At 39.8% G+C, this 72,089-nt stretch overlaps 2 protein-coding genes across 2 annotated transcripts in view; both read left to right on the top strand.

The window, feature by feature from the left end:
- lg33h5orf22 (linkage group 33 C5orf22 homolog) overlaps window positions 1-21,680 on the top strand; it is a 48,556-nt gene extending 26,876 nt beyond the window's left edge. The window contains exons 6-10 of the mRNA XM_061928732.1: window positions 1,470-1,532; window positions 7,324-7,445; window positions 11,114-11,180; window positions 14,377-14,516; window positions 21,327-21,680. Of these exons, the coding sequence (XP_061784716.1) occupies window positions 1,470-1,532; window positions 7,324-7,445; window positions 11,114-11,180; window positions 14,377-14,516; window positions 21,327-21,483 (549 nt within the window). The 3' untranslated portion in view covers window positions 21,484-21,680. The remainder of the gene's footprint in view (window positions 1-1,469; window positions 1,533-7,323; window positions 7,446-11,113; window positions 11,181-14,376; window positions 14,517-21,326) is intronic.
- A 5,736-nt stretch (window positions 21,681-27,416) lies between these two features.
- Window positions 27,417-71,560, top strand: LOC133575802 (uncharacterized). The gene is made up of 7 exons (XM_061928653.1): window positions 27,417-27,615; window positions 32,327-32,471; window positions 32,538-32,633; window positions 34,923-35,067; window positions 37,561-37,706; window positions 57,564-57,703; window positions 71,203-71,560. Exons 1-7 carry the CDS (start codon window positions 27,516-27,518, stop codon window positions 71,349-71,351), a joined length of 921 nt encoding a protein of 306 aa, XP_061784637.1. The 5' UTR covers window positions 27,417-27,515; the 3' UTR covers window positions 71,352-71,560.
- The last annotated feature ends 529 nt before the right edge of the window (window positions 71,561-72,089 follow it).

Here is a 72,089-nt window from a genome sequence, read left to right as displayed (position 1 = left end):
CGCGGCCCGGTGGTTGGGGACCACTGAGGTAAACAACCAACAGTATGTCAGAAAGCTAGCTAAAACGGTACACATATTCATAATATAGTATACATTTTAACTGACCTTTATTTTACTATTTTTGTCTTTTTTTAGGTGGCTAAAATACGCGGTGCTGCTGACCGCCGTTTAACGTTACGTGTGATATATTGACTAACGTAACCCTGCTTAAAAAAATCACTGAACAAAAAGTATGAATAAGGTAGTGAACTGCAACAGATTCCCGTGTTTGCAATAACGTTATAACGTTAGCAGTGAGTTTACAGCCTCACTGATTTAACTACACAGCAAATAAAAGTCACGTTACTTAGCCAATAAACGTTATCTTTCATTCAAAACTTACCGTTCTTTGTGCAACTTCAAATGCCGGACGAAGTTGGAAGTTGTTGCCTCTCCATCAGTAATTTTCGAACCGCATGTGTTGCATACTGCAAACCGTTTTGTGTTGACCACCTCGTAATTTTTATACCCAAACAAAATTATTTTAGGTATCATTTTTTGTTCCCTGGCGTGTGGTTTGGACATGTCTTCTTCGTTGGTTGTCCTGCGATTTGATTGGATGAATGCTGTGTGATGAAAACAAAGTAGATCTAATTTGATTGGCTGTTGTACTGAGAGCACACCAGCTGACACACGCAACGCTGATAGACAAGTACACAATGAAAAATACGGAGCGCTCCCGAATAACTTTTTCATCTTTGGGTTTTGGGGAAAGTAGCAAGTCATGTCAATTCAAAAGGCTCAAGTCCAAGTGAAGTCACAAGTCATTGATGTTAAAGTCTAAGTCGAGTTGCAAGTCTTTTTACATTTTGTCAAGTCGAGTCTAAAGTCATCAAATTCATGACTCGAGTCTGACTCGAGTCCAAGTCATGTGACTCGAGTCCACACCTCTGCTTTGTACAAAGTAAACATTAAATATAATCAATTAACTAAAAATGTAAACTAGTAATTAAAGACTAATAAGTACAAGACTGATGAGACAATATGACACTTTTACTGTAAATACAAAGCTTTATCACTTGGACTGTTCAACCCCAGGCCACTCTTGTAGCTGAATGTTTTCTACATTTTAAGATTAGGAACCATATGTGGCACTCTGGACATCATTCGTTCATTCATTGGTATTATTTATGTTCTTAACTGGGCCACCCCCATATCTTTATAAATGACATGTCATTTGTAAAGACATGCCAGGCTGACAATAGGATAATGTAAACAACACTGCCAGAGCCGCAATGAGTTTATATATTATTTATATATTATTGGCAGAAATAGAGGGCCCCAAAATCAAATTTTGCTTAGGGCCCCATGGAGGCTTGGGCCGGCACTGCCATACACGACGTGTCTACAACCTGCATGACGTCTTATATGTCCTGTGAAAGGTCGACAAACTAAATTGACATTCTTTCTCTCTGACGCTCCCAACGTAGGAAGAATACGTCATCCTTCAGGAACTCTACAGCTTCAGAGGACCTGGTGCTGACGCTAACGAGGTAATCCTTTTTATAACTCGAGAAGTCCGCGTAGGCTAGCTACTCCTAAACTACCAATCGCCTCCATTACGGCAAACAAACTGCGTTTCTTGGTATTATCTCTGAAGGACGAGGCTAAACATGTTACACGCCGAGTTAGCAGGCACGCTAATAGCTAAGCTAACTGCTAGGCTAAATTTAAACAACACCATGAAATAAATGCTAAGTGAAGCTTGAGAAGACTTAGACTTGGACTTAGACGAATTTTAGGGGGGGAAAATGTTTCAGCTTTATAAGCCGCAGATATATACGTTAGATCAGGGGTGGGCAATTAATTATGAGCAACCTAAGCACCGACGATATTTCAATTAAACTTTGCTCAGATTATTTTTGATATATCGTAAGATAAATAATAATAATAATTTCAACCTAACTTAACTTTATACAAAAGCAGATTGCCTTTGATGGTTTTATTTTTAACACTGTCTTACACAACACTTCCTGATGTATAATACAATGCAAAAATGTCAATTTCTGTCACTTTATCCTGCATCCTCTTTAAAAGTCCAACATTTTCCCCCGTCAGATTTACACAACCATCTGTTGTCACACCTGCTAGCTCGTCCCATTTCAGTCCTAAACACGCATTTACCTATGTGAACAAGTCATTACCTGTGGTTGTCCCGTGATTTGAAAGCCTGCAGTTATCCCACGTAAGAAGATGAGCAGCTGGGTGGTGTTATGTACATCGCAGCTCTCATCCAAAGCCAGCGAAAAACAGTCCAAAGTCGGCCGTTCTGTTCTTCAGCTGAAGCTCCAAGTTTTCAGTGCGTCGGGAGAGTGACACGTTCTCAAATGCGCACCTCTTCGCCGGGCATATCAGCGCAACGGATTCCAATAAGCACTCCTTAATAAACTCTGCGTCAGAAAACGCCTTACTTTTTTCTGGCGATTTTGTGAGAAATGACGAAACTCTGGGGGTGTGAAATTGGGCAAAAAGTCCTTGTTGGGTTTTGCAGTTTTACCATCAACGCATCAGCCTCCCGGTATTTTTCCTCGGGCTTCGTCGTGTAGTGGCGATTCACATTATATTCTTTAAACACGGCAACCTGTGTACCACAAATTAAGCACACGGCTTTACCTTTAATTTCTGTAAAAAAAAAATACTTGGCAGTCCATGTCTTGTTGAAAACTCGGCATTCGTCATCGACTTTTCTCTTTTTAGCGTCTCGGGGATAACCGGGCATCACTTGTCGCTGTGCACCTTCACTCACAGGTTAAACACGGACATACGCCCATAAATAACACTTTTCAAAATAACATGCTTCAAAACTCACCAAACTGGACACACACATCAGGAATGGCAAAAATTTCGATCTAATAAATAAAAAAAAACCCAACCCCAAAACTTAAAATTGCGCTCTAGCGCCCCCTAGGAAAAAACACAGACACAACTGCTTATAACTTCCGGTAGGAATGTCGTAGAGACATGAAACAAAAACCTCTATGTAGGTCTGACTTAGACCTAGATTTCATACATTGACATCCTTCAGCAAAAATCAACAGGAAGTTGGCAATTTCCCCTTCAAAACAAAGGTTTAGTAAAAACAGTCACTTTTGTCTCTTTGAGCTGTAATTTGATCCCCTTAACAGGCTTCAAAACTCACCAAACTGGACACACACATCAGGACTGGCAAAAATTTCGATCTAATAAAAAAAAAAAAAAAACCAACCCCAAAACTTAAAATTGCGCTCTAGCGCCCCCTAGGAAAAAACACAGACAAAACTGCTTGTAACTTCCGGTAGGAATGTCGTAGAGACATGAAACAAAAACCTCTATGTAGGTCTGACTTAGACCTAGATTTCATACATTGACATCCTTCGGCAAAAATCAACAGGAAGTTGGCAATTCCCCCTTCAAAACAAAAGTTTAGTAAAAACAGTCACTTTTGTCTCTTTGAGCTGTAATTTGACCCCCTTAACATGCTTCAAAACTCACCAAACTGGACACACCCATCAGGACTGGCAAAAATTGCGATCTAATAAAAAAAAAACCCAACCCCAAAACTCAAAACTGCGCTCTAGCGCCCCCTAGGAAGAAAACACAGACACAACTGCTCCTAGGAAGAAAACTCAGACAAAACTGCCTGTAACTTCCAGTAGGAATGTCTTAGAGACATGAAACACAAACCTCTATGTAGGTCTCACTTAGACCTACATTTCATATATTGACAACCCCCAGCAAAAATCAACAGGAAGTTTGCAATTCCCCCTTCAAAACAAACGTTTTGTAAAAACCGGTCACCTTTTTTCAAACATTATCTCCTCTGAGTGCGTTTGTCGTGTCGGCTTCAAACTAGCACAGGAGAGAGATTGAACCCTTCTGATTAAAAGTTGACCAAAGAGTTTTAATTACTGCTCCGGTTTGGATTTTATGTGCCGTCAAAGTCGGTCCCGTCCATCGCTGCTTGCAGCTTTAATTTGCTTTGTTTCCTAAAGGTTCTTAACCTTTTTGACCTCGGGGCCCAACTTTTCCACTACAGACTCTAATATTAACACCCTTTTACTTTTGATTTTAATGGTATTCAATAATTATATCTAACCTACTGTGGAAGTCGCTCCCGAGAAGTCCCACTGTCAGACACGGCACAGGAGCTAAGCGTGCAGGTTTAACAAGATTTTAATGATCATAGGTTTTCAACAAAAGTTTTCTCCAGCAGAACGTGACCTTTCAGTCACGTCCGTATCCTCTCTCTCACTCTCTGCTTCCGGCCGCTTACTGTTAAAGACAACAGGTGATTAGATTAACACGTACCACCTGTGAAATCGAATCACCTGCCAGCTGTGTCTCGCCGTCAGCACTGCCACGCCCCTGTCTGATGGTGCTCAGTCCTCAGCACCATGGACAGAGGCGGTGACCTTTGCTCCTGCAGGCAGCGCTGACAACATCTCCCCCCACGCCTACTTACAGTTTACAACCTTGTCAAATGATTGATTGATTTGATTTATTTAGCACATAACTCTTAGGCTTAGGTCAGGCTGATTGGTACTAACCAACTAAATAACTGATTAAAGAAACTTTGACATTCAATTATGTAGTGCTAAAATAAGTCAACTAAATTAGTATATAAGTTTTAAAGCGCAAATAAAAGTATATCTTCATCCCTTTGGTCATCATTTTTGCGTTTCTTGACTTCAGCTCCAGGCTTCTTCTGGATATTGTCATTACTGCCACAAGTGGTGGAAAAGTGTACTACAACAGAGTACCTCTGCGGCCCAAACGGACCAGATATTTTTTGGGGGGGCCCAACAATGGTTAAGAACCACTACTCTAACACAAATCGGAGACGGTGACGTTGTTGTTCGGATAGCTTAGCCTTCCAATCTGTGTGTTGACCCGCATTTTGTAGACTGGACTATCCTTGTTGCAAGAAGGGTTTAGAAAAATGTCGAAGTTGTTGACGTGATGACGTCCACGCTTGTGTGTCCAGGAGGAGCTCGGGGCTCAACTTTTCCACTACACAGGGACCGGAGCCCACTCTAATATTAACACTATCTTATTTCAATAATTATATCTAACCTACAACCGTGATTGGAAAAAATCGGTACTAACCAACTAAATAACTGATTAAAAACATTGACATTCAATTTTGTAGTGCTAAAATAAGTAAACTAAAGTAATAATAATATATATGTTATTAAAGCGCAAATAAAAAAATATTTTCATCCCTTTAGTCATCATTTTTGCGTTTCTTGACTTCAGCTCCAGACTTCTTCTGGATATTGTCATTACTGCCACAAGTGGTGGAAGAGTGTACTACAACAGAGTTCCTTTTCGGTCCAAACGGACCAGATATTTTTTGGGGGGGCCCAACAATGGTTAAGAACCACTACTCTAACACAAATCGGAGACGATGACGTTGTTGTTCGGATAGCTTAGCCTTCCAATCTGTGTGTTGACCCGCATTTTGTAGACTGGACTATCCTTGTTGCAAGAAGGGTTTAGAAAAATGTCGAAGTTGTTGACCTGATGACGTCCACACTTGTGTGTCCAGGAGGAGCTCGGGGCTCAACTTTTCCACTACACAGGGGCCGGGGCCCACTCTAATATTAACACCATCTTATTTCTGATTTTAATGGTATTCAATAATTATATCTAACCTACTTACAGTTTACAACCGTGTCAAATGATCCATTGATTTGATTTATTTAACACATAAATCTTAGGCTTAGGTCAGGCTGATTGGAAAAAATCGGTACTAACCAACTAAATAACTGATTAAAAACATTGATATTCAATTATGTAGTGCTAAAATAAGTCAACTAAAGTAATAATAATATATATGTTATTAAAGCACAAATAAAAATATATTTTCATCCCTTTGGTCATCATTTTTGCGTTTCTTGACTTCAGCTCCAGACTTCTGGATATTGTCATTACTGCCACAAGTGGTGGAAAAAGTGTACTACAACAGAGTACCTCTGCGGCCCAAACGGACCAGATATTCTTTGGGGGGGGCCCAACAATGGTTAAGAACCACTACTCTAACACAAATCGGAGACGGTGACGTTGTTGTTCGGATAGCTTAGCCTTCCAATCTGTGTGTTGACCCGCATTTTGTAGACTGGACTATCCTTGTTGCAAGAAGGGTTTAGAAAAATGTCGAAGTTGTTGACGTGATGACGTCCACGCTTGTGTGTCCAGGAGGAGCTCGGGGCTCAACTTTTCCACTACACAGGGGCTGGGGCCCACTCTAATATTAACACTATCTTATTTCAATAATTATATCTAACCTACAACCGTGATTGGAAAAAATCGGTACTAACCAACTAAATAACTGATTAAAAACATTGACATTCAAATATGTAGTGCTAAAATAAGTCAACTAAAGTAATAATAATATATATGTTATTAAAGCTCAAATAAAAATATATTTTCATCCCTTTAGTCATCATTTTTGCGTTTCTTGACTTCAGCTCCAGACTTCTTCTGGATATTGTCATTACTGCCACAAGTGGTGGAAAAGTGTACTACAACAGAGTACCTTTTCGGTCCAAACGGACCAGATATTTTTTTGGGGGGGCCCAACAATGGTTAAGAACCACTACTCTAACACAAATCGGAGATGATGACTTTGTTGTTCGGATAGCTTAGCCTTCCAATCTTGCATTTTGTAGACTGGACTATCCTTGTTGCAAGAAGGGTTTAAAAAATGTCAAAGTTGTTGACGTGATGACGTCCACGCTTGTGTGTCCAGGAGGAGCTCGGGGCTCAACTTTTCCACTACACAGGGACCGGAGCCCACTCTAATATTAACACTATCTTATTTCAATAATTATATCCAACCTACAACCGTGATTGGAAAAAATCGGTACTAACCAACTAAATAACTGATTAAAAACATTGACATTCAATTTTGTAGTGCTAAAATAAGTCAACTAAAGTAATAATAATATATATGTTATTAAAGCGCAAATAAAAAAATATTTTCATCCCTTTAGTCATCATTTTTGCGTTTCTTGACTTCAGCTCCAGACTTCATCTGGATATTGTCATTACTGCCACAAGTGGTGGAAAAGTGTACTACAACAGAGTAGCTCTGCGGCCCAAACGGACCAGATATTTTTTGGGGGGGGCCCAGCAATGGTTAAGAACCACTACTCTAACACAAATCGGAGACGGTGACTTTGTTGTTCGGATAGCTTAGCCTTCCAATCTTGCATTTTGTAGACTGGATTATCATTGTTGAAAGAAGGGTTTAGAAAAATGTCGAAGTTGTTGACATGTTGACGTCCACGCTTTTGTGTCCAGGAGGAGCTGGGCGAGTGTGTGGACCAGCGGACACGTCAATTGGAGGACTTGGAAGCAGCCTTCGCTGATCTCCTGGAAGACGACACAGAAGAGATTGTTGCTCAGTGGGTCAGCAAACTTGGGTGAGGGTTTTTTTTTTTTCATGTTTGCATTTGAAGGAAGTTCTTGTCACCCATTTTATTACATCAAACGTCAGTTATTCAGTTCTTTTTAACTGACTTCATTAGGGATGTTCCGATCAGGGTTTTATGCTGCAGATTCCAATCATCGAGGTCTGAGATGGGCCGATACCGATACCGATCACGTGTATTAACTTTAAAATTTTCAATGTATTTATTATGAAATATCGATACCGCCGATACCAGATCTTTATGCTCTAATTTCGCCTCTCAAATCAAAATATCGATACTTTTGATACTTTAGTTCAGGGGTGTCCAAACTTTTTCGACCAGGGCAATACTGAAAAGGGGTTCATATTGATATACAAACCCTGTTTCCATATGAGTTGGGAAATTGTGTTAGATGTAAATATAAACGGAATACAATGATTTGCAAATCCTTTTCAACCCATATTCAGTTGAATATGCTACAAAGACAACATATTTGATGTTCAAACTCATAAACTTTATTTTTTTTTGCAAATAATAATTAACTTAGAATTTCATGGCTGCAACACGTGCCAAAGTAGTTGGGAAAGGGCATGTTCACCACCGTGTTACATGGCCTTTCCTTTTAACAACACTCAGTAAACGTTTGGGAACTGAGGAGACACATTTTTGAAGCTTCTCAGTTGGAATTCTTTCCCATTCTTGCTTGATGTACAGCTTAAGTTGTTCAACAGTCCGGGGGTCTCCGTTGTGCTATTTTAGGCTTCATAATAGAACTCGAGCAGCAGCGTTCTGAACAAGCTGTAGCTGCCTGACAGTTTTTTGGGGGAAGCCCTGCAAGGAGACCATTACTATAGTCTAGCCTACTGGTAATAAAGGCATGTACACGTTTTTCTAAGTCTTGAGCTGACATGAGCCCTCTAAGTCTTGTTACATTTTTGAGGTGACGGTAGGCCGATTTTGTTACTGATTTGATGTGACTGTCGAAATGTAAATCAGAATTTCAAATAACCCCAAGATTTCTGGCTTTATTTACTAATGGTTTCTAATGTTGTAAAAATGTGTCGAATAAATATTACATTTCAACATTTCCGTCAACGAAGATTTGCTTCAGCCTGCGACACATAGTCATTCTGATAGTAGGCTATTATAGACACTTACAGTACGTCATGTGTTGCCTTCATTATAACACTCATATACGGCTTTTAATTTTTTGCGGCTCCAGACAGATTTGTTTCCAATATTTTTCGTCCAATATGGCTCTTTCAATGTTTTGGGTTGCCGACCCCTGTAATACAGAAACCATATTAAAACAAAAAATATATTTTTCAACCCATTTTATTTCCATTTCGATACATTTTTGAAAAAAGCTCCATGGGGCCACCAGGGCGGCGCTAAAGAGTGTGTATATGAACTATATAAAGTTGTGTCGTTGACATCGGATGTTGAGGACTTTTTGATTGATTGATTGATTGAAACTTGTATTAGTAGATTGCACAGTTCAGTACATATTCCATACAATTGACCACTAAATGGTAACACCCGAATAAGTTTTTCAACTTGTTTAAGTCGGGGTCCACTTAAATGAATTCATGGTAAATGTGCGGTTGATATGATTAAAAATGTCCGCCCGTTACTGCACTTATAGCACAACCCTCCACTCGACTAGCACGGAAACACGTCCTGTCTTCTGTCCTCAGCCTTCAATAATGTCCATCAAACTGCTCGAGCCTATTTTAGTCATACTTGCCAACCCTCCCGGATTTTCCGGGAGACTCCCGAAATTCAGCGCCTCTCCCGAAAACCTACCGGGACAAATTTTCTCCCGAAAATCTCCCGAGGTCACGCCCCCTCCAGGTTTATTGTTAGGCAGTTTCATTAACGTCCTCCCAGCGCGGCAACAACACACAACAACAGCAGTCACGTTTTCGTCTACCGTAAAGCAGTTCGTCTGCCGTAAACAGCAATGTTGTGACACTCTTAAACAGGACAATACTGCCATCTACTGTACATGCATATGTGACAATAACATCTAGGGCTTTTAGAGAGTGCACAACTGCGCACACAACAAGGAGACGAAGCAGAATGCATCATCAGAGAGGGTGTTCAGCATGGTTAGAAAAATAGTGACAGAGAATAGAACAAGGATGGACAATTCAATCCTTAACTCAACAATGAGTAGATGAGTGTTATGTGTGTGTATATGTGTAAATAAATGAACACTGAAATTCAAGTATTTCTTTTATTTATATATATATATATATATATATATATATATATATATATAGCTAGAATTCACTGAAAGTCAAGTATTTCTTATATATATATATATATTAGAGATGCGCGGATAGGCAATTATTTCATCCGCAACCGCATCAGAAAGTCGTCAACCATCCGCAATCCACCCGATCTAACATTTGATCAGAACTGCATCCGCCCGCACCCGCCCGTTGTTATATATCTAATATAGACGATGCAAGGCATTAGTGAGGTTATAAAGCTTTTGCCTGTTAAAGAAAGGAGACTGATCCAATGCAGCACAGACATTCGCGTGCCACGCTGTCATGACCCAGACGCACACCAGTGCGCAATCATATGGGAGCCGCGCTGAGCGCACCTCCAAGCGCGTCTCGCTGCCGGCGACGGCCGGGTATGGGCCCGACGCTCCAGCGCCATCCATTTTCAGGGCTAGTTGATTCGGCAGGTGGGTTGTTACACACTCCTTAGCGGGTTCCGACTTCCATGGCCACCGTCCTGCTGTCTATATCAACCAGGGTGAGCCCCACCCCTTTCGTGAGCGCACTGCGTGCGGAGTGACCCCTGTTACGCGCCCCCGGCAACAGGGGTGGCGGGCAGGTAAGCTGCGCGGGCGGAGCGCGCGGAGTGACCCCTGTTACGAGCCCCCGGCCACGGGGGTGGCGGGCAGGTAAGCTGCTTACCTGCTGCGCGTGACGCCGGCCGCGGCGGTGGGCGCGGTGGCGACCCTGGACGTGCGTCGGGCCCTTCTCGCGGATCGCCTCAGCTACGGCTCCCGGTGGGGCCCTCTCGGGGGAAGGGGCCTCGGTCTCGGACCCCGGCGAGGCGTCCCTTCTCCGCTCCGTAAAAGTGTCCATCTCTTTTTCTTTTTTTTCTTCTGTTGTGGCATATGCTGCAGGTGCCTGCTCGTTTTTCGTATGTGGGTAACAACATTTAACTATGTATATATATTTCCGAATTGGTTTAACTGCCACCCGCCTGAATCTATTTAAAATCTAATTTATTTTTTTTTCAACCGCCCGACCCGACCCGACCCGCGGATAAAATCTAACTTTTTTTAATTTCATCCGCGGACTCCGCGGTTGTGCCCGCAAACCGCGCATCTCTAATATATATATATATATATATATATATATATATATATATATATATATATATATATATATATATATATATATATATATATATATATATATATATATATATATATATATATATAAAGAAATACTTGACTTGGTGAATTCTAGCTGTAAATATACTCCTCCCCTCTTAACCACGCCCCCCACCCCCCACCTCCCGAAATCGGAGGTCTCAAGATTGGCAAGTATGATTTTAGCCCGTTTGAAATGTCATTTGAAAACCCTCTAAATATGAATATTCATCGAGAAGTCGCTCTTGCCTAAAGATTCTCGGTGTTACTTTTTCAGAAAGGCTTGTTTTGCCCACCTGGTCTCCAGTTTGAAGTCGAGAAATCCTCAGCCGGACTACGAAATGGTGAGAACGGTCAACTGTGACACAACATTATCTTTTCTCTTTTTAAGAAAATGTGTGACGGTACAATTATTTCATGTCGTTTAAACTTCAATGTGTATAAATAATACATACCGTATTTTTCGGAGTATAAGTCGCACCGGCCGAAAATGCATAATAAAGAAGGAAAAAAACATATATAAGTCGCACTGGAGTATAAGTCGCATTTTTTGGGGAAATGTATTTGATAAAAGCCAACACCAAGAATAGACATTTGAAAGGCAATTTAAAATAAATAAAGAATAGTGAAAAAACAGACTGAATACCGTATTTTTCGGAGTATAAGTCGCACCTGCCGAAAATGCATAATAAAGAAGAAAAAAAAACTATATAAGTCGCACTGGAGTATAAGTCGCATTTTTTGTGGAAATGTATTTGATAAAAGCCAACAGCAAGAATAGACATTTGAAAGGCAATTTAAGATAAATAAAGAATAGTGAACAACAGGCTGGATACCGTATTTTTCGGAGTATAAGTCGCACCGGAGTATAAGTCGCACCGGCCGGAAATGCATAATAAAGAAGGGAAAAAACATATATAAGTCACACTGGAGTATAAGTCGCATTTTTTGGGGAAATGTATTTGATAAAAGCCAACACCAAGAATAGACATTTGAAAGGCAATTTAAAATAAATAAAGAATAGTGAACAACAGGCTGAATACCGTATTTTTCGGAGTATGAGCCGCACCTGCCGGAAATGCATAATAAAGAAGGGAAAAAACATATATAAGTCGCACTGGAGTATAAGTCGCATTTTTTGGGGAAATGTATTTGATAAAAGCCAACACCAAGAATAGACATTTGAAAGGCAATTTAAAATAAAGAAAGAATAGTGAACAACAGGCTGGATACCGTATTTTTCGGAGTATAAGTGGCACCGGAGTATAAGTCGCACCGGCCGAAAATGCATAATAAAGAAAAAAAAAACATATATAAGTCGCACTGGAGTATAAGTCGCATTTTTGGGGGAAATGTATTTGATAAAAGCCAACACCAAGAATAGACATTTGAAAGGCAATTTAAAATAAATCAAGAATAGTGAACAACAGGCTGAATAAGTGTACGTTATATGAGGCATAAATAACCAACTGGTATGTTAACGTAACATATTATGGTAAGAGTCATTCAAATAACTATAACATATAGAACATGCTATACGTTTACCAAACAATCTGTCACTCCTAATCGCTAAATCCCATGAAATCTTATACGTCTAGTCTCTTACGTGAATGAGATCAATAATATTATTTGATATTTTACGCTAATGTGTTAATCATTTCACACATAAGTCGCCAATAATAATACAAACCCCGTTTCCATATGAGTTGAGAAATTGTGTTAGATGTAAATATAAACGGAATACAATGATTTGCAAATCCTTTTCAACCCATATTCAGTTGAATATGCTACAAAGACAACATATTTGATGTTCAAACTGATAATTTTTTTTTTTTTTTGCAAATAATCATTAACTTTAGAATTTGATGCCAGCAACACGTGACAAAGAAGTTGGGAAAGGTGGCAATAAATACTGATAAAGTTGAGGAATGCTCATCAAACACTTATTTGGAACATCCCACAGGTGTGCAGGCTAATTGGGAACAGGTGGGTGCCATGATTGGGTAAAAAACAGCTTCCCAAAAAATGCTCAGTCTTTCACAAGAAAGGATGGGGCGAGGTACACCCCTTTGTCCACAACTGCGTGAGCAAATAGTCAAACAGTTTAAGAACAACGTTTCTCAAAGTGCAATTGCAAGAAATTTAGGGATTTCAACATCTACGGTCCATAATATCATCAAAAGGTTCAGAGAATCTGGAGAAATCACTCCACGTAAGCGGCCGGAAACCAACATTAAATGCCCATGACCTTCGATCCCTCAGACGGCACTGTATCAAAAACCGACATCAATCTCTAAAGGATATCACCACATGGGCTCAGGAACACTTCAGAAAACCACTGTCACTAAATACAGTTCGTGGCTACATCTGTAAGTGCAAGTTAAAGCTCTACTATGCAAAGCGAAAGCCATTTATCAACAACACCCAGAAACGCCGCCGGCTTCTCCGGGCCCGAGATCATCTAAGATGGACTCATGCAAAGTGGAAAAGTGTTCTGTGGTCTGACGAGTCCACATTTCAAATTGTTTTTGGAAAAATTCAACATCGTGTCATCCGGACCAAAGGGGAAGCGAACCGTCCAGACTGGTACCGACGCAAAGTTGAAAAGCCAGCATGTGTGATGGTATGGGGGTGCATTAGTGCCCAAGGCATGGGTAACTTACACATCTGTGAAGGCACCATTAATGCTGAAAGGTACGTACAGGTTTTGGAACAACATATGCTGCCATGGACGCCCCTGCTTATTTCAGCAAGACAATGCCAAGCCACATTCAGCACGTGTTACAACAGCGTGGCTTAGTAAAAAAAGAGTGCGGGTACTTTCCTGGCCCACCTGCAGTCCAGACCTGTCTCCCATCGAAAATGTGTGGCGCATTATGAAGCGTAGAATACGACAGCGGAGACCCCCGGACTGTTGAACGACTGAAGCTCTACATAAAACAAGAATGGGAAAGAATTCCACTTTCAAAGCTTCAACAATTAGTTTCCTCAGTTCCCAATCGTTTATTGAGTGTTGTTAAAAGGAAAGGTGATGTAACACAGTGGTGAACATGCCCTTTCCCAACTACTTTGGCACGTGTTGCAGCCATGAAATTCTAAGTTAATTATTATTAAGTTTATGAGTTTGAACATCAAATATGTTGTCTTTGTAGTGCATTTAATTGAATATGGGTTGAAAAGGATTTGCAAATCATTGTATTCCGTTTATATTTACATCTAACACAATTTCCCAACTCATATGGAAACGGGAGAAAAAGATCTCACTCATTAAGTAGTACTTGTACTACAACTGTAGTATGTCATAACAGGCAATTTATCCAAAAAGTTACTACAGTAAATGTAACTTTGACAAAATAAAAAGACCAAAATCAAAGGTCTACAAGATAAGAGTAATAGTGAAGGGAGAAGTCGGGTCCCCGGTCTTTAGCTTTCTGGAAATGTGGCCCCTGAACAGTCGAGTTGAGCTCCCTGCCTTCCACCGGTCACTCCCTCGCCTCGGTCCTGAGTAGCAGTACTTCATCGGTCCCTTTTCACACTCAGGTGCATCAGGCCGGTTTAACCTGCGACTCGTCCGAGTTGCCTCATCACATCAGCTCCGATGACGAGATCGACCGGCTCGTGTCGGCCGTGCAACTGTTCCTGTCGCACCTGCCCAGACCCACTCTGGTGACCATGTCCAGGTAAACCGTCGTGTCAGAGCCGGCTTTCAAGTGGAGAATACAAGCCCTGGATGAAAAGTGATGGGGTCAGCAGACTTGGAGTTCAGTTGTTTCATTTTTTGAAGAACAAAAACTATAGTCATTTGAAAGGGCAGCTGCACTTTTTGGGTGGAATTTTGCCGATCGTTCACAATCATTATGAAAGACATCCATCCATCTTCTTCCGCTTATCCGAGGTCGGGTCGCGGGGGCAGCAGCCTAAGCAGGGAAGCCCAGACTTCCCTCTCCCCAGCCACTTCGTCCAGCTCTTCCCGGGGGATCCCGAGGCGTTCCCAGGCCAGCCGAGAGACATAGTCTTCCCAACGTGTCCTGGGTCTTCCCCGTGGCCTCCTACTGGTCGGACGTGCCCTAAACACCTCCCGAGGGAGGCGATCGGGTGGCATCCTGACCAGATGCCCGAACCACCTCATCTGGTTCCTCTCCATGTGGAGGAGCAGCGGCTTTACTTTGAGCTCCCCGCGGATGACAGAGCTTCTCACCCTATCTCTAAGGGAGAGCCCCGCCACCCGGCGGAGGAAACTCATTTGGGCCGCTTGTACCCGTGATCTTGTCCTTTCGGTCATAACCCAAAGCTCGTGACCATAGGTGAGGATGGGAACGTAGATCGACCGGTAAATTGAGAGCTTTGCCTTCCGGCTCAGCTCCTTCTTCACCACAACGGATCGATACAGCGTCCGCATTACTGAAGACGCCGCACCGATCCGCCTGTCGATCTCACGATCCACTCTTCCCTCACTCGTGAACAAGACTCCGAGGTACTTGAACTCCTCCACTTGGGGCAGGGTCTCCTCCCCAACCCGGAGATGGCACGCCACCCTTTTCCGGGCGAGAACCATGGACTCGGACTTGGAGGTGCTGATTCTCATCCCAGTCGCTTCACACTCGGCTGCGAACCGATCCAGCGAGAGCTGAAGATCCTGGCCAGATGAAGCCATCAGGACCACATCATCTGCAAAAAGACATGACAATGGATTTTTTTTTTAATGCATCCTGACCTCCTCAGCATTCCCGGTAAGATTTATTCCAGTGTACTGGAGAGGAGGCTACGCCGGATAGTCGAACCTCGGATTCAGGAGGAACAGTGTGGTTTTCGTCCTGGTCGTGGAACTGTGGACCAGCTCTATACTCTCGGCAGGGTCCTTGAGGGTGCATGGGAGTTTTCCCAAGTAGTCTAAATGTGCTTTGTGGACTTGGAGAAGGCATTCGACCTTGTCCCTCGGGAAGTCCTGTGGAGAGTGCTCAGAGAGTATGAGGTATCGGACTGTCTGATTGTGGCGGTCCACTCTCGGCAGGGTCCTTGAGGGTGCATGGGAGTTTTCCCAAGTAGTCTACATGTGCTTTGTGGACTTGGAGAAGGCATTCGACCGTGTCCCTCGGAAAGTCCTGTGAGGAGTGCTCAGAGAGTATGGAGTATCGGACTGTCTGATTGTGGCGGTCCGCTCCCGGTATGATCAGTGTCAGAGCTTGGTCCGCATTGCCGGCAGAAGCCGGACAAGTTTCCAGTGAGGGTTGGACTCCGCCAAGGCTGCCCTTTGTCACCGATTCTGTTCATAACTTTTATGGACAGAATTTCTAGGCGCAGTCAAGGCGTTGAGGGGATCTGGTTTGGTGGCTGCAGGATTGGGTCTCTGCTTTTTGCAGATGATGTGGTCCTGATGGCTTCATCTGGCCAGGATCTTCAGCTCTCACTGGATCGGTTCGCAGCTGAGTGTGAAGCGACTGGGATGAGAATCAGCACCAAGTCCGAGTCCATGGTTCTCGCCCGGAAAAGGGTGGAGTGCCATCTCCGGGTTGGGGAGGAGACCCTGCCCCAAGTGGAGGAGTTCAAGTACCTCTGGGTCTTGTTCACGAGTGAGGGAAGAGTGGATCGTGAGATCGACAGGCGGATCGGTGCGGCGTCTTCAGTAATGCGGACGCTGTATCGATCCGTTGTGGTGAAGAAGGAGCTGAGCCGGAAGGCAAAGCTCTCAATTTACCGGTCGATCTACGTTCCCATCCTCACCTATGGTCATGAGCTTTGGGTTATAACCGAAAGGACAAGATCACGGGTACAAGCGGCCGAAATGAGTTTCCTCCGCCGGGTGGCGGGGCTCTCCCTTAGAGATAGGGTGAGGAGCTCTGTCATCCGGGAGGAGCTCAAAGTAAATCCGCTCCTCCTCCACATCGAGAGGAGCCAGATGAGGTGGTTCGGGCATCTGGTCAGGATGCCACCCGAACGCCTCACCAGGGAGGTGTTTCGGGCACGTCCGACCGGTAGGAGGCCACGGGGAAGACCCAGGACACGTTGGGAAGACTATGTCTCCCGGCTAGCCTGGGAACGCCTCGGGATCCCCCGGGTTGAGCTGGACGAAGTGGCTGGGGAGAGGAAAGTCTGGGCTTCCCATGGACGGATGGCATTCTAACTATAAAATAAATGTGATCAAAAGTCCACTTACAATGTAGCCTCTAGGAGTCGCTCAATTCTGCCTATAAAGCCCTGAAAAAAACATCCAAACACCTTCATTAGGGTCTTATATACACAATGTAAGTATATATGTGATGTAGTAACATTTATAATAACATTTAATATTTACGTATTTTGATCACTTTAATTCAATTTCAAAAACGCATCACAGCATTCGTATTTTTTTCTTTCTTTATCACCGATTATTACTCACTGCAGACTTCATGAGAGCCAACAAACATAATAAAACATCACTTTCTGTACAAGGTCTGCTGTCATTAGGATGCCGACTGTTTGGATGTCCATATATTCCCGTTCAGATGAAGAATGACTCATAATCCTGATAAAAAGTGAGGTGGAACCAAGCGTCTTTTCGTGTCGTTCTCGACATTTCCGGGAATAAATTGACCGTCAAAGTCTACCAACTTGTCTAAGTATGTCCTCAGCCTTCTACTATCCAGGTGAGAGGCACGGTTTATGATCTAGAATAAACTTCCAGGGAGCAAGGACGTGAGGAAACACTTTACCAGTCGATCATGTCGAAACTGTACACAAGCTGATCACAGCACCACTAAAAATAGTTAGTCTGCGTTCACGCTTATAATAACAAAATCACTAATCCTTGTCAATATTCATGACACCACATGTAAATGGAGTAATGTTGGCGCTATTTGAATGGTTATTTATTGGATTTTATGGGCAAAATAGAGGACCTCCCATTGGGTTTACTGTAAATGGACTAGCCAACAATCATAATAAAACATCACTTACTGTACAAGGTCTGCTGTCATTAGGATGCCGACTGCTAGGATGTTCATATATTCCTGTTTAGATGAAGAATGACTCATAATCAAAAGAAAAAGGGGGTGGAACCAAGTGTCTTTTCGTGTCGTTCTCGACATTTCCGGGTATAAATTGACTGTCAAAGTCCACCAACTTGTCCAAGTACGTCCTCATCCTTCTACTATCCAGGTGAGAGGCACAATTTATGATCTACAATAAACCTCCAGGGAGCAAGGACGCGAGGAAACACCTCACCAGTCGATCATGTCGAAATTGTACACCAGTTGATCACGGCGGAACTAAAAATAGTTTGTCTGCGTTAGCGCTTATAATAGCAAAATCACTAATCAATATTCATGACACCACATGTAAGTAGAGTAATGTTGGCGCTTTTTGAATGGTTATTTACTGGATTTTATGAGCAAAATAGAGGACCTCCCATTGGGTTTGCTGTAAGTGGACTAGCCAACAATCATAATAAAACATCACTTACTGTACACAGTCTGCTGTCATCAGGATGCCAACTGCTAGGATGTTCATATATTCCCGTTTGGATGAAGAATGACTCATAATCCTCATAAAAAGTGGAGTGGAACCAAGCGTCTTTTCGTGTCGTTCTCGACATTTCCGGGTATAAATTGACTGTCAAAGTCTACCAACTTGTCTAAGTACGTCCTCATCCTTCTACTATCCAGGTGAGAGGCACGGTTTATGATCTAGAATAAACCTCCAGGGAGCAAGGACGCGAGGAAACACTTTACCAGTCGATCATGTCGAAATTGTACACAAGCTGATCATGGCGGCGCTAAAAATAGTTTGTCTGCGCTAGCGCTTATAATAACAATATCACTAATCAATATTCATGACACCACATGTAAGTAGAGTAATGTTGGCGCTTTTTGAATGGTTATTTATTGGATTTTATGAGCAAAATAGAGGACCTCCCATTGGGTTTGCTGTAAGTGGACTAGCCAACAATCATAATAAAACATCACTTACTGTACAAGGTCTGCTGTCATTAGGACGCTGACTGCTAGGATGTTCATATATTCCCGTTTGGATGAAGAATGACTCATAATCCTCATAAAAAGTGGAGTGGAACCAAGCGTCTTTTTGTGTCGTTCTCGACATTTCCGGGTATAAATTGACCGTCAAAGTCTACCAACTTGTCTAAGTACGTCCTCATCCTTCTACTATCCAGGTGAGAGGCACGATTTATGATCTAGAATAAACTTCCAGGGAGCAAGGACGCGAGGAAACACTTTACCAGTCGATCATGTCGAAATTGTACACAAGCTGATCACGGCGGCGCTAAAAATAGTTTGTCTGCGTTAGCGCTTATAATAACAATATCACTAATCAATATTCATGACACCACATGTAAATGGAGTATTGTTGGCGCTATTTGAATGGTTATTTATTGGACTTTATGAGCAAAATAGAGGACCTCCCATTGGGTTTGCTGTAAGTGGACTAGCCAACAGTCATAATAAGACATCACTTACTGTACAAGGTCTGCTGTCATTAGGATGCCGACTGCTAGGATGTTCATTTATTCCCGTTTGGATGAAGAATGACTCATAATCCTCATAAAAAGTGGAGTGGAACCAAGCGTCTTTTTGTGTCGTTCTCACCATTTTCGGGTATAAATTGACTGTCAAAGTCTACCAACTTGTCTGGGTACGTCCTCATCCTTCTACTATCCAGGTGAGAGGCACGATTTATGATCTACAATAAACTTCCAGGGAGCAAGGACGCGAGGAAACACTTTACCAGTCGATCATGTCGAAACTGTACACAAGCTGATCACAGCGCGGCTAAAAATTGTTTGTCTGTGTTAGCGCTTATAATAACAAAATCACTAATCAATATTCATGACACCACATGTAAGTAGAGTAATGTTGGCGCTTTTTGAATGGTTATTTATTGGACTTTATGAGCAAAATAGAGGACCTCCCATTGGGTTTGATGTAAGTGGACTAGCCAACAATCATAATAAAACATCACTTACTGTACAAGGTCTGCTGTCATTAGGACACCGACTGCTAGGATGTTCATATATTCCCGTTTAGATAAAGAATCACTTATAATCTTCATAAAAAGTGGAGTGGAACCAAGCGTCTTTTCGTGTCGTTCTCGACATTTCCGGGTATAAATTGACTGTCAAAGTCTACCAACTTGTCTAAGTACGTCCTCATCCTTCTACTATCCAGGTGAGAGGCACGATTTATGATCTAGAATAAACCTCCAGGGAGCAAGGACGCGAGGAAACACTTTACCAGTCGATCATGTCGAAATTGTACACAAGCTGATCACGGCGGCGCTAAAAATAGTTTGTCTGCGTTAGCGCTTATAATAACAATATCACTAATCAATATTCATGACACCACATGTAAGTAGAGTAATGTTGGCACTTTTTGAATGGTTATTTATTGGATTTTATGGGCAAAATAGAGGACCTCCCATTGGGTTTGCTGTAAGTGGACTAGCCAACAATCTTAATAAAACATCACTTACTGTACACAGTCTGCTGTCATTAGGATGCCGACTGTTTGGATGTCCATATATTCCCGTTAAGGTGAAGAATGACTCATAATCCTCATAAAAAGTGGGGTTGGAACCAAGCGTCTTTTCGTGTCGTTTTCGACATTTCCGGGTATAAATTGACCGTCAAAGTCTACCAACTTGTTTAAGTACGTCCTCATCCTTCTACTATCCAGGTGGGAGGCACAATTTATGATGTCTTTCATAATGATTGTGAACAATAGGCAAAATTCTTTAAAAAAAGTGTAGTTCCCCTTTAAATGGCAACTTTCTGACTTTAAGAAACACACAAGAATATAAATTGTTAGTTTACAGTTTCCTTTTCAGATCAAGCACAGGGAAAATAATGGAATGACTCAATTCTGAGGGAAAAAAATGCTAGAATCACACTGTAAATGTTCATTTCCAAAGCTAACACCTGCATCAGATTACATTTTTACTTAGTCTGCGGTTAAAAAGGAGTGTGAAGAGCTGTTGCAGCAGGTGGATTGACCTGAATCATGGCTCCAACACGAGAGATGTCGATTGAAACAAAGGAGAGGATTATCAAACTTCTTCAAGAAGGTAAATGATCACGCAATGTTGCAAGAGATGTTGATTGTTCACAGTCAGCTGTGTCTAAAGTCTGGACCAGGTACAAACATGGTACACCAAGGAAAACATCAGAAAACTTCAAGCAAAAGTGGTCATTGACACCTAAACAGTAAAAAAAACAAGGTTCCAATGGACTTAGGTTTGGTTTTGGTTCCAATGAGATTTATGAAGACGACTGCCTGAAGAAAACATCTGCACAGTCAGGTAATGATGGCTGTCATTACATCTTCAATACATGCACACCTTCACTTTCTGTCTCTTATTCCATCAATGGAATAAGTCCTCCAAGTCTGCTGAGTCCATCATTTTTCCCCCCAGGGCTCACAGTTGCTAACATAAAGTTGACACCACAGACTCAACTCCTGGTAAAAATGTTAATGTTCGTTAACCTGTCTTATGTGTTTTAGATCCAGTTTAGATGAGTACTGCCCCGCAGAACAAGTGGACTCAGTCCAAGGCAGAGTACTGGCTGTACTTGAGAACCAATATGGATCATTGGACATACAAAAGGACTATGACAATACTAACACGGAACTCCCTGCTTTTCAGAGTCCGGCACAATGAGCCTGACAATATCATTGCTGAAAGTTTGCCTCCATCTTGTGAACAATGTGAGTGATTAAGATTATTGACCGTGAATTGCACCTTGAAGTGTTTTTTGATATATGACCCAATCCAAACAACCTTCCCTAGTCATAGCGCAACAACAAAACAATACGTTTGAAATATCTGACAATATAATTGCTCAAGGTTTGCCACCATCTTGTGAACAATGCGAGTAATGCAGGTTATTTACCATGAATTGCACTTTGAGGTGTACACAGCACAGCATTTTTATATATGGCCCTATCCAAACAACCTACCCTAGTCATGGCGCAAAAACAACAACAAAATGCAGCAAACACAAAAAATCAACACTCATGGTCACTGAACTTTGTAGATATAAAAAAAAAAAAACGTAACAAATTCAAAGTTACTCCCATTTAAATACATCACAAGGCATGATGGGAAAAATGCAAAACACTCTCCACACTTATCCATGTTTGGCACATTTTAGCTGCTTGATATTTCTGAATGATTACAAAACTTGAAGGAGGTCGTCACGGAAGTAAACAAGGTCGGAGTCGAACTTTCACATACGTTTAATATATAATTATATTAATTATTAATTATATATCCATTATATTATATAATATGTACACACATTAATATATATGTACACACATATGTTGATAGACTATATGTGTATGCATATACTGTATATATATATGTATGTAAATATATATATATATATATATATATATATATATATATATATATATATATATATATATATATATACACAAAACCCAAAAACAGTGAAGTTGGCACGTTGTGTAATTCGTAAATAAAAACAGAATACAATGATTTGCAAATCCTTTTCAACTTATATTCAATTGAATGGACTGCAAAGACAAGATACTTAACGTTCGAACTGGTAACCGTTGTTATTTTTTGCAAATATTAGCTCATTTGGAATCTGATGCCTGCAACATGTTTTTGAAAAAACTCAGAAAGTTGAGGAATGCTCATCAAAAACGTTTTGGGAACATCCCACAGGTGAACAGGCTAATTGGGAACAGGTGGGTGCCATGATTGGGTATAAAAGCAGCTTCCATGAAATGCTCAGTCATTCACAAACAAGGATGGGGCGAGGGTCACCACTTTGTCAACAAATGCCTGAGCAAATTGTTTAGGAACAACATTTCTCAACCAGCTATTGCAAGGAATTTAGGGATTTCACCATCTACAGTCCATCATATCATCAAAAGGTTCAGAGAATCTGGTTAAATCACTGCACGTAAGCGAAGATATTACGGACCTTCGATCCCTCAGGCAGTACTGCATCAAAAAGCGACGTCATTGTGTAAAGGATATCACCACATGGGCTCAGGAACACTTCAGAAACCCACTGTCAGTAACTACAGTTTGTCGCTACATCTGTAAGTGCAAGTTAAAACTCTACTATGCAAAGCAAAAGCCATTTATCAACAACACCCAGAAACGCCACCGGCTTCGCTGGGACCCGAGCTCATCTAAGATGGACCGATGCAAAGTGGAAAAGTGTTCTGTGGTCTGACGAGTCCACATTTCAAATTGTTTTTGGAAACTGTGGACGTCGTGTCCTCCGGAACAAAGAGAGAAAGAACCATCCGGATTGTTATAGGCGCAAAGGTCAAAAGCCAGCATGTGTGTTGGTATGGGGGTGTATTAGTGCCCAAGACATGGGTAACTTACACATCTGTGAAGGCACCATTAATGCTGAAAGGTGCATACAGGTTTTGGAGCAACATATGTTGCCATCCAAGCAATGTTATCATGGACGCCCCTGCTTATTTCAGCAAGACAATGCCAAGCCACTTTTTTGCAATGTGTTACTGCCATTAAATTCTAAGTTGATTATTTGCAAAAGTTGGAACGTTAAATATGTTGTCTTTGCAGTCTATTCAATTGAATATAGGTTGAAAAGGATTTGCAAATCATTGTATTCTGTTTTTATTTACCATTTACACAACGTGCCAACTTCACTGGTTTTTGGGTTATGTAAAACTAATAAATAATAACATACTAAGTCACCTACAACACAAATATATATATAACTGTTTTTTTAAATAAAAAAATATCAAAACGGCTTTGACTTTTCAGTATGGTGCCCGTGGTAAAAAAAAAAAAGTTTAGACACCCCTGATCTAAAATATCAAAAGCTCTTGAAATAAAAATAAAATGGAATACAAATATAAAAACGTTTAGTTAGTTAATTAAAAAAAATACTCTTAAATCATGAATTAATTTGAAAAATTCCAATAATAAACACTGATAAATGTGCAGCTGAACATTAATATTTTCATGCAGGCAGAATTTTTGACAATAGGTCAAACTGTGGTACACAGGCTCCATCTAAGTCAGACTTGGGCATTATGAGGCCCGCGGGCCACATCCGGCCCTTTGTGCGTCCCTGTCCGGCCCGCGTGAGGCCAATCACAAATTACAAAATACATTTAAAAAAAACAATACAATACAACGTGCAATACAACTGTGCTGCTTTTATTTTGAAAAGTGTTATTTATGGACGTATGTCCGTGTGTAACTTGTGAGTGAAGGTGCACAGCGACAAGCCCCCGAGATGTCAGCTCACCCTAAAAAAAACCCAACAAGGGCTTTTTGCCAAATTTAACACCCCCAGAGATGCAGCCGTCAGGACAAGTTTCGTCATTTCTCACAAAATCACCAGAAAAAGTAAGGCGTTTTCTGACGGAGAGTTTATTAAGGAGTGCTTATTGGAATCTGTTGCGCTGATATGCCCGTAGAAGAGGGGCGCATTTGAGAACGTGTCACTCTCCCGACGCACTGTAACGAGGCGGGTTGAGACCATCGCTGGAAACTTGGAGCTTCAGCTGAAGAACAGAACGGCCGACTTTGACTTGTTTTTCGCTGGCTTTGGATGAGAGCTGCGATGTCCGTTACACCGCCCAGCTGCTCATCTTCTTACGTGGGATAACTGCAGGCTTTCAAATCACGGAGGAGCTGGCAGCCATGCAGTCAATTAAAGGGACAACCACAGGTAATGACTTGTTCACAGAGGTGAATGCGTGTTTAGGACTGAAATGGGACAAGCTGGCAGGTGTGACAACAGATGGTTGTCCAAGTCTGACGGGGAAAAATGTTGGACTTTTAAAGAGGATGCAGGATAAAGTGACAGAAATTAACCCTGTGCGGGAATTGACATTTTTGTATTGTATTATACATCAGGAAGTGTAGTGTAAGACAGTGTTAAAAATAAAACCATCAAAAGCAAGCTGCTTTTGTATGAAGTTAAGTTAGGTTAAATAAAATTATTATTATTATTATTATTATTATTACTGTTATCATTATTATTTATCTTTCGGTACATCAAAAATAATATTGAGCAAAATTTAATTGAAATATTGTCGATGTGGCCCTCCAGTAGTGCTCGGGTTGCTCATGCGGCCCCCGGTAAAAAAATTAATTGCCCACCCCCGATCTAAGTAGTACCTCAAATACTCACTTGATTAAAGTACAGTGTTTTATTTTCTTACGTAGTCAAACTGTGTTACAGTGGCCAGAAATAGGAAATATACTTGTTGAATAAAACCTCTGCCTTGTTTTTAATGAATACTTGGGCCTACTGCGCTACTGTATTTTAATGTCGGTCATTATGGCGAGAGCCGAGTGTTTTCTGAGGTGGTTACACAATCGTAATGTTAGCATTTTTTATTATTACATCCGGTAAAACGGAGTAAAAATGTTCGAACAAAGAGCAATGAATCAGAATGTAATGAGGAAAAGCTGAAATGTTCCAACTAATAATCTTTGAATATTTACAAAATCTGTTGGGTGGGTTTTTTTGGTTGTTTTTAAATAAAAAATAAATAAAAATGGTTTGGACGCCCCTGATTGTCATTTTTTGTGCAACGATTATACAATAAAACTAGAGATGTCCGATGATATCGGACTGCCGATATTATCGGACGATAAATGCTTTAAAATGTAATATCGGAAATTATCGGTATCGGTTTCAAAATGATCGGTATCGGTTTCAAAAAGTAAAATGTATGACTTTTTAAAACGTCGCTGTGTACACACGGACGTAGGGTGAAGTACAGAGCGCCAATAAACCTTAAAGGCACTGCCTTTGCGTGCCGGCCCAGTCACATAATATCTACGGCTTTTCACACACACAAGTGAATGCATGCATACTTGGTCAACAGCCAAACAGGTCACACTGAGGGTGGCCGTATAAACAAGTTAAACACTGTTACAAATATGCGCCACACTGTGAACCCACACCAAAACAAGAATGACAAACACATTTTGGGAGAACATCCGCACCGTAACACAACATAAACACAACAGAACAAATACCCAGAACCCCTTGCAGCACTAACTCTTCCGGGACGCTACAATATACACCCCCCGCTACCCCCTAACCAACCCCCCCCCCCCCCCCCACACACACACACACACACAACGCCGCCCACCTCAACCTCCTCATGCTCTCTCAGGGAGAGCATGTCCCAAATTCCAAGCTGCTGTTTTGAGGCGCCTTATAAATAAAATGTATTATTATTAATATATATATATATATATATATATATATATATATAATAATTAATATATATATATATATATATATATACGTTTTATATATATATATATATATATATATATTAATTATTATATATATATATATATATATATATATATATATATATATATATATATATATATAATTAATATATATATATATATATATATATATATATATACACGTTTTATATATATATATATATATATATATATATATATATATATTAATAATAATAATACATTTTATTTATAAGGCACCTTTCTGGGCACTCAATATATATATATATATATATATATATATATATATATATATATATATATATATATATATATATATATATATTAATAATACATTTTATTTATAAGGCGCCTTTCTGGGCACTCAAGGACACCGTACAAAATCACAACAATAAAATCAAATTGGATAAAAAAAAACAACCTATATATATATATATATATATATATCCATCCATCCATCCATCCATTTTCTACCGTTTATTCCCTTTGGGGTCGCGGGGGGCGCTGGAGCCTATCTCAGCTACAATCGGGCAGAAGGCGGGGTACACCCTGGACAAGTCGCCACCTCATCGCAGGGCCAACACAGATAGACAGACAACATTCACACTCACATTCACACACTAGGGACCATTTAGTGTTGCCAATCAACTTATCCCCAGGTGCATGTCTTTGGAGGTGGGAGGAAGCCGGAGTACCCGGAGGGAACCCACGCAGTCACGGGGAGAACATGCAAACTCCACACAGAAAGATCCCGAGCCCGGGATTGAACCCAAGACTACTCAGGACCTTCGTATTGTGAGGCAGATGCACTAACCCCTCTGCCACCGTTAAGCCCGGCGACAATTCAAAGTAACTAAAATAGAATGCAATATATATATATATATATATATATATATATATATATATATATATATATATATATATATATATATATATATATATATATATATATATATATATATATTCCTGACTGCTTATTAATTGTAATCATCTTTTCTTTTCTCTTTGTTGTTGTTGTTGTTGTTTTTTAATCCAATTTGATTTTATTGTTGTGATTTTGTACGGTGTCCTTGAGTGCCCAGAAAGGCGCCTTATAAATAAAATGTATTATTATTATTATGTATACATATATATATATATAACAAACAAAGTGCAAAGCCATAGGCTCACTCAATTTCAGTAAATAACTTACATTTGGAACACACAACGTCATCGTTTTCACAGCTTTTTGGTAGTTAGAAGTAGACATTTACAAAACTCCCAACTTTTTCCATGACTCGTCAACGTCACTTGGGCGGGTCCGCACGTCACGTGAGGAAAAAAACGTGCGTGCGCGCTCCAGCCAGCAAGCGAGGAGGCTGCTCGTGCTCGTGCTCGTGCTCGCGGACAAAGAAAGCAAGAAGAAGAAGAAGAGACTTAAATAAAGAACGATGAGGGACAGCAGTATTCCACGCATCGTGGTCATTATCGCGTGTGCGGTGCTTTTCGTGGCCGTTTTGGTGGTGAACGCCTTGGCGGGATCGGGCAGAGGTGAGCAGAAACATGTTTTTTTTGATGTCTCGTCCCCACTCCCACTCCCACGTCAAATGTATTCAGCTGCTTCGTGTCAGTCCGTGACGTTTGTCCACGTTGTCAAGTTCGAAAGCGTGCGACTTTGTCTGGGGGACGCCGATGACGTCACTGTGGCATTCCAAAGTTTTTTTTAAAGGACGCATCGTCCAAAATCACATGAGCTCTGATTTTGTCGTGAAATGGTCGCCTTTCCATCGTGGGCGTGAACAATTCCACCCTTGAATCGACCAGGGTTTCAAACTGTTCGTGGACAAATATGTGTGACCTCGTAAAGCATACTTGCCAACCCTCCCGAATTTTCCGGGAGACTCTCCCGAAAACCTCCCGGGACAAATATTCTCCCGAAAATCTCCCGATTTTCAGCCGGAGCTGGAGGGGGCGGACCTGAATGAGGACATCCTTTTTTCACTACGGGAGGACAACCGGGTGACAAGAACTAAATCATCCAGACTAGAGATAAATTGTATTATTATGTTTATCTTACCTAAAAATAAATATATTTATTAATTACAAAAAAAAAAAACTAAATACATTTTTACTATATTTAGCTGAAAACATCAAAATTAATTGCATTTTTATTTGTATTTTTTCTGACTCCTTAATACATCCAGGCATTAGAATTATACATTAAAATAAACATTTGAAATAATGAATTTTAAATGATCATAATAATTCATTTAAAATGACCATATTTAATTATTAAAATAATTGCTTGTTTATCAACAACTTTAGCATTTTATTCATTACATTTTGAAGCTCTCAGAAGCCAAGTTATGTTATATTCCTTAATATTTATTTATGCAAGTTTGAAGTATCAATTATCTAAACACAGTTTTATTTGCATATTTTCAGGATGTAGATATATATATATATATATATATATATGAAATACTTGACTTGGTGAATTCTAGCTGTCAATATACTCCTCCCCTCTTAACCACGCCCCCAACCACGCCCTGCCCCACCCCCGACCACGCCCCCGCCCCCCACCTCCCGAAATCGGAGGTCTCAAGGTTGGCAAGTATGTCGTAAAGTCTGTTCTACATTGGCCTTGTCAGAGATGTGACGTTCACGAACGAATCGAGTCTTTTAGAACGGCTCTTTATAGTGTGTTTAGTTGTGAGCCGTTCATACAACTTCCCACCGGACTAGAACATTTAGCTACTTTTGTATGTTCAAGCCTAAAAATCATGGTTTGTGATGCTCTATTTTGCCAGTTAAAGGCCTACTGAAACCCACTACTACAGTCTGATAGTTTATATATCAATGATGAAATCTTAACATTGCAACACATGCGCAATTTTAAATTTTGCGCGAAATATCCTGCTGAAAACGTCCCGGTATGACGTCACGTCACGGATTGTGGAGGGCATTTTGGGACAGCACGGTGGCCAGCTATTAAGTCGCCTGTTTTCATCGCTAAAATTCCACAGTATTCTGGACATCTGTGTTGGTGAATCTTTTGCAATTTGTTCAATGAACAATGGAGGCAGCAAAGAAGAAAGCTGTAGGTGGGAAGCGGTGTATTGCGGGCGGCTGCAGCAACACAAACACGGCCGGTGTTTCGTTGTTTACATTCCCGGAAGATGACAGTCAAGCTTTACCATTGGCCTGTGAGACTCTTACCAGGAGGACTTTGAGTTGGATGCGCAGACACGGTACCGTGAGTACGCTTCCAAACATTTGATCGCTTGCCCGTACGTGCGTGCCGCTATGTGCATGTCACGTACGTAACTTTGGGGAAATATATGTGCTGTATGAACTTTGGGGAGGTGAACGGTACTTTGGGCTGTGGGATTGAGTGTGTTGTGCAGGTGTTTGAGTTGTATTGGCGGGTTATATGGACGGGAGGGGGGAGGTGTTTGTTATGCGGGATTAATATGTGGCATATTAAATATAAGCCTGGTTGTGTTGTGGCTAATAGAGTATATATGTCTTGTGTTTATTTACTGTTTTAGTCATTCCCAGCTGAATATCAGGTCCCACCCGCCTCTCACAGCATCTTCTTCCCTATCTGAATCGCTCCCACTGCCCTCTAGTCCTTCACTCTCACTTTCCTCATCCACGAATCTTTCATCCTCGCTCAAATTAATGGGGAAATCGTCGCTTTCTCGGTCCGAATCGCTCTCGCTGCTGGTGGCCATGATTGTAAACAATGTGCGGATGTGAGGAGCTCCACAACCTGTGACGTCACGCTACTCGTCTGCTACTGTGGTGACCCTCGCCCCATCCTTGTTTGTGAATGACTGAGCAATTCATGGAAGCTGCTTTTATACCCAATCATGGCACCCACCTGTTCCCAATTAGCCTGTTCACCTGTGGGATGTTCCAAATAAGTGTTTGATGAGCATTCCTCAACTTCCTCAGTCTTTTTTGCCACTTGTGCCAGCTTTTTTTGAAACATGTTGCAGACATCAAATTCCAAATGAGCTAATATTATGTTGTTATTTACCATTTACACAAAGTGCCAACTTCACTGCTTTTGGGTTTTGTATATTTACAAAACCAATTTAACGTAACTTTGTCTAATCAACAGAAGAATAAGTGCTTAGTACATTTTAGCAAAACGAGATGAATGTAGAACCATGTTTACCGAAACAGAAAGTAAATTTAAGCGAATTGTCAGCAATCAAATTAGGGACCTGTTTTAAAATGGTTCTGTTTAGATGTGTCCGATAATATCGGACTGCCGATATTATCGGCCGATAAATGCTTTAAAATGTAATATCGGAAATTATCGGTATCGGTTTCAAAATTATCGGTATCGGTTTCAAAAAGTAAAATGTATGACTTTTTAAAAACGCAGCTGTGTACACGGACGTAGGGAGAAGTACAGAGCGCCAATAAACCTTAAAGGCACTTCCTTTTGCGTGCCGGTCCAATCACATAATATCTACGGCTTTTCACACACACAAGTGAATGCAAGGCATATTTGGTCAACAGCCATACAGGTCCCACTGAGGGTGGCCGTATAAACAACTTTAACACTGTTACAAATATGCGCCACACTGTGAACCCACACCAAAACAAGAATGACAAACACATTTCGGGAGAACATCCGCACCGTAACGCAACATAAACACAACAGAACAAATACCCAGAATCCCTTGCAGCACTAACTCTTCCGGGACGCTACAATATATATACACCCCCCCAACCACCTCAACCTCCTCATGCTCTCTCAGGGAGAGCATGTCCCAAATTCCAAGCTGCTGTTTTGAGGCATGTTAAAAAAAAAAAAAGCACTTTGTGACTTCAATAATAAATATGGCAGTGCCATGTTGGCATTTTTTTCCATAACTTGAGTTGATTTATTTTGGAAAACCTTGTTACATTGTTTAATGCATTCAGCGGGGCATCACAACAAAATTAGGCATAATAATGTGTTAATTCCACGACTGTATATATCGGTATCGGTTGATATCGGAATCGGTAATTAAGAGTTGGACAATATCGGATATCAGCAAAAAAGCCATTATTGGACATCTCTAGTTCTATTATCATTTATATGCCAAGTTATTGCATAACGTTTTTAAGCCTAATTGCTCATCCCTAGTGTGCTTTTGCACTTTGTTACTCGAAACATTGCGGAATTGTTCAAAATGTGCACTTTACGCTCTACTGTTGCTTAGTTTTGAGTAACTAACTACAAACCCCGTTTCCATATGAGTTGGGAAATTGTGTTAGATGTAAATATAAACGGAATACAATGATTTGCAAATCCTTTTCAACCCATATTCAATTGAATGCACTACAAAGACAACATATTTGATGTTCAAACTCATAAACTTCATTTTTTTTTGCAAATAATAATTAGCTTAGAATTTCAAGGCTGCAACACGTGCCAAAGTAGTTGGGAAAGGGCATGTTCACCACTGTGTTACATGGCCTTTCCTTTTAACAACACTCAATAAACGATTGGGAACTGAGGAAACTAATTGTTGAAGCTTTGAAAGTGGAATTCTTTCCTATTCTTGTGTTATGTAGAGCTTCAGTCGTTCAACAGTCCGTGGTCGTATTTTACGCTTCATAATGCGCCACATATTTTCGATGGGAGACAGGTCTGGACTGCAGGCGGGCCAGAAAAGTACCCGCATGCTGTTGTAACACGTGCTGAATGTGGCTTGGTATTGTCTTGCTGAAATAAGCAGGGGCGTCCATGAAAAAAGACGGCGCTTAGATGGCAACATATGTTGCTCCAAAACCTGTATGTACCTTTCAGCATTAATGGTGCCTTCACAGATGTGTAAGTTACCCATGCCTTGGGCACTAATGCACCCCCATATCAGTTTGAACATCAAATATGTTGTCTTTGTAGCATATTCAACTGAATATGGGTTGAAAAGGATTTGCAAATCATTGTATTCCGTTTATATTTACATCTAACACAATTTCCCAACTCATATGGAAACTGGGTTTGTACATTCCAGTAAAACGGTCAAACAGTATAAGAATGTATTTTGTGAAATGATGAATGCATAATAATCGTGAAAACTGTGAAAGGGTGATTATCAATCAGGCTATAATGGCATTCCTCATCATCTTCACCGTGGACTTCTGTGACCCAGGGATTTCAAAAGTCTTGACAAGGACCATCCTGACACTACTAAAATGTGTCCAACCTGCTTTATTCTGAAAGGTAACCCTTGTCGACGCTTCCACCTTGCAGGTCCCTTCCATTTCTCAACAGGCAATGTGTCGGGCCGCTATGAGACGGACATCACTCCCGCCAGCTGGACCTTCTCCATCTGGGGTGTCATCTACACCTGGCTCTCCTTGATGGTCATTTATCTGACTTTGTTTGTGTTCCGAGGGTAAGCAAAGATGCACAGTGGACTTATTCCCAAGGTGCGTCTGAACATATTTGTCTCTTTCCACAGATCCTGGGCTCAAAGTCTGTTGCCTTACACCTTCTACGGCTGCTGGGCCGCCAACATGCTGCTGAACATGATCTGGCTGCTCCTGTGGGACCGGGAGTATGTGGACCCTTTTTACAAACCCCCGTTTCCATATGAGTTGGGAAATTGTGTTAGATGTAAATATAAACAGAATACAATGATTTGCAAATCATTTTCAACAGTTGAATATGCTACAAGGACAACATATTTGATATTTTTTTGCAAATAATCATTAACTTTAGAATTTGATGCCAGCAACACGTGACAAAGAAGTTGGGAAAGGTGGCAATAAATACTGATAAAGTTGAGGAATGCTCATCAAAGACTTATTTGGAACATCTCACAGGTGTGCAGGCTAATTGGGAACAGGTGGGTGCCATGATTGGGTATAAAAGTAGATTCCATGAAATGCTCAGTCATTCACAAACAAGGATGGGGCGAGGGTCACCACTTTGTCAACAAATGCGTGAGCAAATTGTTGAACAGTTTAAGAAAAACCTTTCTCAACCAAGGAATTTAGGGATTTCACCATCTACACTCCGTAATATCATCAAAGGGTTCAGAGAATCTGGAGAAATCACTGCACGTAAGCAGCTAAGCCCGTGACCTTCGATCCCTCAGGCTGCACTGCATCAACAAGCGACATCAGTGTGTAAAGGATATCACCACATGGGCTCAGGAACACTTCAGAAACCCACTGTCAGTAACTACAGTTGGTCGCTACATCTGTAAGTGCAAGTTAAAACTCTCCTATGCAAGGCGAAAACCGTTTATCAACAACACCCAGAAACGCCGTCGGCTTCGCTGGGCCTGAGCTCATCTAAGATGGACTGATGCAAAGTGGAAAAGTGTTCTGTGGTCTGACGAGTCCACATTTCAAATTGTTTTTGGAAACTGTGGACGTCGTGTCCTCCGGGCCAAAGAGGAAAAGAACCATCCGGATTGTTATCGGCGCAAAGTTGAAAAGCCAGCATCTGTGATGGTATGGGGGTGTATTAGTGCCCAAGACATGGGTAACTTACACATCTGTGAAGGCACCATTGATGCTGAAAGGTACATACAGGTTTTGGACATATGCTGCCATCTAAGCGCCGTCTTTTTCATGGACGCCCCTGCTTATTTCAGCAAGACAATGCCAAGCCACATTCAGCATGTGTTACAACAGCGTGGCTTCGTAAAAAAAGAGTGCGGTACTTTCCTGGCTCCGCCTGCAGTCCAGACCTGTCTCTCATCGAAAATGTGCGGCGCATTATGAAGCGTAAAATACGACAGCGGAGACCCCCGGACTATTGAACGACTGAAGTTCTACATAAAACAAGAATGGGAAAGAATTCCACTTTCAAAGCTTCAACAATTAGTTTCCTCAGTTCCCAATCGTTTATTGAGTGTTGTTAAAAGAAAAGGTGATGTAACACAGTGGTGAATATGCCCTTTCCCAACTACTTTGGCACGTGTTGCAGCCATGAAATTCTAAGTTAATTATTATTTGCAAAAAAATAAATAAAGTTTATGAGTTTGAACATCAAATATGTTGTCTTTGTAAAATATTCAACTGAATATGGGTTGAAAAGGATTTGCAAATCATTGTATTCCGTTTATATTTACATCTAACACAATTTCCCAACTCATATGGAAACGGGGTTTGTATATACTGTATATATGTATGTATGTATGTGCGTGCGTGTATATATGTATGTATATATGTATGTATATATATATGTATGTATGTATGTATATTTATGTGTATGTATATAAATATATATATATATACTGTATGTGTGTATATATGTATGTGTATATATATATGTGTATGTGTATGAAAATGTATAGTTGTGTGTGTGTGTATGCGTATATGTATGTGTGTATATATATATATATGTGTGTGTGTGTGTGTGTGTGTGTGTATGTATATATATATATATGTGTGTATATATATATGTATATATATATAATGTGTATATATATATATATATATATATATATATGTGTGTGTGCATATATATATATACTGTATAATGTGTGTGTATATAGTATATATATATATGTATATATATGTAATGTGTGTATATATATAATGTGTGTACATATATATGTGTGTGTATATATATATATATATATATATATATATATATATATATATATATATATATATATATATGAATGTATGTGTATGAATATACAGTATATAGTTGTATGTGTATGTGTAAGTATAGTTGTGTGTGTGTTTGTGTGTGTGTATATATATATATATTTATATATATATTATATACACACACGTGTGTGTGTGTATATAAAATGACCACATTGTTGTTGTAACAACTGTTATAAACTCGGCTCCCAGTTTGATTTATGTTCCATCTCTTTTAGGTTGATGCTGGCTGCACTGGTCGTCTTGATCCTGGTATTGGTGTCCAGTTGCAGCGCCTTGAGCGTCTGTTGCTTTGCCACGGACTATTATGGGCTGTGGCTGAAGACCTACTACCCTAAAGATCTGTCCTGTCTCAGAATCCTGGTAGGTCAACCTCGGTAATGAAGCTGTTGCCATAGCGACCAGTGCATTATTGTCTTCTGAGACGGTCGTACTTGATGGCCCTCATTCACCTCCTCACAAATATATGAACATTTTACAGTGTTTGCTAACTTCAAATAATAGCTTTAAAAGGGTTTAACTGTACATTAATTACACCTGGTACGTGTCTGTTAATCCCACAAATTAGTCCCCGTCCTTGTGGAAGATGCTGTCAAAAGAACTGCTTCCAAGACGGAGCTGGGAAAGGACCCGAGAGACAAGATTGTAGACTTACACAAGACTGGGGTGGGCTCAAAGGCAATTAACAGAAACTCGCTGAAAAAGAGACCTCTGGTTGGTGGAACGATACGGAAATGGAACTAATACAAGATATCAGTCAATTCCCTCTTTCTGGAAGTCCAGGCAAAGTTCCAACGCATTTCCGACTTCCACGACTATATCTCTATATCGATGGCATGGGAATAAAACAGACGTAGTCATCAAAAGACAAAGCTATAAGATACAAAACGATCTCAGTCCATGATGAATTCATGTACAAACCCCGTTTCCATATGAGTTGGGAAATTGTGTTAGATGTAAATATAAACGGAATACAATGATTTGCAAATCATTTTCAAGCCATATTCAGTTGAATATGCTACAAAGACAACATATTTCATGTTCAAACTCATAAACATTTTTTTGTTGTTGCAAATAATCATTAACTTTAGAATTTGATGCCAGCAACACGTGACAAAGAAGTTGGGAAAGGTGGCAATAAATACTGATAAAGTTGAGGAATGCTCATCAAACACTTATTTGGAACATCCCACAGGTGTGCAGGCAAATTGGGAACAGGTGGGTGCCATGATTGGGTATAAAAGTAGATTCCATGAAATGCCCAGTCATTCACAAACAAGGACGGGGCGAGGGTCACCACTTTGTCAACAAATGCGTGAGCAAATTGTTGAACAGTTTAAGAAAAACCTTTCTCAACCAGCTATTGCAAGGAATTTAGGGATTTCACCATCTACGCTCCGTAATATCATCAAAGGGTTCAGAGAATCTGGAGAAATCACTGCACGTAAGCAGCTGAGCCCGTGACCTTCGATCCCTCAGGCTGTACTGCATCAACAAGCGACATCAGTGTGTAAAGGATATCACCACATGGGCTCAGGAAATCTTCAGAAACACACTGTCAGTAACTACAGTTGGTCGCTACATCCGTAAGTGCAAGTTAAAACTCTCCTATGCAAGGCGAAAACCGTTTATCAACAACACCCAGAAACGCCGTCGGCTTCGCTGGGCCTGAGCTCATCTAAGATGGACTGATGCAAAGTGGAAAAGTGTTCTGTGGTCTGATGAGTCCACATTTCAAATTGTTTTTGGAAACTGTGGACGTCGTGTCCTCCGGACCAAAGAGGAAAAGAAGCATCCGGATTGTTATAGGCGCAAAGTTGAAAAGCCAGCATCTGTGATGGTATGAGGGTGTATTAGTGCCCAAGACATGGGTAACTTACACATCTGTGAAGGCGCCATTAATGCTGAAAGGTACATACAGGTTTTGGAGCAACATATGTTGCCATCCAAGCAACGTTACCATGGACGCCCCTGCTTATTTCATCAAGACAATGCCAAGCCACGTGTTACATCAACGTGGCTTCATAGTAAAAGAGTGCGGGCACTAGACTGGCCTGCCTGTAGTCCAGACCTGTCTCCCATTGAAAATGTGTGGCGCATTATGAAGCCTAAAATAGCACAACGGAGACCCCCGGACTGTTGAACAACTTAAGCTGTACATCAAGCAAGAATGGGAAAGAATTCCACCTGAGAAGCTTCAAAAATGTGTCTCCTCAGTTCCCAAACGTTTACTGAGTGTTGTTAAAAGGAAAGGCCATGTAACACAGTGGTGAACATGCCCCTGTGCCAACTTGTTTGCAACGTGTTGCTGCCATTAAATTCTAAGTTAATTATTATTTGCAAAAAAAAAAATCAAGTTTATGAGTTTGAACATCAAATATGTTGTCTTTGTAGTGCATTCAACTGAATATGGGTTGAAAGGGATGTGCAAATCATTGTATTCCGTTTATATTTACATCTAACACAATTTCCCAACTCATATGGAAACGGGGTTTATAGGTCTGACAGTTTTTTTTTAAATTAATTAAACTTGATATTTATTGTTTTTTTTACAAGGAACAAATATACATCGACGTGATGGAATATACAAATATAGGTATCTAAACTCAAAAATAGAAATAAAGGAGAATAATTACATTTTGTTTATAAATAAATAAATAATCATAAATAAACCAAACAATGCTTTTTCAGTCCAGTAGGTGACTTATCAAAACCTAACCATATGAATTCTGGAACGTTCATGTCAGTAAAAACTTAGACCACTTTTCCTTCCTGTGTGTGTTTTTTCCTGTTTGGGGAAATGATTGATCTTCCTTCAATAACAACATTTTGTGCCCATCAATGAAAACTTGGAAGGTCCAGAATGGTTTGGCTCTCTACACCACCTGGACGGCCATCGCTTCTTTGATCAACTTCACTCTGGTTCTTCAACTGTGGGGCGTGGTCAGGAGCACGGCAGCAACAGTGTCTCTCTGCATCCTGTTTGCTGAGCTGGTTTTATGGTAAGCGGACCAAAGAGGTCCAAGACTTGGTATTGTGTGGTGAAGAATCTTCTTTAAGTAGTAATACTGTATTTTCCGGACTATAAGCCGCACCCACTAAATCTTAGAAGAAAAAAACATGTTTCCATATATTAGCCGCACCGGGCTATAAGCCGCAGATATACCGTATTTTTCGGACTATAAGTCGCAGTTTTTTTCATAGTTTGGCCGGGGGTGCGACTTATACTCCAGTGCGACTTATATATGTTTTTTTTCCTTCTTTATTATGCATTTTGGGCCGGTGCGACTTATACTCCGAAAAATCCGGTATGCATGAAAACACTCCTACAGACATCACACATGCGACATTTTAGTCAGTAAGAATTGTTGTAGTTATATTGTAAAACTTACAAACGTTGCTCGGAGTGACGAATGAAGAATCCGTACGAGTAGAAACGCTATAGATGACTAGAAGACGGCATCGCACTTCTACTTCCAGTTCAAAACACTTAAAAGAAATAAATACTGTATACCGTATTTTTCGGACTATAAGTCGCAGTTTTTTTCATAGTTTGGCCGGGGGTGCGACTTATATGCGTTTTTTTCCTTCTTTATAATGCATTTTGGGCCGGTGCGACTTATACTCCGAAAAATCCGGTATGCATGAAAACACTCCTACAGACATCACACATGGGACATTTTAGTCAGCAAGAATTGTTGTAGTTATATTGTAAAACTTGCAAACATTGCTCGGAGTGACGAATGAAGAATCCGTACGAGTAGAAACGCTATAGATGACTAGAAGACGGCATCGCACTTCTACTTCCAGTTCAAAACACTTAAAAGAAATAAATACTGTATACCGTATTTTTCGGACTATAAGTCGCAGTTTTTTTCATAGTTTGGCCGGGGGTGCGACTTATACTCCAGTGCGACTTATATACGTTTTTTTCCTTCTTTATTATGCGTTTTGGGCCGGTGCGACTTATACTCCGAAAAATACGGTATGCATGAAAACACTCCTACAGACATCACACATGGGACATTTTAGTCAGTAAGAATTGTTGTAGTTATATTGTAAAACTTGCAAACGTTGCTCGGAGTGACGAACGAAGAATCCGTACGAGTAGAAACGCTATAGATGACTAGAAGACGGCATCGCACTTCTACTTCCAGTTCAAAACACTTAAAAGAAATAAATACTGTATACCGTATTTTTCGACTATAAGTCGCAGTTTTTTTCATAGTTTGGCCGGGGGTGCGACTTATACTCCAGTGCGACTTATATATGTTTTTTTTCCTTCTTTATTATGCATTTTGGGCCGGTGCGACTTATACTCCGAAAAATACGGTATGCATGAAAACACTCCTACAGACATCACACATGGGACATTTTAGTCAGTAAGAATTGTTGTAGTTATATTGTAAAACTTGCAAACGTTGCTCGGAGTGACGAATGAAGAATCCGTACGAGTAGAAACGCTATAGATGACTAGAAGACGGCATCGCACTTCTACTTCCAGTTCAAAACACTTAAAAGAAATAAATACTGTATACCGTATTTTTCGACTATAAGTCGCAGTTTTTTTCATAGTTTGGCCGGGGGTGCGACTTATACTCCAGTGCGACTTATATACGTTTTTTTTCCTTCTTTATTATGCATTTTGGGCCGGTGCGACTTATACTCCGAAAAATACGGTATGCATGAAAACACTCCTACAGACATCACACATGGGACATTTTAGTCAGTAAGAATTGTTGTAGTTATATTGTAAAACTTGCAAACGTTGCTCGGAGTGACGAATGAAGAATCCGTACGAGTAGAAACGCTATAGATGACTAGAAGACGGCATCGCACTTCTACTTCCAGTTCAAAACACTTAAAAGAAATAAATACTGTATACCGTATTTTTCGACTATAAGTCGCAGTTTTTTTCATAGTTTGGCCGGGGGTGCGACTTATACTCCAGTGCGACTTATATACGTTTTTTTTCCTTCTTTATTATGCATTTTGGGCCGGTGCGACTTATACTCCGAAAAATACGGTATGCATGAAAACACTCCTACAGACATCACACATGGGACATTTTAGTCAGTAAGAATTGTTGTAGTTATATTGTAAAACTTGCAAACGTTGCTCGGAGTGACGAATGAAGAATCCGTACGAGTAGAAACGCTATAGATGACTAGAAGACGGCATCGCACTTCTACTTCCAGTTCAAAACACTTAAAAGAAAGAAATACTGTATACCGTATTTTTCGGACTATAAGTCGCAGTTTTTTTCATAGTTTGGCCGGGGGTGCGACTTATACTCCAGTGCGATTTATATACGTTTTTTTTTTCCTTCTTTATTATGCATTTTCGGCCGTTGCAACTTATATTCCGGAGCGACTTATACTCCGAAAAATACGGTATGCATGAAAGCACTCCTACAGACATCACACATGGGACATTTTAGTCAGTAAGAATTGTTGTAGTTATATTGTAAAACTTGCAAACGTTGCTCGGAGTGACGAATGAAGAATCCGTACGAGTAGAAACACTATAGATGACTAGAAGACGGCATCGCACTTCTACTTCCAGTTCAAAACACTTAAAAGAAATAAATACTGTATACCGTATTTTTCGGACTATAAGTTGCAGTTTTTTTCATAGTTTGGCCGGGGGTGCGGCTTATATACGTTTTTTTCCTTCTTTATTATGCATTTTGGGCCGGTGCGACTTATACTCCGAAAAATCCGGTATGCATGAAAACACTCCTACAGACATCACACATGGGACATTTTAGTCAGTAAGAATTGTTGTAGTTATATTGTAAAACTTGCAAACGTTGCTCGGAGTGACGAATGAAGAATCCGTACGAGTAGAAACGTTATAGATGACTAGAAGACGGCATCGCACTTCTACTTCCAGTTCAAAACACTTAAAAGAAATAAATACTGTATACCGTATTTTTCGGACTATAAGTCGCAGTTTTTTTCATAGTTTGGCCGGGGGTGCGACTTATACTCCAGTGCGACTTATATGTCTTTTTTCCTTCTTTATTATGCATTTTCGGCCGGTGCGACTTATACTCAGGAGCGACTTATACTCCGAAAAATACGGTATGCATGAAAACACTCCTACAGACATCACACATGCGACATTTTAGTCAGTAAGAATTGTTGTAGTTATATTGTAAAACTTGCAAACGTTGCTCGGAGTGACGAGTGAAGAATCCGTACGAGTAGAAACGCTATAGATGACTAGAAGACAATATCGCACTTCTACTTCCAGTTCAAAACACTTAACAGAAAGAAATACTGTATACCGTATTTTTCAGACTATAAGTCGCAGTTTTTTTCATAGTTTGGCCGGGGGTGCGACTTATACTCCAGTGCGACTTATATATGTTTTTTTCCTTCTTTATTATGTATTTTGGGCCGGTGCGACTTATACTCAGGAGCGACTTATACTCCGAAAAATACGGTATGCATGAAAACACTCCTACGGACATCACACATGCGACATTTTAGTCAGTAAGAATTGTTGTAGTTATATTGTAAAACTTGCAAACGTTGCTCGGAGTGACGAGTGAAGAATCCGTACGAGTAGAAACGCTATAGATGACTAGAAGACAATATCGCACTTCTACTTCCAGTTCAAAACACTTAACAGAAATAAATACTGTATACCGTATTTTTTGGACTATAAGTCGCAGTTTTTTTCATAGTTTGGCCGGGGGTGCGACTTATACTCCAGTGCGACTTATATATGTTTTTTTCCTTCTTTATAATGCATTTTGGGCCGGTGCGACTTATACTCCGAAAAATACGGTATGCATGAAAACACTCCTACAGACATCACACATGGGACATTTTAGTCAGTAAGAATTGTTGTAGTTATATTGTAAAACTTGCAAACGTTGCTCGGAGTGACGAGTGAAGAATCCGTACGAGTAGAAACGCTATAGATGACTAGAAGACAATATCGCACTTCTACTTCCAGTTCAAAACACTTAACAGAAATAAATACTGTATACCGTATTTTTCGGACAATAAGTCGCAGTTCTTTTCATAGTTTGGCCGGGGGTGCGACTTATACTCCAGTGCGACTTATATGTGTCTTTTTTCCTTCTTTATTATGCATTTTCGGCCGGTGCGACTTATACTCCGGAGCGACTTATACTCCGAAAAATACGGTATGCATGAAAACACTCCTACAGACATCACACATGGGACATTTTAGTCAGTAAGAATTGTTGTAGTTATATTGTAAAACTTGCAAACGTTGCTCGGAGTGACGAATGAAGAATCCGTACGAGTAGAAACGCTATAGATGACTAGAAGACGGCATCGCACTTCTACTTCCAGTTCAAAACACTTAAAAGAAATAAATACTGTATACCGTATTTTTCGGACTATAAGTCACAGTTTTTTTCATAGTTTGGCCGGGGGTGCGACTTATACTCCAGTGCGACTTATATATGTTTTTTTTCCTTCTTTATTATGCATTTTGGGCCGGTGCGACTTATACTCCGAAAAATACGATATGCATGAAAACACTCCTACAGACATCACACATGGGACATTTTAGTCAGTAAGAATTGTTGTAGTTATATTGTAAAACTTGCAAACGTTGCTCGGAGTGACGAACGAAGAATCCGTACGAGTAGAAACGCTATAGATGACTAGAAGACGGCATCGCACTTCTACTTCCAGTTCAAAACACTTAAAAGAAATAAATACTGTATACCGTATTTTTCGGACTATAAGTCGCAGTTTTTTTCATAGTTTGGCCGGGGGTGCGACTTATACTCCAATGCGACTTATATACGTTTTTTTCCTTCTTTATTATGCATTTTCGGCCGGTGCGCCTTATACTCGGGAGCGACTTATACTCCGAAAAATACGGTATGCATGAAAACACTCCTACAGACATCACACATGGGACATTTTAGTCAGTAAGAATTGTTGTAGTTATATTGTAAAACTTGCAAACGTTGCTCAGAGTGACGAATGAAGAATCCGTACGAGTAGAAACGCTATAGATGACTAGAAGACAATATCGCACTTCTACTTCCAGTTCAAAACACTTAAAAGAAATAAATAATGTATACCGTATTTTTCGGACTATAAGTCGCAGTTTTTTTCATAGTTTGGCCGGGGGTGCGACTTATACTCCAGTGCTATTTATATACGTTTTTTTTTTCCTTCTTTATTATGCATTTTCGGCCGTTGCAACTTATATTCCGGAGCGACTTATACTCCGAAAAATCCGGTATGCATGAAAGCACTCCTACAGACATCACACATGGGACATTTTAGTCAGTAAGAATTGTTGTAGTTATATTGTAAAACTTGCAAACGTTGCTCGGAGTGACGAGTGAAGAATCCGTACGAGTAGAAACGCTATAGATGACTAGAAGACGGCATCGCACTTCTACTTCCAGTTCAAAACACTTAAAAGAAATAAATACTGTATACCGTATTTTTCGGACTATAAGTTGCAGTTTTTTTCATAGTTTGGCCGGGGGTGCGACTTATACTCCAATGCGACTTATATACGTTTTTTTCCTTCTTTATTATGCGTTTTGGGCCGGTGCGACTTATACTCCGGAGCGACTTATACTCCGAAGAATCCGGTATGCATGAAAACACTCCTACAGACATCACACATGGGACATTTTAGTCAGTAAGAATTGTTGTAGTTATATTGTAAAACTTGCAAACGTTGCTCGGAGTGACGAACGAAGAATCCGTACGAGTAGAAACGCTATAGATGACTAGAAGACGGCATCGCACTTCTACTTCCAGTTCAAAACACTTAAAAGAAATAAATACTGTATACCGTATTTTTCGGACTATAAGTCGCAGTTTTTTTCATAGTTTGGCCGGGGGTGCGACTTATACTCCAGTGCGACTTATATACGTATTTTTCCCTTATTTATTATGCGTTTTGGGCCGGTGCGACTTATACTCCGGAGCGACTTATACTCCGACGAATACGGTATGCATGAAAACACTCCTACCGACATCACACATGGGACATTTTAGTCAGTAAGAATTGTTGTAGTTATATTGTAAAACTTGCAAACATTGCTCGGAGTGACAAATGAAGAATCCGTACGAGTAGAAACGCTATAGATGACTAGAAGACGGCATCGCACTTCTACTTCCAGTTCAAAACACTTAACAGAAAGAAATACTGTATACCGTATTTTTCGGACTATAAGTCGCAGTTCTTTTCATAGTTTGGCCGGGGTGCGACTTATACTCCAGTGCGACTTATATATGTCTTTTTTCCTTCTTTATTATGCATTTTCGGCCGGTGCGACTTATACTCCGGAGCGACTTATACTCCGAAAAATACGATATGCATGAAAACACTCCTACAGACATCACACATGGGACATTTTAGTCAGTAAGAATTGATGTAGTTATATTGTAAAACTTGCAAACGTCGCTCGGAGTGACGAATGAAGAATCCGTACGAGTAGAAACGCTATAGATGACTAGAAGACAATATCGCACTTCTACTTCCAGTTCAAAACACTTAAAAGAAAGAAATACTGTATATCGTATTTTTCGGACTGTAAGTCGCAGTTTTTTTCATAGTTTGGCCGGGGGTGCGACTTATACTCCAGTGCGACTTATATATGTTTTTTTCCTTCTTTATTATGCATTTTGGGCCGGTGCGACTTATACTCCGGTGCGACTTATACTCCGAAAAATACGGTATGCATGAAAACACTCCTACAGACATCACACATGGGACATTTTAAGTCAGTAAGAATTGTTGTAGTTATATTGTAAAACTTGCAAACGTCGCTCGGAATGACGAATGAAGAATCCGTACGAGTAGAAACGCTATAGATGACTAGAAGACAATATCGCACTTCTACTTCCAGTTCAAAACACTTAACAGAAAGAAATACTGTATACCGTATTTTTCGGACTATAAGTCGCAGTTTTTTTCATAGTTTGGCCGGGGGTGCGACTTATACTCCAGTGTGACTTATATATGTTTTTTCCCTTCTTTATTATGCATTTTGGGCCGGTGCGACTTATACTCCGGAGCGACTTATACTCCGAAAAATCCGGTATGCATGAAAACACTCCTACAGACATCACACATGGGACATTTTAGTCAGTAAGAATTGTTGTAGTTATATTGTAAAACTTGCAAACGTTGCTCGGAGTGACGAACGAAGAATCCGTACGAGTAGAAACGCTATAGATGACTAGAAGACAATATCGCACTTCTACTTCCAGTTCAAAACACTTAAAAGAAATAAATACTGTATACCGTATTTTTCGGACTATAAGTCGCAGTTTTTTTCATAGTTTGGCCGGGGGTGCGACTTATACTCCAGTGCGACTTATATACGTTTTTTTCCTTCTTTATTATGCATTTTGGGCCGGTGCGACTTATACTCCGGAGCGACTTATACTCCGGAAAATCCGGTATGCATGAAAACACTCCTACAGACATCACACATGGGACATTTTAGTCAGTAAGAATTGTTGTAGTTATATTGTAAAACTTGCAAACGTTGCTCGGAGTGACGAACGAAGACTCCGTACGAGTAGAAACGCTATAGATGACTAGAAGACGGCATCGCACTTCTACTTCCAGTTCAAAACACTTAACAGAAAGAAATACTGTATACTGTATTTTCCGGACTATAAGTCGCAGTTTTTTTCATAGTTTGGCCGGGGGTGCGACTTATACTCCAGTGCGACTTATATACGTTTTTTTCCTTCTTTATTATGCATTTTGGGCCGGTGCGACTTATACTTCGGAGCGACTTATACTCCGAAAAATACGGTATGCATGAAAACACTCCTACAGACATCACACATGGGACATTTTAGTCAGTAAGAATTGTTGTAGTTATATTGTAAAACTTGCAAACGTTGCTCGGAGTGACGAACGAAGAATCCGTACGAGTAGAAACGCTATAGATGACGAGAAGACGGCATCGCACTTCTACTTCCAGTTCAAAACACTTAACAGAAATAAATACTGTATACCGTATTTTTCGGACTATAAGTCGCAGTTTTTTTCATAGTTTGGCCGGGGGTGCGACTTATACTCCAGTGCGACTTATATATGTTTTTTTTCCTTCTTTATTATGCATTTTGGGCCGGTGCGACTTATACTCCGGAGCGACTTATACTCCGAAAAATACGGTATACGTTATGAAATGTGTTGTTTACACCGAAATATTGTGTAAATGTTTATTTACATACCTTAATCGTTCCCAAACAGTGTCTGTAACACGGCAGTAAAACGGATGATCAAACAAAACCGAAGTCATCGTCATGGACCCACTAGCTGGGCAAGCTAGCCCTCCAATCAGCTAAACAGACTCGATGACGTTTTGGTGAATTTAATGAGGAATTTGCAAAAACTGAAAAAACACAAAAAGAATGTCGTAAGTTAATAATACTAACACAGACACTCGTAAACGTGTTAGCATATTAGCTAATGCTAACGACGCTAGCTTCACTGCATTACGACAGCACGTACAAATGTGCATGAAAACACTCCTACAGACATCACACATGGGACATTTTAGTCAGTAAGAATTGTTGTAGTTATATTGTAAAACTTGCAAACGTTGCTCGGAGTGACGAATGAAGAATCCGTACGAGTAGAAACGCTATAGATGACTAGAAGACAATATCGCACTTCTACTTCCAGTTCAAAACACTTAACAGAAATAAATACTGTATACCGTATTTTTCGGACTATAAGTCGCAGTTTTTTTCATAGTTTGGCCGGGGGTGCGACTTATACTCCAATGCGACTTATATACGTTTTTTTCCTTCTTTATTATGCGTTTTGGGCCGGTGCGACTTATACTCCGAAAAATACGGTATGCATGAAAACACTCCTACAGACATCACACATGGGACATTTTAGTCAGTAAGAATTGTTGTAGTTATATTGTAAAACTTGCAAACGTTGCTCGGAGTGACGAATGAAGAATCCGTACGAGTACAAACATTATAGATGACTAGAAGACGGCATCGCACTTCTACTTCCAGTTCAAAACACTTAACAGAAAGAAATACTGTATACCGTATTTTTCGGACTATAAGTCGCAGTTTTTTTCATAGTTTGGCCGGGGGTGCGACTTATACTCCAGTGTGACTTATATATGTTTTTTTTTTCCTTCTTTATTATACATTTTGGGCCGGTGCGACTTATACTCCGGAGCGACTTATACTCCGAAAAATCCGGTATGCATGAAAACACTCCTACAGACATCACACATGGGACATTTTAGTCAGTAAGAATTGTTGTAGTTATATTGTAAAACTTGCAAACGTTGCTCGGAGTGACGAATGAAGAATCCGTACGAGTAGAAACGCTATAGATGACTAGAAGACGGCATCGCACTTCTACTTCCAGTTCAAAACACTTAAAAGAAATAAATACTGTATACCGTATTTTTCGGACTATAAGTCGCAGTTTTTTTCATAGTTTGGCCGGGGGTGCGACTTATACTCCAGTGCGACTTATATACGTATTTTTCCCTTATTTATTATGCATTTTGGGCCGGTGCGACTTATACTCCGGAGCGACTTATACTCCGGAAAATCCGGTATGCATGAAAACACTCCTACAGACATCACACATGGGACATTTTAGTCAGTAAGAATTGTTGTAGTTATATTGTAAAACTTGCAAACGTTGCTTCGGAGTGACGAACGAAGAATCCGTACGAGTAGAAACGCTATAGATGACTAGAAGACGGCATCGCACTTCTACTTCCAGTTCAAAACACTTAAAAGAAATAAATACTGTATACCGTATTTTTCGACTATAAGTCGCAGTTTTTTTCATAGTTTGGCCGGGGGTGCGACTTATACTCCAGTGCGACTTATATACGTTTTTTTCCTTCTTTATAATGCATTTTGGGCCGGTGCGACTTATACTCTGAAAAATACGGTATGCATGAAAACACTCCTACAGACATCACACATGGGACATTTTAGTCAGTAAGAATTGTTGTAGTTATATTGTAAAACTTGCAAACGTTGCTCGGAGTGACAAATGAAGAATCCGTACGAGTAGAAACGCTATAGATGACTAGAAGACAATATCGCACTTCTACTTCCAGTTCAAAACACTTAAAAGAAATAAATACTGTGTACCGTATTTTTCGGACTATAAGTCGCAGTTTTTTTCATAGTTTGGCCGGGGGTGCGACTTATGCTCCAGTGCGACTTATATATGTTTTTTTTCCCTTCTTTATTATGCATTTTCGGCCGTTGCAACTTATATTCCGGAGCGACTTATACTCCGGAAAATCCGGTATGCATGAAAACACTCCTACAGACATCACACATGGGACATTTTAGTCAGTAAGAATTGTTGTAGTTATATTGTAAAACTTGCAAACGTTGCTCGGAGTGACGAACGAAGAATCCGTACGAGTAGAAACGCTATAGATGACTAGAAGACGGCATTGCACTTCTACTTCCAGTTCAAAACACTTAAAAGAAATAAATACTGTGTACCGTATTTTTCGGACTATAAGTCGCAGTTTTTTTCATAGTTTGGCCGGGGGTGCGACTTATACTCCAGTGCGACTTATATATGTTTTTTCCCTTCTTTATTATGCATTTTCGGCCGGTACGACTTATACTCCGAAAAATACGGTATGCATGAAAACACTCCTACAGACATCACACATGGGACATTTTAGTCAGTAAGAATTGTTGTAGTTATATTGTAAAACTTGCAAACGTTGCTCGGAGTGACGAACGAAGAATCCATACGAGTAGAAACGCTATAGATGACTAGAAGACGGCATCGCACTTCTACTTCCAGTTCAAAACACTTAAAAGAAATAAATACTGTATACCGTATTTTTCGGACTATAAGTCGCAGTTTTTTTCATAGTTTGGCCGGGGGTGCGACTTATGCTCCAGTGCGACTTATATATGTTTTTTTTTCCTTCTTTATTATGCATTTTCGGCCGTTGCAACTTATATTCCGGAGCGACTTATACTCCGAAAAATACGGTATGCATGAAAACACTCCTACAGACATCACACATGGGACATTTTAGTCAGTAAGAATTGTTGTAGTTATATTGTAAAACTTGCAAACGTTGCTCGGAGTGACGAATGAAGAATCCTGTACAAGTAGAAACGCTATAGATGACTAGAAGACAATATCGCACTTCTACTTCCAGTTCAAAACACTTAAAAGAAATAAATACTGTATACCGTATTTTTCGGACTATAAGTGGCAGTTTTTTTCATAGTTTGGCCGGGGGTGCGACTTATATACGTTTTTTTCCTTCTTTATTATGCATTTTGGGCCGGTGCGACTTATACTCCGAAAAATACGGTATGCATGAAAACACTCCTACAGACATCACACATGGGACATTTTAGTCAGTAAGAATTGTTGTAGTTATATTGTAAAACTTGCAAACGTTGCTCGGAGTGACAAATGAAGAATCCGTACGAGTAGAAACGCTATAGATGACTAGAAGACGGCATCGCACTTCTACTTCCAGTTCAAAACACTTAACAGAAAGAAATACTGGAGACCGTATTTTTCGGACTATAAGTCGCAGTTTTTTTCATAGTTTGGCCGGGGGTGCGACTTATACTCCAGTGTGACTTATATATGTTTTTTCGCTTCTTTATCATGCATTTTGGGCCGGTGCGACTTATACTCCGGAGCGACTTATACTCCGAAAAATCCGGTATGCATGAAAACACTCCTACAGACATCACACGTGGGACATTTTAGTCAGTAAGAATTGTTGTAGTTATATTGTAAAACTTGCAAACGTTGCTCGGAGTGACGAATGAAGAATCCGTACGAGTAGAAACGCTATAGATGACTAGAAGACAATATCGCACTTCTACTTCCAGTTCAAAACACTTAAAAGAAATAAATACTGTATACCGTATTTTTTGGACTATAAGTCGCTGTTTTTTTCATAGTTTGGCCGGGGGTGCGACTTATACTCCAGTGCGACTTATATACGTTTTTTTCCTTCTTTATAATGCATTTTGGGCCGGTGCGACTTATACTCCGAAAAATACGGTATGCATGAAAACACTCCTACAGACATCACACATGGGACATTTTAGTCAGTAAGAATTGTTGTAGTTATATTGTAAAACTTACAAACGTTGCTCTGAGTGACGAATGAAGAATCCGTACGAGTAGAAACGCTATAGATGACTAGAAGACAATATCGCACTTCTACTTCCAGTTCAAAACACTTAACAGAAAGAAATACTGTATACCGTATTTTTCGGACTATAAGTCGCAGTTTTTTTCATAGTTTGGCCGGGGGTGCGACTTATATACATTTTTTCCCTTCTTTATTATGCATTTTGGGCCGGTGCGACTTATACTCCGGAGCGACTTATACTCCGACGAATCCGGTATGCATGAAAACACTCCTACAGACATCACACATTGGACATTTTAGTCAGTAAGAATTGTTGTAGTTATATTGTAAAACTTGCAAACGTTGCTCGGAGTGACGAAGGAAGAATCTGTACATGTAGAAATACTATAGATGACTAGAAGACAATATCGCACTTCTACTTCCAGTTCAAAACACTTAAAAGAAAGAAATACTGTATACCGTATTTTTCGGACTATAAGTCGCAGTTTTTTTCATAGTTTGGCCGGGGGTGCGACTTATATACATTTTTTCCCTTCTTTATTATGCATTTTGGGCCGGTGCGACTTATACTCCGGAGCGACTTATACTCCGACGAATCCGGTATGCATGAAAACACTCCTACAGACATCACACATTGGACATTTTAGTCAGTAAGAATTGTTGTAGTTATATTGTAAAACTTGCAAACGTTGCTCGGAGTGACGAATGAAGAATCCGTACGAGTAGAAACGCTATAGATGACTAGAAGACAATATCGCACTTCTACTTCCAGTTCAAAACACTTCGGACTATAAGTCGCAGTTTTTTTCATAGTTTGGCCGGGGGTGCGACTTATACTCCAGTGCAACTTATATATGTTTTTTCCCTTCTTTATTATGCATTTTGGGCCGGTGCGACTTATACTCCGGAGCGACTTATACTCCGAAAAATCCGGTATGCATGAAAACACTCCTACAGACATCACACATGGGACATTTTAGTCAGTAAGAATTGTTGTAGTTATATTGTAAAACTTGCAAACGTTGCTCGGAGTGACGAATGAAGAATCCGTACGAGTAGAAACGCTATAGATGACTAGAAGACGGCATCGCACTTCTACTTCCAGTTCAAAACACTTAAAAGAAAGAAATACTGTATACCGTATTTTTCGGACTATAAGTCGCAGTTTTTTTCATAGTTTGGCCGGGGGTGCGACTTATACTCCAGTGTGACTTATATATGTTTTTTCCCTTCTTTATCATGCATTTTGGGCCGGTGCGACTTATACTCCGGAGCGACTTATACTCCGAAAAATACGGTATGCATGAAAACACTCCTACAGACATCACACGTGGGACATTTTAGTCAGTAAGAATTGTTGTAGTTATATTGTAAAACTTGCAAACGTTGCTCGGAGTGACGAATGAAGAATCCGTACGAGTAAAAACGCTATAGATGACTAGAAGACAATATCGCACTTCTACTTCCAGTTCAAAACACTTAAAAGAAATAAATACTGTATACCGTATTTTTCGGACTATAAGTCGCAGTTTTTTTCATAGTTTGGCCGGGGGTGCGACTTATACTCCAGTGCGACTTATATACGTTTTTTTCCTTCTTTATTATGCATTTTGGGCCGGTGCGACTTATACTCCGAAAAATACGGTATGCATGAAAACACTCCTACAGACATCACACATGGGACATTTTAGTCAGTAAGAATTGTTGTAGTTATATTGTAAAACTTGCAAACGTTGCTCGGACTGACGAATGAAGAATCCGTACGAGTAGAAACGCTATAGATGACTAGAAGACGGCATCGCACTTCTACTTCCAGTTCAAAACACTTAAAAGAAATAAATACTGTATACCGTATTTTTCGGACTATAAGTCGCAGTTTTTTTCATAGTTTGGCCGGGGGTGCGACTTATGCTCCAGTGCGACTTATATATGTTTTTTTTTCCTTCTTTATTATGCATTTTCGGCCGTTGCAACTTATATTCCGGAGCGACTTATACTCCGAAAAATACGGTATGCATGAAAACACTCCTACAGACATCACACATGGGACATTTTAGTCAGTAAGAATTGTTGTAGTTATATTGTAAAACTTGCAAACGTTGCTCGGAGTGACGAATGAAGAATCCTGTACAAGTAGAAACGCTATAGATGACTAGAAGACAATATCGCACTTCTACTTCCAGTTCAAAACACTTAAAAGAAATAAATACTGTATACCGTATTTTTCGGACTATAAGTGGCAGTTTTTTTCATAGTTTGGCCGGGGGTGCGACTTATATACGTTTTTTTCCTTCTTTATTATGCATTTTGGGCCGGTGCGACTTATACTCCGAAAAATACGGTATGCATGAAAACACTCCTACAGACATCACACATGGGACATTTTAGTCAGTAAGAATTGTTGTAGTTATATTGTAAAACTTGCAAACGTTGCTCGGAGTGACAAATGAAGAATCCGTACGAGTAGAAACGCTATAGATGACTAGAAGACGGCATCGCACTTCTACTTCCAGTTCAAAACACTTAACAGAAAGAAATACTGGAGACCGTATTTTTCGGACTATAAGTCGCAGTTTTTTTCATAGTTTGGCCGGGGGTGCGACTTATGCTCCAGTGCGACTTATATATGTTTTTTTTTCCTTCTTTATTATGCATTTTCGGCCGTTGCAACTTATATTCCGGAGCGACTTATACTCCGAAAAATACGGTATGCATGAAAACACTCCTACAGACATCACACATGGGACATTTTAGTCAGTAAGAATTGTTGTAGTTATATTGTAAAACTTGCAAACGTTGCTCGGAGTGACGAATGAAGAATCCTGTACAAGTAGAAACGCTATAGATGACTAGAAGACAATATCGCACTTCTACTTCCAGTTCAAAACACTTAAAAGAAATAAATACTGTATACCGTATTTTTCGGACTATAAGTGGCAGTTTTTTTCATAGTTTGGCCGGGGGTGCGACTTATATACGTTTTTTTCCTTCTTTATTATGCATTTTGGGCCGGTGCGACTTATACTCCGAAAAATCCGGTATGCATGAAAACACTCCTACAGACATCACACATGGGACATTTTAGTCAGTAAGAATTGTTGTAGTTATATTGTAAAACTTGCAAACGTTGCTCGGAGTGACAAATGAAGAATCCGTACGAGTAGAAACGCTATAGATGACTAGAAGACGGCATCGCACTTCTACTTCCAGTTCAAAACACTTAACAGAAAGAAATACTGGAGACCGTATTTTTCGGACTATAAGTCGCAGTTTTTTTCATAGTTTGGCCGGGGGTGCGACTTATACTCCAGTGTGACTTATATATGTTTTTTCCCTTCTTTATCATGCATTTTGGGCCGGTGCGACTTATACTCCGGAGCGACTTATACTCCGAAAAATACGGTATGCATGAAAACACTCCTACAGACATCACACATGGGACATTTTAGTCAGTAAGAATTGTTGTAGTTATATTGTAAAACTTGCAAACGTTGCTCGGAGTGACGAATGAAGAATCCGTACGAGTAGAAACGCTATAGATGACTAGAAGACAATATCGCACTTCTACTTCCAGTTCAAAACACTTAAAAGAAATAAATACTGTATACCGTATTTTTTGGACTATAAGTCGCTGTTTTTTTCATAGTTTGGCCGGGGGTGCGACTTATACTCCAGTGCGACTTATATACGTTTTTTTCCTTCTTTATAATGCATTTTGGGCCGGTGCGACTTATACTCCGAAAAATACGGTATGCATGAAAACACTCCTACAGACATCACACATGGGACATTTTAGTCAGTAAGAATTGTTGTAGTTATATTGTAAAACTTACAAACGTTGCTCTGAGTGACGAATGAAGAATCCGTACGAGTAGAAACGCTATAGATGACTAGAAGACAATATCGCACTTCTACTTCCAGTTCAAAACACTTAACAGAAAGAAATACTGTATACCGTATTTTTCGGACTATAAGTCGCAGTTTTTTTCATAGTTTGGCCGGGGGTGCGACTTATATACATTTTTTCCCTTCTTTATTATGCATTTTGGGCCGGTGCGACTTATACTCCGGAGCGACTTATACTCCGACGAATCCGGTATGCATGAAAACACTCCTACAGACATCACACATTGGACATTTTAGTCAGTAAGAATTGTTGTAGTTATATTGTAAAACTTGCAAACGTTGCTCGGAGTGACGAAGGAAGAATCTGTACATGTAGAAATACTATAGATGACTAGAAGACAATATCGCACTTCTACTTCCAGTTCAAAACACTTAAAAGAAAGAAATACTGTATACCGTATTTTTCGGACTATAAGTCGCAGTTTTTTTCATAGTTTGGCCGGGGGTGCGACTTATATACATTTTTTCCCTTCTTTATTATGCATTTTGGGCCGGTGCGACTTATACTCCGGAGCGACTTATACTCCGACGAATCCGGTATGCATGAAAACACTCCTACAGACATCACACATTGGACATTTTAGTCAGTAAGAATTGTTGTAGTTATATTGTAAAACTTGCAAACGTTGCTCGGAGTGACGAATGAAGAATCCGTACGAGTAGAAACGCTATAGATGACTAGAAGACAATATCGCACTTCTACTTCCAGTTCAAAACACTTCGGACTATAAGTCGCAGTTTTTTTCATAGTTTGGCCGGGGGTGCGACTTATACTCCAGTGCAACTTATATATGTTTTTTCCCTTCTTTATTATGCATTTTGGGCCGGTGCGACTTATACTCCGGAGCGACTTATACTCCGAAAAATCCGGTATGCATGAAAACACTCCTACAGACATCACACATGGGACATTTTAGTCAGTAAGAATTGTTGTAGTTATATTGTAAAACTTGCAAACGTTGCTCGGAGTGACGAATGAAGAATCCGTACGAGTAGAAACGCTATAGATGACTAGAAGACGGCATCGCACTTCTACTTCCAGTTCAAAACACTTAAAAGAAAGAAATACTGTATACCGTATTTTTCGGACTATAAGTCGCAGTTTTTTTCATAGTTTGGCCGGGGGTGCGACTTATACTCCAGTGTGACTTATATATGTTTTTTCCCTTCTTTATCATGCATTTTGGGCCGGTGCGACTTATACTCCGGAGCGACTTATACTCCGAAAAATACGGTATGCATGAAAACACTCCTACAGACATCACACGTGGGACATTTTAGTCAGTAAGAATTGTTGTAGTTATATTGTAAAACTTGCAAACGTTGCTCGGAGTGACGAATGAAGAATCCGTACGAGTAAAAACGCTATAGATGACTAGAAGACAATATCGCACTTCTACTTCCAGTTCAAAACACTTAAAAGAAATAAATACTGTATACCGTATTTTTCGGACTATAAGTCGCAGTTTTTTTCATAGTTTGGCCGGGGGTGCGACTTATACTCCAGTGCGACTTATATACGTTTTTTTCCTTCTTTATTATGCATTTTGGGCCGGTGCGACTTATACTCCGAAAAATACGGTATGCATGAAAACACTCCTACAGACATCACACATGGGACATTTTAGTCAGTAAGAATTGTTGTAGTTATATTGTAAAACTTGCAAACGTTGCTCGGACTGACGAATGAAGAATCCGTACGAGTAGAAACGCTATAGATGACTAGAAGACGGCATCGCACTTCTACTTCCAGTTCAAAACACTTAAAAGAAATAAATACTGTATACCGTATTTTTCGGACTATAAGTCGCAGTTTTTTTCATAGTTTGGCCGGGGGTGCGACTTATACTCCAGTGCGACTTATATATGTTTTTTCCCTTCTTTATTATGCATTTTCGGCCGGTGCGACTTATACTTCGGAGCGACTTATACTCCGAAAAATACGGTATGCATGAAAACACTCCTACAGACATCACACATGGGACATTTTAGTCAGTAAGAATTGTTGTAGTTATATTGTAAAACTTGCAAACGTTGCTCGGAGTGACGAATGAAGAATCCGTACGAGTAGAAACGCTATAGATGACTAGAAGACGGCATCGCACTTCTACTTCCAGTTCAAAACACTTAACAGAAAGAAATACTGTATACCGTATTTTTCGGACTATAAGTCGCAGTTTTTTTCATAGTTTGGCCGGGGGTGCGACTTATACTCCAGTGCGACTTATATATGTTTTTTTCCTTCTTCATTATGCATTTTCAGCCGGTGCGACTTATACTCTGGAGCGATTTATACTCCGAAGAATCCGGTATGCATGAAAACACTCCTACAGACATCACACATGGGACATTTTAGTCAGTAAGAATTGTTGTAGTTATATTGTAAAACTTGCAAACGTTGCTCGGAGTGACGAACGAAGAATCCGTACGAGTAGAAACGCTATAGATGACTAGAAGACGGCATCGCACTTCTACTTCCAGTTCAAAACACTTAAAAGAAATAAATACTGTATACCGTATTTTTCCGACTATAAGTCGCAGTTTTTTTCATAGTTTGGCCGGGGGTGCGACTTATACTCCAGTGCGACTTATATATGTTTTTTTCCTTCTTTATTATGCATTTTGGGCCGGTGCGACTTATACTCCGAAAAATACGGTATGCATGAAAACACTCCTACAGACATCACACATGGGACATTTTAGTCAGTAAGAATTGTTGTAGTTATATTGTAAAACTTGCAAACGTTGCTCGGAGTGACGAATGAAGAATCCGTACGAGTAGAAACGCTATAGATGACTAGAAGACGGCATCGCACTTCTACTTCCAGTTCAAAACACTTAACAGAAAGAAATACTGTATACCGTATTTTTCGGACTATAAGTCGCAGTTTTTTTCATAGTTTGGCCGGGGGTGCGACTTATATACGTTTTTTTCCTTCTTTATTATGCATTTTGGGCCGGTGCGACTTATACTCCGAAAAATCCGGTATGCATGAAAACACTCCTACAGACATCACACATGGGACATTTTAGTCAGTAAGAATTGTTGTAGTTATATTGTAAAACTTGCAAACGTTGCTCGGAGTGACGAACGAAGAATCCGTACGAGTAGAAACGCTATAGATGACTAGAAGACAATATCGCACTTCTACTTCCAGTTCAAAACACTTAAAAGAAATAAATACTGTGTACCGTATTTTTCGGGCTTTAAGTCGCAGTTTTTTTCATAGTTTGGCCGGGGGTGCGACTTATACTCCGGTGCGACTTATATACGTTTTTTTCCTTCCAAGCCACATGGCTTCATAGTAAAAGAGTGCGGGTACTAGACTGGCCTGCCTGTAGTCCAGACCTGTCTCCCATTGAAAATGTGTGGCGCATTATGAAGCCTAAAATAGCACAACGGAGACCCCCGGACTGTTGAACAACTTAAGCTGTACATCAAGCAAGAATGGGAAAGAATTCCACCTGAGAAGCTTAAAAAATGTGTCTCCTCAGTTCCCAAACGTTTACTGAGTGTTGTTAAAAGGAAAGGCCATGTAACACAGTGGTGAAATTCTAAGTTAATTATTATTTGCAGAAAAAAAATAAAGTTTATGAGTTTGAACATCAAATATGTTGTCTTTGTAGCATATTCAACTGAATATGGGTTGAAAAGGATTTGCAAATCATTGTATTCCGTTTATATTTACATCTAACACAATTTCCCAACTCATATGGAAACGGGGTTTGTATATCATGCTAACAATAATAATGTTTATCAGCTGTGTAAATCGTCCGAGTGAAATAAGGAATGCTCACAGTAATGTCTGTCTAGGTTCATCCTTGAAAACTGGATCCTGGATCGCTGGGTGCGCAACATTCTGACCGTGTACCCCGTCGTGATTGTGGCGCTGCTTGGAAACGTCTGGAAGCATTTTGTCTCGGCTGACCCCACTCCCAACACCATTTTCATGGGTGAGTTCACTTGTGCTTTATCTAATTCGGGTGCACGACATATCCGATTGTACAATTGCTGCAAATTTGTCGCCATCTTGTGGACAGCGTCAGTAATTCAGGTTAATGACCCAATCAAAAACAACAAAAACATGGTCACAAATAACACAACTTGCTCACTGAACTTTGTGGATGTTATAAAAAAAAATGTCCAAGCACAACACGTAATTCAAAATCACACCATTGCAATGCATGATGGGAAAAATGCAAAACACTTCATACTTATCCATGTTTGGCGCATTTTAGCTGCTTAATATTTCTGATTGACTACAAATCTTTAAGATGGTCGTCACGGAAATAAACAAGGTAGGAGTCCAACTTTCACATTATCGTTGATCTTGTAAAATTATGCAATTTTTCAAGATTAAAGTCTACTAGATGAGGCAATTCCTGAAGAAATTGCGTGGGAATCTTGAAGATGAACTAAAAGCCTGTATTTTTTTTTTTTTTTAAATTGTTGAAGTAGAGCACACAATTCCCAAACAGGCTGAATATTTTGAAGTTGGAACAGTTTGAATCAGATGAAAAATGTGGGAGTTCTTGAACTTTGAAGAATGTCCCATTGATTTCAATGGGAATTTCCCCAAAATTTGGGAATTTCGGGAAAAGCAGGGATTTTTTTTTTTTTAAATGGTAAAAAAACTTGAATGAGTTGGAATTTTTCAAATCGGTCGAGAAATGTTGAAGTAGTAACATGTCGAATTGAGAAATGGTATTACGGAATTTCGGGAAAACCGGGAATTTTTCCAGTTCAAAAAACAACTTAAATTTTGTCCTAATTAAGAGGAATGTTTTGACGATAGAACGGTTAAAATGCGTTGAAAAATGTCAAAGGAGTACCGGTAGTTGCTATAAAGAAAAAGGGTGGAAATCGGGCTTTTGAAAACCAGGAATTCTGGAAAATCCTGGAATTTTTTTTAACTTCGACAAAAGGTAGTTTGAATTTCCAGGATGGTGTATTGTGTTGAAGGTGGAAAGGTTTGAATCGATTGAAAAACGTGGAAATGGTGGAAGTTTGAAAAATGGCCAATTCTTTTTGAATAGGAAAAACCTGGAATTCTGGGAAATTTGGGAAATTTTTTGAATTTGTAAAGGGAAAGCCCGCGACTCCCGAATAGGCTGAACAGTTTGAAGTTGGAACGGTTTGAGTCGGATGAAAAATGTAGAAGGAGTAGTCGCTATAAAGAAAAAGGGTGGAAATCGGGCTTTTGAAAACCAGGAATTCTGGAAAATCCTGGATTTTTTTTTAACTTCAACAAAAGGTAGTTTGAATTTCCAGGATGGTGTATTGTGTTGAAGGTGGAAAGGTTTGAATCGATTGAAAAATGTGGAAATGGTGGAAGTTTGAAAAATGTCCCGGAAAACCTGGAATTCTGGGAAATCTTGGTAATTTTTTGAATTTGTAAAGGGAAAGCCCGCGATTCCCGAATAGGCTGAACAGTTTGAAGTTGGAACGGTTTGAGTCGGATGAAAAATGTGGAAGGAGTAGTCGCTATAAAGAAAAAGGGTGGAAATCGGGCTTTTGAAAACCAGGAATTCTGGGAAATCCTGGAATTTTTTTGAACTTGGACAAAAGGTAGTTTGAATTTCCAGGATGGTGTAATGTGTTGAAGGTGGAATGGTTTGAATCGATTGAAAACGTGGAAATGGTGGAAGTTTGAAAAATGGCCAATTCTTTTTGAATGGGAAAAATGTCCCGGAAAACCTGGAATTCTGGGAAATCTTGGTAATTTTTTGAATTTGTAAAGGGAAAGCCCGCGATTCCCGAATAGGCTGAACAGTTTGAAGTTGGAACGGTTTGAGTCGGATGAAAAATGTGGAAGGAGTAGTCGCTATAAAGAAAAAGGGTGGAAATCGGGCTTTTGAAAACCAGGAATTCTGGGAAATCCTGGAATTTTTTTGAACTTGGACAAAAGGTAGTTTGAATTTCCAGGATGGTGTAATGTGTTGAAGGTGGAATGGTTTGAATCGATTGAAAACGTGGAAATGGTGGAAGTTTGAAAAATGGCCAATTCTTTTTGAATGGGAAAAATGTCCCGGAAAACCTGGAATTCTGGGAAATCTGGGAATTTTTTTTGAATTTGTAAAGGGAAAGCCCGCGATTCCCGAATAGGCTGAACAGTTTGAAGTTGGAACGGTTTGAGTCGGATGAAAAATGTGGAAGGAGTAGTCGCTATAAAGAAAAAGGGTGGAAATAGGGCTCTTGAAAACCAGGAATTCTGGGAAATCCTGGAATTTTTTTGAACTTGGACAAAAGGTAGTTTGAATTTCCAGGATGGTGTAATGTGTTGAAGGTGGAATGGTTTGAATCGATTGAAAACGTGGAAATGGTGGAAGTTTGAAAAATGGCCAATTCTTTTTGAATGGGAAAAATGTCCCGGAAAACCTGGAATTCTGGGAAATCTGGGTAATTTTTTGAATTTGTAAAGGGAAAGCCCGCGATTCCCGAATAGGCTGAACAGTTTGAAGTTGGAACGGTTTGAGTCGAATGAAAAATGTGGAAGGAGTAGTCGCTATAAAGAAAAAGGGTGGACATCGGGCTTTTAAAAACCAGGAATTCTGGAAAATCCTGGAATTTTTTTGAACTTGGACAAAAGGTAGTTTGAATTTCCAGGATGGTGTAATGTGTTGAAGGTGGAATGGTTTGAATCGATTGAAAACGTGGAAATGGTGGAAGTTTGAAAAATGGCCAATTCTTTTTGAATGGGAAAAATGTCCCGGAAAACCTGGAATTCTGGGAAATCTTGGTAATTTTTTGAATTTGTAAAGGGAAAGCCCGCGATTCCCGAATAGGCTGAACAGTTTGAAGTTGGAACGGTTTGAATTGGATGAAAAATGTGGAAGGAGTAGTCGCTATAAAGAAAAAGGGTGGAAATCGGGCTTTTGAAAACCAGGAATTCTGGAAAATCCTGGAATTTTTTTGAACTTGGACAAAAGGTAGTTTGAATTTCCAGGATGTTGTAATGTGTTGAAGGTGGAATGGTTTGAATCGATTGGAAAAACGTGGAAATGGTGGAAGTTTGAAAAATGGCCAATTCTTTTTGAATAGGAAAAACCTGGAATTCTGGGAAATTTGGGACATTTTTTGAATTTGTAAAGGGAAAGCCCGCGATTCCCGAATAGGCAGAACAGTTTGAAGTTGGAACGGTTTGAGTCGGATGAAAAATGTGGAAGGAGTAGTCGCTATAAAGAAAAAGGGTGGAAATAGGGCTTTGGAAAACCAGGAATTCTGGAAAATCCTGGAATTTTTTTGAACTTGGACAAAAGGTAGTTTGAATTTCCAGGATGGTAATGGCCAATTCTTTTTGAATAGGAAAAATGTCCCGGAAAAACCTGGAATTCTGGGAAATTTGTGAAATTTTTGAAATTTGTAAAGGGAAAGCCCGCGATTCCCGAATAGGCTGAACAGTTTGAAGTTGGAACGGTTTGAGTCGGATGAAAAATGTGGAAGGAGTAGTCAGCATGAAGAAAAAGGGTGGAAATAGGGCTTTGGAAAACCAGGAATTCTGGAAAATCCTGGAATTTTTTTGAACTTGGACCAAAGGTAGTTTGAATTTCCAGGATGGTGTAATGTGTTGAAGGTGGAATGGTTTGAATCGATTGGAAAAACGTGGAAATGGTGGAAGTTTGAAAAATGGCCAATTATTTTTGAATAGGAAAAACCTGGAATTCTGGGAAATTTGGGAAATGTTTTGAATTTGTAAAGGGAAAGCCCGCGACTCCCGAATAGGCTGAACAGTTTGAAGTTGGAACGGTTTGAGTCGGATGAAAAATGTAGAAGGAGTAGTCGCTATAATGAAAAAGGGTGGAAATCGGGCTTTTGAAAACCAGGAATTCTGGAAAATCCTGGATTTTTTTTTAACTTGGACAAAAGGTAGTTTGAATTTCCAGGATGGTGTAATGTGTTGAAGGTGGAATGGTTTGAATCGATTGAGAAACGTGGAAATGGTGGAAGTTTGAAAAATGGCCAATTCTTTTTGAATGGGAAAAATGTCCCGGAAAAACCTGGAATTCTGGGAAATTTGTGAAATTTTTGAAATTTGTAAAGGGAAAGCCCGCGATTCCCGAATAGGCTGAACAGTTTGAAGTTGGAACGGTTTGAGTCGGATGAAAAATGTGGAAGGAGTAGTCGCTATAAAGAAAAAGGGTGGAAATCGGGCTTTTGAAAACCAGGAATTCTGGAAAATCCTGGAATTGTTTTTAACTTGGACAAAAGGTAGTTTGAATTTCCAGGAGGGTGGAATGTGTTGAAGGTGGAATGGTTTGAATCAATTGAAAAACGTGGAAATGGCAGAAGTTTGAAAAATGGCCAATTCTTTTTGAATGGGAAAAATGTCCCGGAAAAACCTGGAAATCTGGGAAATTTTTGGAATTTGTAAAGAGAAAGCCTGCGATTCCCGAATAGGCTGAACAGTTTGAAGTTGGAACGGTTTGAGTCGGATGAAAAATGTGGAAGGAGTAGTCGCTATAAAGAAAAATGGTGGAAATCGGGCTTTTGAAAACCAGGAATTCTGGAAAATCCTGGATTTTTTTTTAACTTGGACAAAAGGTTGTTTGAATTTCCAGGATGGTGTAATGTGTTGAAGGTGGAATGGTTTGAATCGATTGGGAAAAACGTGGAAATGGTGGAAGTTTGAAAAATGGCCAATTCTTTTTGAATGGGAAAAATGTCCCGGAAAACCTGGAATTCTGGGAATTTTTTTTGAATTTGTAAAGGGAAAGCCCGCGATTCCCGAATAGGCTGAACAGTTTGAAGTTGGAACGGTTTGAGTCTGATGAAAAATGTGGAAGGAGTAGTCGCTATAAAGAAAAAGGGTGGAAATCGGGCTTTTGAAAACCAGGAAATCTTGAAAATCCTGGAATTTTTTAAAACTTGGACAAAAGGTAGTTTGAATTTCCAGGATGGTGTAATGTGTTGAAGGTGGAGTTTGAATCGATTGGGAAAAACGTGGAAATGGTGGAAGTTTGAAAAATGGCCAATTCTTTTTGAATGGGAAAAATGTCCCGGAAAAACCTGGAATTCTGGGAAATCTGGGAAATTTTTGGAATTTGTAAAGGGAAAGCCCGCGATTCCCGAATAGGCTGAACAGTTTGAAGTTGGAACGGTTTGAGTCGGATGAAAAATGTGGAAGGAGTAGTCGCTATAAAGAAAAAGGGTGGAAATCGGGCTTTTGAAAACCAGGAATTCTGGAAAATCCTGGAATTTTTTTTTAACTTTGACAAAAGGTAGTTTGAATTTCCAGGATGGTGCAATGTGTTGAAGGTGGAATGGTTTGAATTGATTGGAAACAAGGAAATGGTGGAAGTTTGAAAAATGGCCAATTCTTTTTGAATGGGAAAAATGTCCCGGAAAACCTGGAATTCTGGGAAACATTTTTAAATTTGTAAAGGGAAAGCCCGCGATTCCCGAATAGGCTGAACAGTTTGAAGTTGGAACGGTTTGAGTCGGATGAAAAATGTGGAAGGAGTAGTCGCTGTAAAGAAAAAGGGTGGACATCAGGCTTTTGAAAACCAGGAATTCTGGAAAATCCTGGAATTTTATTAACTTGGACAAAAGGTAGTTTGAATTTCCAGGATGGTGTAATGTGTTGAAGGTGGAATGGTTTGAATCGATTGAAAACGTGGAAATGGTGGAAGTTTGAAAAATGGCCAATTCTTTTTGAATGGGAAAAATGTCCTGGAAAAACCTGGAAATCTGGGAAATTTTTGGAATTTGTAAAGGGAAAGTCCGCGATTCCCGAATAGGCTGAACAGTTTGAAGTTGGAACGGTTTGAGTCGGATGAAAAATGTGGAAGGAGTAGTCGCTATAAAGAAAAAGGGTGGAAATCGGGCTTTTGAAAACCGGGAATTCTGGAAAATCCTGGATTTTTTTTAAACTTTGACAAAAGGTAGTTTGAATTTCCAGGATGGTGTAATGTGTTGAAGGTGGAATGGTTTGAATTGATTGGGAAAAACGTGGAAATGGTGGAAGTTTGAAAAATGGCCAATTCTTTTTGAATGGGAAAACTGTCCCGGAAAACCTGGAATTCTGGGAAATTTTTTTGAATTTGTAAAGGGAAAGCCCGCGATTCCCGAATAGGCTGAACAGTTTGAAGTTGGAACGGTTTGAGTCGGATGAAAAATGTGGAAGGAGTAGTCGCTATAAAGAAAAAAGGTGGAAATAGGGCTTTTGAAAACCAGGAATTCTGGAAAATCCTGGATTTTTTTTTTTACTTGGACAAAAGGTAGTTTGAATTTCCAGGATGGTGTAATGTGTTGAAGGTGGAATGGTTTGAATCGATTGAAAAATGTGGAAATGGTGGAAGTTTGAAAAATGGCCAATTCTTTTTGAATGGGAAAAATGTCCCGGTAAACCTGGAATTCTGGGAAATCTGGGGAAAAAATTTGAATTTGTAAAGGGAAAGCCCGCGATTCCCGAATAGGCTGAACAGTTTGAAGTTGGAACGGTTTGAGTCGGATGAAAAATGTGGAAGGAGTAGTTGCTATAAAGAAAAAGGGTGGAAATCAGGCTTTTGAAAACCAGGAATTCTGGAAAATCCTGGAATTTTTTTTAACTTGGACAAAAGGTAGTTTGAATTTCCAGGATGGTGTAATGTGTTGAAGGTAGAATGGTTTGAATCGATTGGAAAAACGTGGAAATGGTGGAAGTTTGAAAAATGGCCAATTCTTTTTGAATGGGAAAAATGTCCCGGAAAACCTGGAATTCTGGGAAATCTGGGAATTTTTTTAATTTGTAAAGGGAAAGCCCGCGATTCCCGAATAGGCTGAACAGTTTGAAGTTGGAACGGTTTGAGTCGGATGAAAAATGTGGAAGGAGTAGTCGCTATAAAGAAAAAGGGTGGAAATCAGGCTTTTGAAAACCAGGAATTCTGGAAAATCCTGGAATTTTTTTTTAACTTTGACAAAAGGTAGTTTGAATTTCCAGGATGGTGCAATGTGTTGAAGGTGGAATGGTTTGAATTGATTGGAAACAAGGAAATGGTGGAAGTTTGAAAAATGGCCAATTCTTTTTGAATGGGAAAAATGTCCCGGAAAACCTGGAATTCTGGGAAACATTTTTAAATTTGTAAAGGGAAAGCCCGCGATTCCCGAATAGGCTGAACAGTTTGAAGTTGGAACGGTTTGAGTCGGATGAAAAATGTGGAAGGAGTAGTCGCTGTAAAGAAAAAGGGTGGACATCAGGCTTTTGAAAACCAGGAATTCTGGAAAATCCTGGAATTTTATTAACTTGGACAAAAGGTAGTTTGAATTTCCAGGATGGTGTAATGTGTTGAAGGTGGAATGGTTTGAATCGATTGAAAACGTGGAAATGGTGGAAGTTTGAAAAATGGCCAATTCTTTTTGAATGGGAAAAATGTCCTGGAAAAACCTGGAAATCTGGGAAATTTTTGGAATTTGTAAAGGGAAAGTCCGCGATTCCCGAATAGGCTGAACAGTTTGAAGTTGGAACGGTTTGAGTCGGATAAAAAATGTCAAAGGAGTAGTCTCTATAAAGAAAAAGGGTGGAAATCGGGCTTTTGAAAACCAGGAATTCTGGAAAATCCTGGATTTTTTTTTAACTTGGACAAAAGGTAGTTTGAATTTCCAGGATGGTGTAATGTGTTGAAGGTGGAATGGTTTGAATCGATTGAAAAACGTGGAAATGGTGGAAGTTTGAAAAATGGCCAATTCTTTTTGAATAGGAAAAATGTCCCGGAAAACCTGGAATTCTGGGAAATCTGGGAAATTTTTTGAATTTGTAAAGGGAAAGCCCGCGATTCCCGAATAGGCTGAACAGTTTGAAGTTGGAACGGTTTGAGTCGGATGAAAAATGTGGAAGGAGTAGTCGCTATAAAGAAAAAGGGTGGAAATCGGGCTTTTGAAAACCGGGAATTCTGGAAAATCCTGGATATTTTTTTAACTTTGACAAAAGGTAGTTTGAATTTCCAGGATGGTGTAATGTGTTGAAGGTGGAATGGTTTGAATTGATTGGGAAAAACGTGGAAATGGTGGAAGTTTGAAAAATGGCCAATTCTTTTTGAATGGGAAAACTGTCCCGGAAAACCTGGAATTCTGGGAAAAATTTTTGAATTTGTAAAGGGAAAGCCCGCGATTCCCGAATAGGCTGAACAGTTTGAAGTTGGAACGGTTTGAGTCGGATGAAAAATGTGGAAGGAGTAGTCGCTATAAAGAAAAAGGGTGGAAATCGGGCTTTTGAAAACCGGGAATTCTGGAAAAACCTGGATTTTTTTTTAAACTTTGACAAAAGGTAGTTTGAATTTCCAGGATGGTGTAATGTGTTGAAGGTGGAATGGTTTGAATCGATTGAAAAATGTGGAAATGGTGGAAGTTTGAAAAATGGCCAATTCTTTTTGAATGGGAAAAATGTCCCGGAAAAACCTGGAAATCTGGGAAATCTGGGAATTTTTTTTGAATTTGTAAAGAGAAAGCCCGCGATTCCCGAATAGGCTGAACAGTTTGAAGTTGGAACGGTTTGAGTCGGATGAAAAATGTGGAAGGAGTAGTCGCTATAAAGAAAAAGGGTGGAAATCGGGCTTTTGAAAACCAGGAATTCTGGAAAATCCTGGAATTTTTTAAAACTTGGACAAAAGGTAGTTTGAATTTCCAGGATGGTGTAATGTGTTGAAGGTAGAATGGTTTGAATCGATTGAAAAATGTGGAAATGGTGGAAGTTTGAAAAATGGCCAATTCTCTTTGAATGGGGAAAAATGTCCCGGTAAACCTGGAATTCTGGGAAATCTGGGGAAAAAATTTAATTTGTAAAGGGAAAGCCCGCAATTCCCGAATAGGCTGAACAGTTTGAAGTTGGAACGGTTTGAGTCGGATGGAAAATGTGGAAGGAGTAGTCGCTATAAAGAAAAAGGGTGGAAATCGGGCTTTTGAAAACCGGGAATTCTGGAAAATCCTGGATTTTTTTTTAACTTTGACAAAAGGTAGTTTGAATTTCCAGGATGGTGGAATGTGTTGAAGGTGGAATGGTTTGAATCGATTGGAAACAAGGAAATGGTGGAAGTTTGAAAAATGGCCAATTCTTTTTGAATGGGAAAAATGTCCCGGAAAACTGGAATTCTGGGAAAAAAAAATTAATTTGTAAAGGGAAAGCCCGCGATTCCCGAATAGGCTGAACAGTTTGAAGTTGGAACGGTTTGAGTCGGATAAAAAATGTCAAAGGAGTAGTCTCTATAAAGTAAAAGGGTGGAAATCGGGCTTTTGAAAACCAGGAATTCTGGAAAATCCTGGATTTTTTTTTAACTTGGACAAAAGGTAGTTTGAATTTCCAGGATGGTGTAATGTGTTGAAGGTGGAATGGTTTGAATCGATTGAAAAACGTGGAAATGGTGGAAGTTTGAAAAATGGCCAATTCTTTTTGAATAGGAAAAATGTCCCGGAAAACCTGGAATTCTGGGAAATCTGGGAAATTTTTTGAATTTGTAAAGGGAAAGCCCGCGATTCCCGAATAGGCTGAACAGTTTGAAGTTGGAACGGTTTGAGTCGGATGAAAAATGTGGAAGGAGTAGTCGCTATAAAGAAAAAGGGTGGAAATCGGGCTTTTGAAAACCGGGAATTCTGGAAAATCCTGGATTTTTTTTTAACTTTGACAAAAGGTAGTTTGAATTTCCAGGATGGTGTAATGTGTTGAAGGTGGAATGGTTTGAATTGATTGGGAAAAACGTGGAAATGGTGGAAGTTTGAAAAATGGCCAATTCTTTTTGAATGGGAAAACTGTCCCGGAAAACCTGGAATTCTGGGAAATTTTTTTGAATTTGTAAAGGGAAAGCCCGCGATTCCCGAATAGGCTGAACAGTTTGAAGTTGGAACGGTTTGAGTCGGATGAAAAATGTGGAAGGAGTAGTCGCTATAAAGAAAAAGGGTGGAAATCGGGCTTTTGAAAACCGGGAATTCTGGAAAAACCTGGATTTTTTTTAAAACTTTGACAAAAGGTAGTTTGAATTTCCAGGATGGTGTAATGTGTTGAAGGTGGAATGGTTTGAATCGATTGAAAAATGTGGAAATGGTGGAAGTTTGAAAAATGGCCAATTCTTTTTGAATGGGAAAAATGTCCCGGAAAAACCTGGAAATCTGGGAAATCTGGGAATTTTTTTTGAATTTGTAAAGAGAAAGCCCGCGATTCCCGAATAGGCTGAACAGTTTGAAGTTGGAACGGTTTGAGTCGGATGAAAAATGTGGAAGGAGTAGTCGCTATAAAGAAAAAGGGTGGAAATCGGGCTTTTGAAAACCAGGAATTCTGGAAAATCCTGGAATTTTTTAAAACTTGGACAAAAGGTAGTTTGAATTTCCAGGATGGTGTAATGTGTTGAAGGTAGAATGGTTTGAATCGATTGAAAAATGTGGAAATGGTGGAAGTTTGAAAAATGGCCAATTCTCTTTGAATGGGGAAAAATGTCCCGGTAAACCTGGAATTCTGGGAAATCTGGGGAAAAAATTTAATTTGTAAAGGGAAAGCCCGCAATTCCCGAATAGGCTGAACAGTTTGAAGTTGGAACGGTTTGAGTCGGATGGAAAATGTGGAAGGAGTAGTCGCTATAAAGAAAAAGGGTGGAAATCGGGCTTTTGAAAACCGGGAATTCTGGAAAATCCTGGATTTTTTTTTAACTTTGACAAAAGGTAGTTTGAATTTCCAGGATGGTGGAATGTGTTGAAGGTGGAATGGTTTGAATCGATTGGAAACAAGGAAATGGTGGAAGTTTGAAAAATGGCCAATTCTTTTTGAATGGGAAAAATGTCCCGGAAAACTGGAATTCTGGGGAAAAAAAATTAATTTGTAAAGGGAAAGCCCGCGATTCCCGAATAGGCTGAACAGTTTGAAGTTGGAACGGTTTGAGTCGGATGGAAAATGTGGAAGGAGTAGTCGCTATAAAAAAAAAGGGTGGAAATCGGGCTTTTGAAACCCAGGAATTCTGGAAAATCCTGGATTTTTTTTTTAATTTGGACAAAAGGTAGTTTGAATTTCCAGGATGGTGTAATGTGTTGAAGGTAGAATGGTTTGAATCGATTGAAAAACGTGAATTGGCAGAAGTTTGAAAAATGGCCAATTCTTTTTGAATGGGAAAAATGTCCCGGAAAACCTGGAATTCTGGGAAATCTGGGAAAAAAAATTGAATTTGTAAAGGGAAAGCCCGCGATTCCCGAATAGGCTGAACAGTTTGAAGTTGGAACGGTTTGAGTCGGATGAAAATTGTGGAAGGAGCTATAAAGAAAAAGGGTGGAAATCGGGCTTTTGAAAACCAGGAATTCTGGAAAATCCTGGATCTTTTTTTAAGTTGGACAAAAGGTAGTTTGAATTTCCAGGATGGTGTAATGTGTTGAAGGTGGAATGGTTTGAACCGATTGGAAAAACGTGGAAATGGTGGAAGTTTGAAAAATGGCCAATTCTTTTTGAATGGGAAAAATGTCCCGGAAAACCTGGAATTCTGGGAAATCTGGGAAAAATTTTTGAATTTGTAAAGAGAAAGCCCGCGATTCCCGAATAGGCTGAACAGTTTGAAGTTGGAACGGTTTGAGTCGGATGGAAAATGTGGAAGATAGAGCGCGCTAAAATCTGGAGGAGATGAAGAAGTTTAATAAATAGATGAATTTTGGTGTAGAAAAAAATGTGTGTGAAAACTCAAAGCATTCACACAATTAAGAAAAAATAAATAAAAAAGTGAAAAAAAATAAAAATTATTCACTGTAGGAATATTTTGAGAAAAAGGTTTACATTTTACAGAGCATTTAACAGAAACAAAAACACTATCAAATAAAAATGTTAACCTAAAAAGTCAATGGACGTTTTTGCACTTAAATATGTCCTACACAAGAATTTCTCATCAGATTAGAGATATTAATATTACCGACAGTCCTACAGCAACATTCAAGTGCATTCCCATGTCATGGCTGCATTCACAAAAGAAAGGTGGCTAATTGTCGGTCATTGACTGGTAAACGTTCAACTTAACTGCCTTTTGGCTGCCTTCTGGTAATTGCAGGGGGGATAAGAAAGCCCTGGTAGTTCTACTGTTAAAGAGAGTTGACATTTGAGCATGGATACAAACAAACGTATTGTTATAAGTAGAGATGTCCGATAATGGCTTTTTTGCCGATATTGTCCAACTCTTAATTACCGATTGCGATATCAACCGATACCGATATATACAGTCGTGGAATTAACACATTATTGTGCTTAATTTTTAGAGATGTCCGATAATATCGGCCGATAAATGTGTTAAAATGTAATATCGGAAATTATCGGTATCGTTTTTTTCATTATCAGTATCGTTTTTTTTGTGGTTTTTTTTTAATTAAATCAACATAAAAAACACAAGATACACTTACAATTAGTGCACCAACCCAAAAAACCTCCCTCCCCCATTGTTTCTTTCTGTTATTAATATTGTGGTTCCTACATTATATATCAATATATATCAATACAGTCTGCAGGGATACAGTCCGTAAGCACACATGATTGTGCGTGCTGCTGGTCCACTAATAGTACTAACCTTTAACACTTCATTTTACTCATTGTCATTCATTACTAGTTTCTATGTGACTGTTTTTATATTGTTTTACTTTCTTTTTTATTCAAAAAAAATGTTTTTAATTTATTTATCTTATTTTATTTTATTATTATTTATTTTAAAAGTCCCTTATCTTCACCATACCTGGTTGTCCAAATCAGGCATAATAATGTGTTAATTCCACGACTGTATATATCGGTTGATATCGATATCGGTATCGGTAATTAAAGAGTTGGACAATATCGGATATCGGCAAAAAGCCATTATCGGACATCCCTACTAATTTTGTTGTGATGCCCCGCTGGATGCATTAAACAATGTAACAAGGTTTTCCAAAATAAATCAACTCAAGTTATGGGGGAAAAAAATGCCAACATGGCAAGTCACAAAGTGCATTATTTTTTTTTTTAGCATACCTCAAAACAGCAGCTTGGAATTTGGGACATGCTCTCCCTGAGAGAGCATGAGGAGGTTGGGGGGGCGGGGTATTCGGGTAGCGGGGGGTGTATATTGTAGCGTCCCGGAAGAGTTAGTGCTGCAAGGGATTCTGGGTATTTGTTCTGTTGTGTTACAGTGGGGATGTTCTCCCGAAATGTGCTTGTCATTCTTGTTTGGTGTGGGTTCACAGTGTGGCGCATATTTGTAACAGTGTTAAAGTAGTTTATACGGCCACCCTCAGTGCCTTGCATTGCCTTTAAGGTTTATTGCCGCTCTGTACTTCTCCCTACGTCCGTGTACACCGCGGCGTTTTAAAAAGTCATACATTTTACTCTTTGAAACCGATAGCGATAATTTCCTATATTACATTTTAAAGCATTTATCGGCCGATAATATCGGCAGTCCGGTATTATCGGACATCCCTAGTTATTATATAATAATAAGTTCTATTATCGTATGTTTCTACCTGTTTGATGAATAATCTGCACGGATCCCTTCCACTTCAGTCACTCTTCTGGTGTTGGCGTGCATCCTGCTGGTGTTCCGAGTGTGTAACGTCATCTGGAGGAATAAATGGAGACCCCTCTTCTCTCCGGGCTCCACGCGGTTGCTGGTTTCGCCCCTTGATGGAAGCAAAGTGGAGATCTTATCTTAAATACCGAGGATTTTGTCCATTCTTTAAGACCGCGGTACACTTTCCCCTGGGTAAGACCGACCACTAATGCTTTTCTACTGATACATCCAACTTTTTAAAAGTAATCCTGCATTTATAACCACAGTATTATAGACATGTGCACAATGTGTAAACATGAAACCGCTTTTGTCAATTATAAGGTCATTATTAAAAGCCATTTTCCACCAAGATCAACGGTTCAGTTTTGTTTACCACACTCCCCTGGATCTAGCTTGCATTCCCGTATTTGTGTCGCTTACAGGATGACACCCCGAGTTCAGTTCAAAACATTTTTGCAGAAAATTTCCCTAAAAAAACACGAGAGTGCTCCTATTGTATAGAGGAGCTTGGACAAGCGGAAACACATTGGATTGACATTTCAACCTTGCTTGCAAAGGGCTGTGAATCTCTGGGCACCCCACGATTCGATTCGATCCTTGGGGGGGTAACGAATCGATTCATAACGATTCTTAATTCAAAATCAATACTTTTTTAATAACATTGCTATTTCTATGACTTGTGGAGGAGTTCAAGTACCTCGGAGTCTTGTTCACGAGTGAGGGAAGAGTGGATCGTGAGATCGACAGGCGAATCGATGCGGCGTCTTCAGTAATGCGGACGCTGTATCGATCCGTTGTGGTGAAGAAGGAGCTGAGCCGGAAGGCAAAGTTCTCGATTTACCGGTCGATCTACGTTCCCATCCTCACCTATGGTCATGAG

Source organism: Nerophis lumbriciformis, linkage group LG33 (genome assembly GCF_033978685.3).
Source record: "Nerophis lumbriciformis linkage group LG33, RoL_Nlum_v2.1, whole genome shotgun sequence".
Classification (NCBI taxonomy): Eukaryota; Metazoa; Chordata; class Actinopteri; order Syngnathiformes; family Syngnathidae; genus Nerophis; species Nerophis lumbriciformis.
This window is presented reverse-complemented; position numbering and strand designations above follow the sequence as displayed.

Coding starts and splice junctions, on each gene's coding strand:
- LOC133575802 (XM_061928653.1), top strand. CDS start 27,516: ATGAGGGACAGCAGTATTCCACGCATCGTGGTCATTATCGCGTGTGCG. Junction 32,472..32,537: donor ACTTTGTTTGTGTTCCGAGG/GTAAGCAAAGAT, acceptor CTCTTTCCACAG/ATCCTGGGCTCAAAGTCTGT. Junction 57,704..71,202: donor TCCCAACACCATTTTCATGG/GTGAGTTCACTT, acceptor CTTCCACTTCAG/TCACTCTTCTGGTGTTGGCG.